Genomic DNA, 60,948 nt, shown 5'->3' with positions numbered 1-60,948 from the left:
TTCTGACTTTTTTTCTCACAATTGCGAGTTTACATCTCACGATTCTGACTTTTTTTCAGAATTGCAAGATATAAACTCGCAATTGCGAGTTATAAAGTCAGAATTGCGAGATATAAACTCACAATTGACTTCTTTTCTCAGAATTGTAAGTTTATATCTCACAATTCTGACTTTATAACTCACAATTGCATGACAGAATTGCGAGACAGAATTGCGAGAAACTCACAATTCTGAGAAAAAAAGTCAGAATTGAGAAGTTTATATTTCCCAATTCTGACTTTATAACATGCAATTGTGACTATATCGTGCAATTCTAACTTTATAACACAATTCTGACTTTATAACTCAGTCAAGAACACACTGATGATAATGACAGAGGAGAACAAACTTGCCTCAGTGAGATGACAAAGGTGGACGTCTGCCATATATATGATATGATCTCTGTGTGCTGGGCAGCATCTGAGGTTCCACTGTAATCTCATAAAGGATGTTCACATGTGTTCATGTGCTGGAGGGCTCTTGTATCCGCTCCAGTCTGGCTCCTGAAGATGGAGCTCTGCTCCAGCTATGCGAGTGCAGGACTCGGCCACCACCCCGATGCTCACAGGACCTGATGATGATTGATCATGTTGTTTTCTTCATTACTTTAAACCCAATCAGTGCTTGCTGTAATTTGAGTAATGATAGCTCATTATTGCCAATTGCACATTTAAGGGCTTAATTTACCCTTCTCTGGTGCACCTTGGGGACATCTGCATACGGCGGACACCTTCGGGATAAGGGATCGATAATTCTCCATCTTCCTCTTTTTAACTAGAATTTCTTCTGTTTAAGACTCCTCTCTGATATCTACAACTGGGAGTGTGTAAAGACAAAAAGAAGAAGAAAATAACATCTCATGTTGAGTTCAGTACAATTGTGAAGTGAGAAGTTTGTGGAAATGTGTCTCAATCACACACTGTAAAAAAAATTCATGATTTGTTATCACAACATTTTTTCTTTTGTCAAATCAACTTAAATAATTAATGTGGTTCAGATAACATAATACTTTAAGTTTCTGTTGATTAAACCAATCGCCTTCATTGTATTAACTCAAATTTTTAATTTCAATGAACTCAAAATTTTAAGGCAACCAAGTAACTTTTTTTTTTTTTTTTTTTTTTAAGTTAAACCAACAATTCTTTATTACAGTGTAATAAATATACATAAACTTGTGGAAATATGTTTTTCACAAAGTCTAAATCATAATAAATGTACATTACCTTTCAAACATTTGGGGTCACACATAAAATTGATCAAAGGTGACAATAAAGACATTTAGAGTGTAACAAAAGATTTCTATTTCTAACAAATACTGTTCTTTAGAAATTTCGATTCATCAAAAATTCCTAAAAAAAAAAAAAAAAAAAAAAAAAAAAATGTTGATATATACATAAACACACAAAAATATAAATAATAAATGTACAGCATTTTATAGCATTTTGGAAATCTGAAATGGTCAAAGGTAATTTCAATTCAGATATTTTAATGAACAACCTGTTACACACACGACCTGTTAAACAATTACACTGATCAAATATGCGGATGTTCGGTGTTAATTAATAATGAAAAATAATTAGATTATGAAGTCTGCTGTATAACACTTTATCAGCCTTTATGTAAAATAATTTATGTCAAATATCACAGCACATGACTTCCATCTTACATTAACTGGCAGACAAATTTTGGGGACAGCTGAGCACATAAATACATTTCATAAATATATTGTTTTGAGACTCACAAAAAAGTATGAAAAAAAGTATTCATACAGGACAATCATCATTTCAGACATAGCGAATATTAGACCTTCTATTCAAAGACTAACATAGTAAACTCATTTAGCAAAGGCTTGGATCACCCATCCTGCAAGATGAGGCTCAGATGCTGGAGAGAAGAGAGTGTCAGTGAGGCGGGAAAAGAAGGGTCATGTGTTACACACCAGGATCAGAATCAACAGGAGATTTGGTAACAGAGGAACCCTTCATCCTCCAGGAATCTTTGTGAGATTGAGCTGATTCATCATGCTAGAGCATTATTGCTGCCCTGATTTCGCTTTGAGTTCCTAGGGTTTTGGCACACAAGCACACTTTCAGGCATAATAATCACAAAGAATAGGGGGGAAAAAAGGTGAAAACTCAATAGGGAAGCATAATTATCTCCCTATCTATTTACATATAACTGCTGTTTAAGCCATGCAAAGAATTCCATATTGAATATGCCTGTGGTGGAATAATAGTCTGTGGCAAAATAAACCATCCAGTTGAAAGAGATAATCATAGTTCCTTAAAGAAATAGTTCAATCAAACTTAAAATCATTTACTCATGTTGTTCCAAACCAATATGTGGAAAAACAAAGACAACACAAAAGAATATCCTGGTAATTCTTTTTAATATAATGGAAGGGAATAAGGACTGGGGCTTTTAAGCTACAAAATGACAAAAAAATAAAGTCTCATAAAGATGGTCCATAAAACTTGTACACTACATGATTTGTTCATGAATTGGATTTTTTATTTTTATTTTTTTGTAGTTACGGTGGATTATCAGTGAATAATGACCTTTGGCCTGTTTATTACACAAAGCTATCATATGGCTTCAGGAGACTTGGAATATAGAGCATATATAATATAGAGGACTATTTCAATTACACTTTTATGGTGATTTTTCATCTTTTTTGAAGCTTTACGGCTCTAGTCTTCACTTATACTGAAAAGAATGGCCAGAATATTCACTCACACACACACACAAAAAAAAAAAAATGCATACGGATTTGGAACCACATAAAGGTTAGTTAATAATGACAGAATTTTTATTCTTGGGTGAACTCCTTTCAATGTTAGTACTGTGGATCCTGCACCGCTCACCAAATTCTGTATGTCAAAAAAGAAGGGGCTTCAAAGTGCTTAAAACATGTACAGGTGTCTTAAACAAACAATGGTCTCTTTGAAAGTACTCAAAACAACTGTGATTTTGTGGGGCGCTGATGTCCTAAATTGCAGCAGAAGAATGGAGCTTTCTATCCATGCTTGGGTCCCTATGATACTCAGCACACAGTCATTGCTGCCCTTTTCATCTTCCTGCCTTCAGAGAATTCCTCTAGAAAATGTTGCCTCCTTTCTTCTGCTGAAAATTTCAGCTCATCAAAAGAGAGGTGAATCTAAGTCCTTATATTGTGGCCACGGCCATGTACAGTATCATTAAAGGGTAAAATGCGGAGGGTCTACAGATGGGGCATGTCCAGGGACATGCACAAACACACTCAAATACACACTCACACATACAGAGGGGCATTTGATGTCATCCTTTGTCAATGTTTGAAGCCAGATCCTTGTTATCAGAGTGCTGTTCTGGGCTCAATTTCTTGGCTTTTTGAGAGCAGGTCAGAGGCTTTCATGTGAGAGGCACACTCACAGCACCTCTGCAGACGCCAGCCGAGAAGGACCACAGCTTCAGTGCTGCTTATCTGCTTCAAATTCCCATGTTTACAGATAATATTTAATATATAACTGAATAGTAAACATAGTGAGTGCACAAGAACAACACTGTACTTGACAAGACGTTTTGACACATTCTGGAGATAATAATTGGAAGATTAAATGTGTTAATAAAATGGATTGCAGAATGCAAGCAGCTATATATATATATATATATATATATATATATCTTTCTGTTGATTAAAATTATGTCAGATAGTATCACATTCTTCCCATATATAATCGAATTAATAATGAAGAAAAATGTACTATATATGTGGTGAAAAGTTTGGAAACACCACTATTTTTAATGTTTTTGAAAGAAGTCTCTTATGCTCATTAAGCCTGCATTTATTTAATAAAAAAATACAGAAAAAAAAAACTAATATTGTGAAATATTGGTTTCAATATACTTTAAAATATAATTAATTTCTGTGATGCAAACCTGAATTTTCATCAGCCATTACTCCAGTCTTCAGTGTCACATGATCCTTGAGAAATCATTCTGTACTGAAATCAAATCGGTACTCATATATATATATATATATATATATATATCACTCTGCTTGAAGCGACTGTCATGGCTGCCGAGCAAAATACTACACTTGTTGTACTATGAACTGTAGTTTTAAGAGTTTTTTTTTTTTTTTTTTTTTAAAGAGGAGAATAGTTGTTCAGACCTGAAATATGTGACTCATATTTAATCACAGTGCCTATTTTACGATTTGTTTAGACATTTTCAGAGATGTGAGCTCCAGGCCATCAGCAGCCGTTCAGGCCTCGTGTACCCACTGAGAATGCAAGCAAGCAAGCAAGCAAGTAAGGAAGGAAGTAATTAAGTAAGGAAGGAAGGAAGGAAGAAAGGAAGGAAGTAAGGAACGAAGTAAATAAGGAAGTAAGGAAGGATGGATGTAAGGAAGTAAGTAAGTAAGTAAGTAAGTAAGTAAGGAAGGAAGGAAGGAAGGAAGGAAGGAAGGAAGTTAAGTAAGTAATTAAGGAAGGAAGGAAGGAAGGAAGGAATTAATTAATTAAGGAAGGAAGGAAGGAAGGAACTTCTAAACAGAACATGAACTGTGATATTGGAAAATATCAGAAAGCATAAAAGATCGGTGCATGACCAGCATGAGCTCACACACGCTTTAGTCAGTCATTTTTGGGTGTTATGCTCCTATTTAAACGCCCTACTCAACTTTCCCCATTTCACATGCCTTAGAAATCAACCAATTACAGGCTATGTAAGCGGTCATGTCACCCCCCTCTGTACTGATGTGGCTATTTCCTGTTTAAGATTATCCTTGCAAAACTAGAAGAGCCAGGAGTGGGGAGGGCCTGCAGTGACACAGCACTATAAAAGCACAGGGATGAAATAAAGGGGAGCTGAAATAACGCAGACATAAAAGTCCGCAATAAAATATCCTTTTTATTTCCCTTTTTACGCACAAGAAAACTTAAGCAAGGCTAATCTACGGTAAGAAGTTACAAGCCTGAAAATCTTTCCCCTGTGTTTGTACCATAAAATAATTGGTGTTTAGGCCTATTTCACACTAGGAATTTGAACCATATGTGCCTTCAACGAGTCCCCCGAGAAAGGCAAGAGAGGGAGAAAAGGGGGAGAAAGAGAAAGAGAGGGAGGAAAGAAGAAAAAAAGAGAAAGTTTATGGGTTGGATTTTCTATTTGACTGTAATCACTTCTCTGGAGGCCCATTGGAGTCCCCAGGCCAAAGAAAACAGTTATGATTGGAAAGTGATACAGCATGCTCGCATGCTGATAGGATGGCTAGAATGTTCTTTTCCTAAGCCGTACTCTTCTTTTACATCTCCTGCAACTTTGTGCTCCAACTTCTCTGCCATGAGGGAGTAGATACAGAGAGGAAATGGAAAAGCAAGTGAGGGGAAAAAAAGTCTGGTCTCTTAAACCCCTGAGCCGCCCCAGGCTGTTTTCTCTTGTTAATGACCACCTATCACCCCCTCACTCTTTTCACAAAGATTTACAAGATAAGTGAAGGGCAAATTACCATGAAATGATTTGGGTTCCTCTAGAATGTCAGGTGGTATTAGTATGAGGAATGTGCATCTATAATCTCTCAAACACAATACAGGACCACAGAGTCAACTCCGGGGGAACCGATATAGAGGTAAGGAGGGGACCATGTTTTCCGGCCAACTACTTGCCAGAGCATCGCAAGCAAATCTCCTGCATGTGTGAGTCAGGGCAGAAAGGGCAAGACAGAAAGTCCAAACAAATACGCACTTTTGCTTTAAAAAAAATATTCTGACTTACAAATGTGAAACCAGATTTTCAGAAGTTCACCTCTTCTAGCCACACGAGGAACAGACACTTTCATTCAACCCTGAAATGACTCCATGTGCTTCTCTCATTGGCCCAACACAGCCATCTGCCAACCATACCAGTGACCCCACTGAATATTTACCTGAATAAATAACCTGGGTTATTTCACAGTCAGTGTTACAGGTTTGATTTTGTTCACATTTTACATTTACACTACCGTTAAAAAACTTTTTTAAGGCAAGTATACTACTTTTGTTTAGAAAGGATCAATTACATTTATCTAAAGTGACAGTGATGTTATTTACATTGTTATAAAAAATAAATAAATAAATAAATGCTGTTCTTTTGAACTTTCTATTTTGATCTATGATCAAATGCAGCTTTAGTGAGCATAAGGGATTTCTTTCAGAAAAAAAATGGAAAAATCTTAAAGGATTAGTTCACTTCAGAACTAAAATTTCCACACCCCCATGTCATCCAGGATGTTTGTCTTTCTTTCTTCATTCTAAAATAAATTAAGATATTTGAGGAAAACATTCCAGGATTTTTTCTCTATATAGTGTATTTCAACAGCTACCAACGGGTGGAAGGTCCAAACTGCAGTTTCAGTGCAGTTTCAGAGGGGTCTACAGGATCCAAGACGAGGAATAAGGGTCTTAGGTAGCGAAACAATCAGTCATTTTCTAAAAAAATAAAATAAAAATGTATATACTTTTTAACCACAAACACTCGTCTTGCACTAACTCTGTGATGCTCCACGAATTACGTAATCACATCAGAAAGGTCACATGTGACGTAGGCGGAACTACAAAAGTTTTTAATTAGAAAAGCAAAAACTAAAAAAAAAAATAAAAATAAAAACTCATGCACTCTCTGGGAATCAAACCTATGACTCTGGCATTGTAAGCAGCATCCTCTACAATTTAAACATCAGGAAGGTTTGACATCACATGCTTTCAAAACTTGAGTATTTATTTTTTCCTGCTGATTTTAATTGATTTTCTCTAAATTATTACCCCTTACAGACCACAAACAACAAATTGCGCTTAAGATCTCAAACACATGAATTATTTACTCTCGCAGCAGTTCGGTTCAGTGCTGTTCCAGACTACGAAAGCAGGTCACCACAAGGTAATTGGAGTTAACAGATGCTTCAATTCCCACAGATTCCCTCACGCTGAAATCATTAATACACAATTGCAACCAGAAGGACAGCATTCTCCAAGTATAGATTCATTACGATGAGAACGAGGGATGAAATTATATTCACACGCTCCTCCCCTCCCCAAACGCTCCAAAAGAGGTCTACGCTATAAATACATGGATGCACAAGCAATGCAGTGTAACAAAGTGTAATGGCGATAATCAAACAGGCCTTCTGGACATCACGTTACCTGGAGTCCAGTACCTCACAATCTCCTGTACTGTTAGATTTTAGTTTTTTCTAGGTATAAGAAAGCACGCTTGACACACTTGAACTGACAGAACCTACCTAACAGCTTGTATAAAGGCCAACCACGTGTTGGCAGTCTGCCTCTAAGTGAGTGCCGTCTAACGTGCTTGATGCCTCATATCTCTCGCTCTGCTCTGTGCCATCACTGTGAGTAAACATACAGTAATGGTGATATTAGCCTGAGTGCCTGCTGATGTACAGTAGTTCGGGCACAGACGGATAGCAACAATTACAGGCCCACATGCTACGTTTAAGCTCAACTTAAAGCGCTAAGATGGGAGAGCAGAGAGAAAAAGGACCGGTATGGGCTTTTTCATACATGTAAGGCATAAATTATGTCCAATGGTGCGAGCGCAATGCCACTGTTGAACAGCCAGTCAATGGAGAGGGCAGGGAGAGGCAATGGAGCGCGGTAATGTGTAATCTTACTACTCAATGGGCTGTGCCCAGCAACGGGGCTCCGAATGCTGGAAGTGTCAGAGAGATAAATAGCAGAGTGTCCCCCTCGAAAAACATGATTAATACCCCAGCTAGTGACGCTGCAGAAGATGAAGTGGGAGCAGCTGGCTCAAGCAGTGCAGGCACGCAGGGAGAGGTGGGGGAGAGAGACGGGAGCGAGCGCAGCGGACCAGAGAGGGCAAAGAGGAGGACACACCGGCAGCCAGGGGGAGGGAGGCGAGGCAAGGGCACGCCAGGCCGCGGAGTGAGGAGAGACCCCCTCGTATCCCCGGCAGAGACACCAGAACCGTCCTATCTGACACCAATCTCCATTCATTACACACCTAGAGCTGCACATATATAGGAATAGTACTTGTGTCGTGACAGACGCTGCAAAAGATGCGAGACGCAAGTGCAAAGGTAAAATACGTTGCGCGTATGTTTGAAGTTGAACTTCTTTTAACTTGAGCGTAGTGTTGTCAAAAGTACTGAAGTCGGTACTGAAATTTTAAAAATGTGACGATACCAGCATTTCCCCTTAGCATTTTGAGCGCTGTTGAGTGTTGAGCGGATTCTTAAACACCTTATATTGGCCATTGTGTTCACGGAACTTCACGCACTCAACAGATATGCCTGTGATTGGCTACAATGATCAACGCTTCAAAAAGATGTTGTAAATAGTCATCTTTGACGCTCTTCACAGAGTGCTTACACAGATACACGGGAGAGTTTGAAAGCAGGCGTCTATCAGCAGATCCGGCTATCAGTGGATAGATTAGGGATGTATCTGTGTAAGCACTCGATGAAGAGCATCAAAGATGTCTATTTTTGAAGCGTTGATGTAGCCAATCACAGACATATCTGTTGAGCACGTAAACACAATGGCCAATCAGAGGTGTTTAAAGGGTTAGTTCACCCAAAAATAAAAATTCTGTCATAAATTACTCACTCTCATGTCGTTCCACACCTGTAAGACCTTCGTTCATCTTCGGAACACAAATTAATTTTTTTTGATGAAATCCAATGGCTCAGTGATGCCTGCATTGACAGCAAGATAATTAACACTTTCAAATGCCCAGAAAGGTACTAAAGGCATTTAAAACAGTTCATGTGACTAGTGGTTCGGAGTGTGTATCAAACTGCCAAAGTTTGGTTGATACGCACTCCGAACCACTGATTCAAAACAAAAGATTCGTAAAGCTTCAAAGCTTCATGAAGCAGTGTTTTGAAATTGCCCATCACTAGATATTGTTGAGTAAAGTCATTATTTAGTTTTTTTTTGGCGCACAAAAAGTATTCTCGTCGCTTTATAATATTAAGGTTGAACCACTGTAGTCACATGAACTGTTTTAAATATGTCTTTAGTACTTTTCTGGGCAGTTGAAAGTGTTAATTATCTTGCTGTTAATGGAGGCCTCGCTGAGCCATTGGATTTTATCAAAAGTATCTTAATTTGTGTTCCAAAGATGAACGAAGGTCTTACGGGGTGTGGAACGACATGAGGGTGAGTAATTAATGGCAGAAATTTGCTGGTATTTTTGACAACACCACTTGAGCCGCCACATTTAGAACGCTGTGTCATGCGCGAGCGATACAGCACAACAGTAAAAGACATCCGTCTAGCCCATGTTTACATAGAAAAAAAATATGGAGGAGGTGGAATTCAAAAACACGTTCTGTGTGAATGGCTAATACTGCGGGAAAGTAAATTACAGAGCACAACAAGATGCTTTTACATGCAGACCATTATGTTATCTCAACATTTGAGAGGCATAAACACACAGCAAGTGATTTAATGTGCCATACCCCTGAGCCTGATGTGGACTCTCACAGATAAACAAGTTGAGTTCCCGGGTCTGTCCTGTTGTAAGTAAACATGTCGAGGGGCGGGACACTTTTTCATGGTTCAGGGACCCCCACCCTCCCCGCAGACAATTAACTTTTGCGGTGTAATGAGATGATTGATAAGCTGGAAGTTTGCGCTTTAAGAAGATATTAATCATTCCCTCTGGTAATTTTAATCATGGGTTCCATCAACCCCAGATGCTGAGGATCACCTTCCTGGCAAACAAAGGGCGGCCGCAGCACTCGTGCAGTCATTTTGTTCTAGTTTAACTTTATTTTGCGCTGGTTTGTTCCTCCCATCTGTTCGCGCCAGCCTCGGCAGCCCACATTGCACATCGATATGCCGAGGAAGCAGCATGTGGGAGTGCGCTTGCGAGCGTGTGTGTGTAAACTTTAGAAAGAAAAAAAACAGGCATCTTTGAAATGGTAAACCGAATCCTCTAGGTTCGTGACTATCTGTTGTGCCGACACCAGCCCACTGTATAAGCGCAAACATGCGTACACACAAACAGCGATGTTACCACATGGTGTGGGCAATATGTCTCAGAAAAGCACAATTTGGCATTTGAACCGCTCTTTAGAATAAGGAGCGCATAGTTACACTGCAGGGTAGAGTTGGATGGGGAAAGCCTGCATCCTTGACATCCCTTTAAAAGCCTGAGAGAGAAAAACAGTCTCTGATTTGTGCATGTTCGCTGCCTTCATTAAGTGTCAATGTTATCAGCTGACCTGAGGGAACACTGCATTTGGGATTGAATTCCAAACCCAGAGTAGCTGTGTCTGCTTAAATAGCATAATATGGACAGAAACAGCCATAAGGATATTTATTTTAGCCTTGAATTGTAGTCTTAAAACTTGAACACTTAAGTCCCACAGCACACAAATCACATTTATGCTAAAACCGCCATTCTGTGGTGACATTGCAGGTTTCGTTTGGGCAAATAAAGAATATCGAGAAGCCTTTTGAACAACCACCATTCGGTTCAAATTAAAATATCTTCAAAATGACGTTGTAATACAGTATAATGTCTGAGGGGGGAAAAAACAGGGAGTAAATTGATGTAATGTAGCGCTGTCATGTTAAGGAGCCGTCAATCCAGATTCTAGAGGACTAGTTTAATTGAACAGTCAGACACAGATAACAATCACTCGAAATCAAATTAACATGAACAACATCAGCTGCTGAGAATTCATATCGAAGACAATTTCAAAATGTCTTTAAAGTTTTTATGAACATCTTGATTTTAGGCCCTAATTACATACACCCCCCTAAGTGCTTTGTACACTTACCCCTAAAGTTGCGTTTTGACATGTGTCAAGCAGACCTGCTTAATCAGGTGCAAAATTAATAGCAACAAAATGACAGACATTTTCTCAACGTGTTTAAATTTTTTATTTATTTTTTATTTTTTTTTAAGTTACTAAAAAGGTCCCCAGAACAAGAACAGATCCAAATTACTAGTCTGCACGCGGAGGCCTTCAGTTGATAGGGCCATCCCTGGAGGGGATGATAGGAGACATACCTAAAAGCAGTGGGACTACACTGCCTTTTACCAACATTAATTGCAACCAGTATATAAAAAAAAAGCAATTTAATTTTACACCGGGCCTGGCCTCATCTGTTATCAGTGCTGCACTTGCGCAGAGTACAGAGAGGTAATAGAGGTTTTCAGGGGCTATTCCCTGCATATTATCTAATAATGATGAATGAACAGCCCTGGAAGTGACAGCTGTTTGGATGCTTTGTTTGCAATGAAGCATCTATTTGCAACTTTCCTCAGAAAATGTCAATTTGACTTTGAGAACAAGGTTCTAAACTGCTACTAAACAGCTTCACTTGACAGGTTGTTAAAAGGGTCAATGACATGTACTGTAACAGAACCTATGTTAAGAGGAAAACTCTTTTAAAAATCTAAACCTTAAAACCCTAAACCTTTTTTTTTTTTTTTTTGCATCATAAATAAAAACAGTAGCCTAATATTGTGAAATTCTATTTCTTGTGAAGTTCTATTTTAATATATTTTAAAGTGTAATTTATTCCTATATGGCAAAGCTAAATTTTCAGCATCAATACTTCAGTCTTTAGTGTCCTTCAGTAATCATTGTAATATGCTGATTTGATGTTTAAGAAACATTTATAATTGTTGAAAACAGTTGTGCTGAATATTTTTTGGAAACCATATAACCCTTTTTTCAGCAACCTTTGATAGAAAGTTCAAAAGAACAGCATTTTCTGAAATAGCACCTTTTGGTCAATTTGATGCATTGTAGCTGAACAAACTACTTTTTTTTTTTTTTTTTTTTTTTGAAAAATGACAAATCCGTAATATTTAAATTACAGTAAATATTTTATTTATTTATTTTTAAATGATAATGCTTACTGACCCCAAACCTTTGAATGATAGAATATATAGTATTACAGTATACAAGAAAAGTTTAAATTAATTCCAAAAATGTTTGGTGGTCTGACCAAGTTAAAAATTAGAATCAAATAAATAAAATAAATAAATAAATAAATAACGTAGTAAGTTGTAATTGACATTATTTTGAAATAAATAAATGTTTTTTTAAAAGGTAAAAAGTACAAATATCATGAATTATTACTTCATAAATATTACATTTTACAACTTGAAATATTACTAAAATTTACAGCCTGAAATAACATAAAAAGGTCAATTTTTTTGACATTTTAAGAGACTTATTGACCTTAAGACAGTCAATAGGGTCAGCAGAAGTCATCTCTTTGATTTTATTTCCGGTTTTATGTTTTTATTTTATTCTGTATATTGATTGGGCCAAAAAATTTTGATTTGGTGGATAAAAGTTTTTTCAAATATTAATAAGCAGATGTTTTTTTTTGTTTGTTTTTTTTCCCCCTAGGAAATAATAATAAAAGATTATCCCAAACTACTCAATGACAAAAAAAAGTGTCATGTCATTGACCTAAAAATTGGTGTTTTGATCAATATAAAATATGATATTATTAAATGTACAGAATAAGTAACCATCGTACATACTGATACACATGCGTGACATACTGACGGCAAGGGCCTGCAAACAGCACAAACGTAACTCATGAGTCCATCTATACATATTCCTCATGTATGTTTGTTTAAGCAGTCCAGGTGCACGCTGTCATGTGGAGCATAAGAGCCGTGACTGTAAAACCCCTATAATTCCCTCCTGAGCAATCCCAGACAAAAGACGTCGCTCATGAATCTCTGTCAGGATTGGACTTCATGGGCGATCAAAGCCCAGTGCATAAGGGGTTCAGGCTGTTAAGATAATCAAGGATGATGACATGTAGGAGGTCAAGAGGAACGTTCTGAAGTGCAGAGGTCGAGTTATCTCATGGCTGCCTACGACTGTGCCAGGTGTTCGTATGGGGGGTGGGCGGCAGAAAGCTGTTTCAACATTATAGTTATGGCATCATCTTAAACTACCAGTGATCCCATAAGTTATGCCTGTATACTTACACATTGGAGAGTGACTGCACTTCTACAGCCCACCGTTATATTCACAGGCTTGTTTTTCTTTGGCGCTAACTGCAAAGTCAAAGGAGTGCAATTTCAGCTGCGTTGACAGGGCTTTTAAAACATGCCTCTGTTGAAGTGTGGTTTAAGAGAAAACAATAAGCCCCCTCAATGGCCCTCATTATCTGTGACTGCCTCTCCTATGGCCAACATGCTCTGACACACTACTAAAAGACAATTAATCCTAATAATCACGGCACCACAGCATCATTCCTCATTCTGGCAGGCCTCTTTCCTCTGTAGGGTTGACTGGGGAGGTGTTGAACCTTGGATCGGTGGCACACAGATGAACCCACCACAGACGCTGGGACAACAAGCTGGCTAGATGAAAAATTTCAAACGAACCGGCGTCATCAAGAATGCCTTTGTTCTGCTGAATCATTCATAGACTCAACCTGTGAATCAGTATTCTTAGCTGTGCGGATCTATGTAACAATGGCACGTGTTTGTAAAGTGCAATCAATTTGGTTTATTCAGTATAAAAAAAAAAAAAGAGTGCTGTTCATTACTTTGACTTTGAGACTGGAGAAACTGAGTGCTGGTGATGTGCCCAAATGAGTAAAAGCAGGTAAAGCTACCCTGCGCATATTAACAAACTTGCAGTTTGTCATTCACTGACATGATATTGTACAAAACTGATCAAACATTGAAATAAAATAATCTCATAAGATATTTTGACACTCACTCGGGTCAATACAAGACCCCACAGACTTAAAAAATATTAAAATAGGTAATTGTTTTGTGTTGTGCTGGTGCGCACAAATAATTGACATTATATATATATATATATATATATATATATATATATATATATATATATATATATATATATATATACACACATACATACACACACACACACACACATATAAACTAATACATTTATATGGGGTGTATTTATATACATATATATATAAATATTTAAATCTATACACTGTATATAATTGGTAAAATTAGAATAACTTTTGGTTAATGTTAGTTAATAAAAATTGTTACGTTCATGTTAGTTCAGAGTGCATTAACTAATGTTAACAGATACAACTTTTGATCTAAAAATGTATTTGTAAATGCTGAGATTAACATTAACTTTTTTATTAAATAATATTTTATAATAATTAAATTATATATAAATTATATATATATATATATAATTATAATAATTAAATAATAATTTATAATATATATATATTTATAATATATATATATATATATATATATATATATATTTAATAACTTTATTTTTTTTAAATGTGCATGAAATATTTGCACTAAAACATATATACATATGTTCAATAAGTCTTTATTATTTTAAAAATCTGCATGGAATATATTTGTACATATACATAAATACAGTGTACACTTCCCAAAAGTAGCTAACTACCCAATTTCTTGCAGATTTTTCTATGGCTTAATCAAGTGTATTTCTTATGGGACTAGCTAAGTCCTCTAAAGGAGGGAGAGCGTTTTCACATTTGGCTCCTAAACTTTGGAATAGCCTTCCTGATAATGTTCGGGGCTCAGACTCGCTCACCCAGTTTAAATCTAGATTAAAGACACATCTCTTCAGCCAAGCATTCACATAATCCATCTCATATCAAATCAATTGCACATGACTATCTTTGCTTAATGTTATGAACAGCAGCTATGCTAATTATTCTCCATTTGCTTTTCTGTTTTACCTCTGTTTTACCTAGGTGACTAGAGAGTACATCAGTTTCAGTTTGGATCCAGCCTCTTAAGAAGACCTCAGATGACTAAAACTTTGGAAGAGACGGCGCCAACTCCTGCGATGACTTCAGAAGATGCAACATCTGGATCAACACGCACATTCACATTCTATAAATCCTAATTATTGTTAATATGTAATTCATTTTTCCAGGAGCTCTTTGCTTCTACCTCCAATTACATTGCTAACAGTGATTGTATGTTAATCGCCTAAATTATTACATTATTAGCTAACTGCAGTCTACAAATTGTAATGTTGATATGCATTCTCTGTAAAGCTGCTTTGAAACGATATGTATCGTGAAAAGCGCTATACAAATAAATGTGAATTGAATTGAATTGACTAGTGGCCATCATTAATTTGTATTACTCAGAGTTTGTCAGATATCCAAAACAAAAGTTTATATATGTTAATCTGTATAGGTAAACAACATGACTGGGTCCGGTTTTAAGAACTGTGCTACAACATAATTAAGATAATTAAAAACTACATTTTAAAACAAGTTTAATACATTAACGCCAGGATTATTACATCCGTGTTATTGTCTACGGAGTGGCACAACAGCTTGTGGCTGAGTACAGCTCTCACTGTTTAAGCAGCATTGTGAGTTAGCAGGGGACTGGCATTGTGAGTTGTTACAAACAAGCAGATGCTGGGGGGCTTCGAAAAAAAAAAAAAAAATCATCATCATAGTGTAGCAATTACGTGTGAGCACCGCTGAAAGTCTCAGTCTCTGTCTTTCTCAGCAACCCACACAACAAGCTCATTAAGGCCTGCTTACATAGTCAGTCTTATTTAGGCTTGAAAAATTAATGTACTCGCACCTGGAATCACACAGCCATTCATTCTGCCTCAGCGGCCCGCATGCCCGGTCTAGGCACTCTCAGCTTTAAAATAGAGGGCGATATATAGTCACCTCTGTTCAGTTTTTAAGCAACACGCATCTTGCTCTGCCTCTCTCTCTCTCTCTCACTCTTTTTTCCCGGAGAGTTACAGCAGGAGCTAGCATATTAATCACACTCACAGTCGCTAATGCTAACAATCAGTCAATGTGCTTGGCCAGGCTCTCCATCTCCTGTGACAGCGAGTTTTGTCCTGAGGCCTACTGATTCGTCCTGCCATAGTTGCCTGTAGGACAAAATACACAACAGCAGTCTCTTTTTTCCCCCCTCCTCAACATCGATAGTCTATGGATCTTAGCGTAGACTGACATTTTATTCGAAAAACGTGCAATATATCAGTCGCCTTTGCTTAAAGACTGAACTGTCAATGGGGCTGTACTGGAAATGTTACTGATAATAGCCAGTATTGGGGGTAACACATTACAAGAAACTTGAGTTTTGTGTAATCAGATTACTTTCTCAAGTAACTAGTAAAGTAATGCATTACTTTTTCAATTTACAACAAAATATCAAAGTTACTTTTTAACAAAAGTTTCCTTTTTCACATTCATTGACGGACAGCTCTCCTGTCCCCATGTTGAGACAAATAAAGTGGAGGTGTGAACATGATGGTTATTGTAGTTCTAGACTAAATGTGAACATATATTTACTCATCTCACTTGCATGAAAACATTTAGTATACCGCAATGAATAAAAACGGTAAAATGCAAACTCAGAATTTTGCACAAACCTGAAATAATTAACTATATTAAATTACACAAATATACTTTATGTATTTAATCTCACTTTATTAAACAATGTCTTTGCTGCTGACCTTCAACTAACTAATTCAACCATACTAATAAGCTAAAATTACTTCAGATTTGATTAGATTTGAACTTCTTTCTCCTGTATCCTATTCTTCTTTAATTGAGAATGGCAGCACAGCTGAAAGGTTTGTTTGAGCTGTGCCCTCTACTGTACAGGCGTATATATGCATTTCCTTCAGACTGAGGCTTATTCATTTCACTTTTGGTGTGAATGGGCCTTAACATTTGCCAAAAATAGATTTTTTTGTTGTTGTTGTTGTTGTTATTAAAAAACAAACAAGCAAGTCCAGCCCAGGTGAGAAAAAGTGACGCAAAAGTAATGTAACAGATTACTTTTCATAAAAAGTAACTAAATAACGCAATGAATTACTTTTTTAGAGAGTAACGTGATATTGTAATGCATTACTTTTAAAAGTAACTTTCCCTAACACTGATAATAGCATACAGGAAAAAAACGTGTTATTATTTGTTCCCTTAAAAGCGCATTTTGGATAATCTACACTCATGCCTTTTTACAAAATGTGTAATGCTTCGAGGAAGCCTCTTCAAACTGTCTTTATAGTTTAGGCACATCTCAAGACATCAAATATTCAACTATTGTCTTTGAACAATATATTTCCATACGCAAACAGCTGTCTGGTTACAGAGGAAGAAAAGCACATGCTGAGATATTCCTGGACTGCCATCCAAGTGTCTCGTACGAGGCAGGACTGGCATGTTTGCATTCGCACAGGAAGGACGAGGCTCTTTTCTGACAGCTTCAAGCTGACAACTGTAACAGTGACACAAATCATATGAAATCAGTGCCTGGCTCTTTCCTCTTGCTGAGAAAGAGAAAGAGAGAGAGAGAGAGAGAGAGAGAGAGAGAGAGAGAGAGAGAGAGAGAGAGAGACTAAGAGAGAGAGACTAAGAGAGGGAGGGAGTTGTGGACGGGGTACAACCATGGAAGACAGCCTGTGGTGAGCACTATAATGGATGGAAGCATGTATGTGTGCATATTTGGCACTGTTTTCTCTCTCTCTCTCTCTCTCTCCCTCCTTCCCTCACTTAAATCCGGGTGCTAATTATTGGGCTTCACATAGCGTAAAATGTACAGCTGTGGTGACTGTCAGTGCTCCATGGGCTGTTAAGTTTGTGTGCATCTTGACAGTGGGTGGGTTTACCCCCCACCCACAACCTCCACCGCCACTCGCTCTCCATCACTCAGTGCAGAAAAACTACAGAATTTCACCAGCATGCCAGCCTCAATCAGCCAGCGTTTTTATTTTTTTTCCTCCCCTTCTCTCTTCTGTGAGTATATCACAGTTGCATATAAACCAGAGGACAGCTCAGGCAGGAGCAATATGGAAAGTGAGAGAACTTGCCTGAAGGGAAAAGAGAGGAGCTCAGAGATAACAGCGATCAATTACAACTTTTTTACAACATATCTGGCTGTGCAGAACAGCTCAGGTAGGGGGAAAAAAAAAAGAGAAGACAACCAGGGTTATGATAACCCAGCAAGGAATCTGTCACACAGCACCGTCAATCTGAATTTGTAACTTTTTGAGCCAAGCGCTAGATTCACTGATAACAGATGTATGCTGAAATAAATGATCATATAGCATAGAAAACTGCTATAGGATTTGAGCCAGATTGCTCTCTCTGGGGAATAAACTTCATAGAGCAGCTTGACGTTGATTTTGATTACTTTATTTCTGAGGTGTTCCAGATGTTCTGATTTGTGATTGGGTAATCTTGCTAGGGGAAAACTGGGGGTAGGGTCCAAAAGAGGCCTGGATGTTTGCATTTGGAATCAATTATGAAGCCACCTAAGCCTAAATATCAGCTTTCAGTATTCGCATAACATCATTACACACTTAACACCTTTATATCATTATTTAGAGGGGCCTGGAATACCAATGGGTTACAAATGACTAATGTTTTCTGTATATGGCAAATAAAAGTGTCATGATATAATTTCCTGCCCAGGAAAGGTGGAACATTGCCCAATTTGCTCTCTACAAGTCTTTCAATTCAAAAAGCATTTGTGTTCCAGTCATATATATGAACCCTGATTGTACTTAAAAATTACAGTTTAAAAGTACAATTATTCTGTAATGTTTTCACAAATGATAAAATGCATAATAAATCACTAAACAATTCAAATAAAAAGTTCTAGACAGAGTTCCAAACCACAGGACATGTCAACTTCCAACTCCCCATAAGCCAACTTAACAAATCTGTGTTGCAGAATTAAAAGCAAAAAAAGTAAGGAGCCATGACATGCAGAAGAAAAAAGCCAACTTATTAGTTTTTCTATTAATTTGTTCCCTCACATTAGTTAAATTGTGGCCACGTTGTACTCACTTGTTCCATTGTTTCAATTAAGTTGATTTAACTAAAATGAGGGAACAAATAAATAAGTCATGGATATATTGCTTTTTTCCCCCTACATGTCATGTGCAAGGCTCCGCAGGAAATAAATAAATACATAAATAATATATTGGATAAGTTTATAATATACAAAACAAATAAATGATAAGTCATGATAATAATTCTAACCAGTGCATCTCAGCAGTGTTATTTTAGTATAATTTATACTAAATAGTATAATTTATATACTATTATATACTATATACTATTATAGTTTTAATATTTTGAATAAGATTTTATATTTATATTTTCTGTTTTAGTTTAGTGTAGTTGTTGTTTTTGTCATTTTTATTAGTTTTTGTATGTCTACATTGTATTAAGTTTTAGTTTATTTAGTTTTAGTTATTTTAGTTAAACCAAAGACTTTATATATAGAAAGACGGTGCACTCGTATTAATATGAATGGGAGAAAGTGCAATGCGCAATATGGCAGAATAAGTCCCGCCCTCTAAATAAGAGCCAATCAGCGACTGGTAAAGTCATTGCATCACTGCAGCAGCCGTCAGAAGCTCCGGTTCCTATAGAAACAGCCGGATGCACGATTCCTATAGAGGGTACGCGCGTGACGTCACCATCAGGCCATTGTGACTGTGGTTACGCCCACTGAGTGGCAAAAAGACTGAGCGGCAGCATTGGTTTTCAGCGTGAATGCCGCGAAAAACATCCAAAATGGGAAAGAGCTTTGCGATTGATTGTACAAATAGATTTGACATGCAATCTGAGATATATTTTTACAGACTGCCAAAAGCTACAGAAAAAAAAGAATCAAAGGGATCGCTGTAATTCACAGAATCAACAGGACTCCAGGCAGAGAAACGAGGATTTGCAGTTATCATTTTGTCAAAATGTTGGATTTTGTGGTATCATACCCTATATATTGTATTGTTATATATTGTATTGGCAACTCATCAATTAAATATTTACCATCTTATTTTCTGCATAATTGGATGTTTTTAAATAAAGACTGACAAAAACTATACAAGTTTTAGGGCTGGACGATATGACGATATATATATATATATATATATATATATATATATATGTAACAGTGATACAAGTGATCACTCGGATTTAGACCTACCTATTTTGTATTTATATAAAGCGTTCACAAGCAGATTTGCTTTATGTATTTCCCCGTCATCAAAATCAGGCACATCTAAATGTCAGGAAACACGATTCCTGGCTGCATGTCAATATCCATGAATTAGGTTTCTTTGGTAAGTTGTATGGAACACTATCGAGTCCAACCTGTAGTGTAATCATTTGTTTTACTTGCGTTTTTGCAGTTTCCCCTATTAAATCCAGTCATGCAGCAGGCTTTTTTGCCACTCAGTCTGGCTGAGGGAGCGTGTTCCATTGGGAAACTGACGTCAATGCATACCCTCTATAGAGGCACGCACTTAGAACTGCGCATGCACATTAGCTTGATCCAGCCTGAAAAATGCATTTTTTTTGTCATGATTTGAGCATTTAGAAACAAAATTTATGAGACAGTTGTTGTCAGATTTCAGTGGTGATTTCAAAAATGAAATGGTAACACTTTACAATAAGGTTCATTAGTTAACTACATTAGTTAACATCAACTAATAATGAACTGCACTTACACAGAATTTATTAATCTCTGTTAATGTTAATTTCAACATTTACATTATTAAAATCTTGTTATCATTAGTTAATGCACTGTGAACTAACATGAACAAACAATGAACAACTGTATTTTCATTAACTAACGTTAATGAAGATTAGTAAATACAGTAACAAATGTATTGTTCATGGTTATTTCATGTTAGTTAATACATTAACTAATGTTTAACTAATTAACCTTACCTATGAAATTTAAAAAAGCTTGCCGAACAGTTTTGGAGAATTTGATGTTTCCCCATTCAAAGAGATAGAAGCTGCACTTGCATGCTTGAGAGGCATTTCAAAGATGGCCGACGAGTGAAATGACTTGTCTTAAAAGGACTTTAGTTAAACTAAACTAAACTTAACAATGTTGCCTAGGCAACTAGCTAAAATAAAATATGTTTTTTTATATTTTATTTTATTTTAGTAAAATGACTTTTTTTTATGATTTTAGTTTTAGTTTACGACAAATTCTACTCAGCAAATCTAAACAACATACAGTTAAAAATCGCATTTACCATCATCATTTTGCAGAGTATCAAATCATTTTCTTAACTTTAACTTTTTTGAAAAGAAGGCATATTATTGTTTATAGCAGCTGCGGTTGGCACAATGACAAGTATCACATAGGCCACAGAAAAAATGGCTTGAGGGCCGCATGGGGTCTGTGTGCCACGTGATCATGTCTGAGAGCCGTGAATAACATCCTAGGTCCTAGACTAGGCTGAAGCAAACTTATGCACTGTGTACATTCCCCCTCTGTGTACACGAGCACATAGTGTGCAGTTCATACTGGAGTTACGCTATTGATCATGCAGAGTCAGAGTGCAAAAAACGAAGAATATAGCTTTAGCATGCACATGTGTTTTAAAGACACTTGGATGAATTTGCAGCCCCAGGGAACCTGAGAAACACTAGCACTGAAATGCTCTTTGACCATAAAATGGCCTGAGCTGGTAATAGTGGTTAATGGATACGTGGAGCAACGGTGCAGTTGAACAGCAGAGCTCAGCAATGGGCAGGAGGTAGACTGACTCAGGGGGATTCTGGCTGTTAGCAGGGTTCCTGTACAGTGCAGGGGACTTTGAGGTTAGCCTAGTGATGACAGTATTCTCCATGACGTACTAAAATGGCAGCCCACTGCCATGTAGGGGCACCGTTGGGTTAAGACAGGTTTTGACTTGGTCAGAGTAATTATAGCTGCATGAAAGGGATGAGGCTAGAGCACCTACTGTTATCCCTCAAGTAGATAAAAATCATTATAATGGCATCTGGTTATGTGTGTGTGTGGCAGGGGCGTATGAATGAATGGGCCTCTTTCAGAAAGCCAATGTATGTGAAATATAATGCAAAGTGACACTTGTGCAACATCATTATAAATGTATAATATATACTTAGCTTTATATTTATCTTTTTCCCCGCCACTGACAGAATTTTCCGTAATTTATGACACAATGCTTCATCACCATTGACAGAATTTTCTGGCAATCCATGTTTTCACTGTTATATGATAAGGGCCGCTATTATGCATCTTCTGAAGTAGTACAGAATCTCCGGATCAAAACATAGTCAAAGAAGAAGCAGAAACAAGGCGATAGAAGTATGGACCCTTTTCACAGACTGCGATGACACGTTTCCACAGGTAACAACATCGCAAATCTAAATTTTTTTTTTTAAATGAAAATGTAACCCTACTTTTTATTATATTACCTTGCCAGTTAATTACAAAAAATGAATTAACGTCGCTGCAAAGGGGTTTCTACAACACCTGAAGGAGTGACAGCAAATTTCACATCATTCTCTCTTCTGACTGCTCTAATCAATCTCTCGATATTTTCCCTCTTTCAGAGAGTGTGCAAAGAGTTACATACATGTATATGTGCACATATGAAAATTTAACAAACATACACACACACACACATATATATATCAATCATATGTGTGTGTGTGGGTGTACTGTATGTGTGTTCTTGTATGGTTTATGAGGACACAAATGTGTATAATGACATGGGTATTACAATGTAAATACGGTTTAAACTTTGTTCTCGTAAACCAAATTCCTTAAAAAAAACCATACTAAACTGTGTTTTTTGAAATTAAAAAAAATGCCTAAAGTTTTCTGTGATGGGTAAGTTTTGGGGTAGGGTAAGGGGATAAAAGGGGATATACTGACTGTATACTTGTATATATTTGTGTTTGTGTTATCTATCAACTTTATGTAAAGTGTCCTTGGGTCCTTGAAAGGCGTTATATAAATAAAACGTATTATATTATTATTATTATACAATTTGTACAGTATAAAAACCATTACGCCTATGGAGAGTCCCTGTAAACCACTTATACATGTGTGTGTGTGTGTGTGTGTGTGTGTGTGTTATAAGCAATTAAAAGAATAAAAAATGGTCTGAAGATGTATATAATGTAGAAATAAGAAAAAGTAATACCATACATTCCAAAAGCAAATAATAAAAAAAAAATTGTCTCAATAGATTTATTTTAGCCGACTGGAAAATTTCCTGAGGCTAAAGACACAAAGTCACAAATGCACAAAATGTGTGGCACATCATAGGGACTGCATGTTGCTAATGGTAGATCTGCACTGCTCTTTTACACAGGCTACCCGCCTAGATAAAAAATGAGGGTGTGTAATTTAAAATGGCCAAATCACAGTGGGCCGCTCAATCATATGTATCGATTACATGACCTTTGAGGTCACCGATAGGGTAAACATGCTTTTGATCAGGTGACTTAAATTGGCAACTGCTGGGCAAGAAAGATGACCAAAAGAAGCTCTCCCTGTGTGGTTTCATTAGTAAAAGCCTTTCATGGACCATAAGTCATCATCATTTAAAAAACATTGTGCATGTCACATTTCTTAAATGTAAATGGGTAAATAATACATATTATACTACAGTATATTAACATACAGTATATACCTAAGATGCCTTATTTACTGCAATGTATTGCAGTGTTAAAATAAAAAACTAGTGTCTTTATTTATTGCTGTGCAGTAAATTAGACATCCTAAAAAAATAAAAATAAATAAATAAATAAATCAAATCAATAAATCAATAAAACATACATTATAATCAATAATTCAAATAATAAATTCAATTTAACCCATCTTTTAGAGCTAAAGAATATTCATAACATTTTATAAAAAAGTGATACAACTATAAAAAATGAAAATATATAAAAAAAGAATGCATTTGGTATTCAAAAAGGTCAGTAAAACTGATCTTTGCAAAATCTTTTCTAATCAGCCACTGCTAACCAAACTTCATTATTTTCCCCCAATGGTTCCTGCTTCTCTCTACAACTGATAGTACTAATTACAGCTTAAAAATAAATCCACACATTTGAAATGCCTCTGAATGACATATTGCCCTCATCCTTTGAAGGTCTCATCATCCTGTCCTCCAGCTAAATTTTGCAAAGGGCAAAAATGAAACCATTTGTCCCTCCACATGACAAGGGCCGTGTCAGAGGCCAAGGGTGGCCAAAAGAGGCCGTTTTTGATAACCATCTCACCATATTGCCAGTGACAATGCAGAGGTATCACAAGTCCTCCATTTACTGATGTCTCCATCTAAAGGTCATTACAGTGATGGGGAATGAAACATGACTAGACAATGGGGTGACTTTTCACCTCTGACCCAAGGCTGGGTCTCTCAGGATAATGTCTGTATTTTGGCTACACTAAGAATCTCATGTTAAGCTACAGTATTAATATCATAATACATTATGCAAATGAAAAGCTTGAATTTTAAATACTGAAACTGGGTAACAATTAAAAGGCAGTTGTGCTTTTTGTCTAAATCAATGGTGCTCAATTAACATTTTATTATTATCAGTGTTGAAAACAGATGGAACAAATTAACCAGATTTATTTGATGTATATAATTTTAACATAATGCTTGATGTCTCTTTTTCTTTGTTTAGGATCCATATTATATACACATTTCATGCCATACATGCACAAGCAACTTTAAAGTGCATAAAAGATCATCTTCAGAGCATTCTAATAAATCTCTAAAGATTTATTGACAGTGATCGCAGAAAAGACATCTATGTGAGACTTTTTTTTTCCTTTCCTGAAAGTGTAATGTGTTAGCAACAAATAACCATTGTCTAAAATACATTTCCAGGGTCTCTCAAAACACTTAGTTATGCTCACCTGACTGGCCTGGTGCTGTGATGCCTGACAAGTAACTCTAAAAAACATTATAATCATTGCTGGTGAGAGTGGTGTCACTTTAATGTATATGCCCTGGTGTTTAAAGCTGAAGGGGAAATACCACTTAAAGGCACAGCACGTTTCCCCAAGCGCTTCATAAAAGTAAATTCCCATGACTGAAAATACAAGAGCTGATGCTAAATCTTCCTTTCATTTAGTGCGGGAAACAAGGCAAAATCCTGCCGGAGTCAAACACTCTCTTTTGTGTGTGCTGTTATGTATACGGCTACTGCGGTAGCTGAAGGTATCCTCTTTCCCGGACCGACTGATTCCCCTGAAGAACTGTTGTCAAATGCCTCAGACACACCCTATTAACTCTGTTTGTCCCAAAACAGCAGAGAGGATGGAAGTGGATGGACCAGGATGTTCACATCCTCTGTTCTAGAGAGCCTGAAGTGCAACTTTACACACACGGCTGCGGCATAGCAGTTCAAGTCCATCTGATCTGAGCCTTTGATCCATGTAAGTCGATGGTATAATGCGTCCTTCATGCATGGCAGTTACCTCCTTGCCCTTTCCTGACCTCAGGTCCCCAGTCCTGATGACAATTCAGAGTCAGTTTACACACAACGGAGCTTAAAGATATCACTTTACAGCCATCCCCTGCTGGGACACCGGCTTCGGGGGCAGGAAGATCACCACAGTGCTGGATGTAATCTCAATCGAATAGTTTATTCAAGCTACATATCATTATGATCTCATTGAGATGTAATGCCAACAAATACCCTAAACCCAAAAGAATCTGATGACTACAAGTATAATATGATTAGCTTTGGGTTACAATAGCCATTACAATAGGCACAATATGTAATTTTTCGCCGCTAGAGGTCTCTTATTCAAAACAAAGGCGTAGTTTGATGACGACTTGTTTTTGCGGAATCATGGGAGTGTTGTCTTCACGTCTACAGCCCGTGGAAAAGAATCCGACGAGACTCGGGCAGAAATCATATTCATGGATAAGCTAATCTAATAAAGATTTATTAACATTACTGTAGTATGAAGCAGGGTGGGGCTGAAAGCCGTTGGAGAGGAACAAGGCTGCTAATGAAAGACAAGCGCGACACATGGCTTGAGAGCAGTGGAGCTTTTATTATGCTGCAGACGACCACTTCCGCTTCTTTCGGTCAAGCGTATGTGGGTAACACAGCGCTGTTTTATCATATTAGATACATTTGTGTGTTGAAAGTTGTTATAGTGCTACTCTGTACGTTTGTTCGGCAGCAAATATGAGACACTTGTTGCACACTGCAGTAAGCTAGATCGATATTAGGCATGGTAAAACGTGGTACTAGTGGTAAATCAAGAAAACAAGATTTAAACAATAAGACTTACTGTGTTGAGCTATATAACAATGATTAGTTTTCTGTCGATGAATGTCGGAAATAGAGGGTAACGCAGGTATGATGTCATTGATAGGCGGTGCACAGACACGGTCCATGTCCTGTTTAAAATTGCTTATTTCTCTGGATTTAGACATTCTTGGAAACATTTGGGATAACGTAAGTACACAAGTCAACAAAATCTATAACAATGTTCTAGTGGTTTTTTGGTATTTTAATTCAAAATTCTTACATATTGTGCCTAACAAATTGGCAACAATAACACGAACTCACAAGTCCTCTCAAGCGATCACCTGAGCACAAAGCAGAACGATGCAGTTCTCACTGCACCTCCTGCCAGTCTGAAGTTTGCACATATTCAGATGGATTATGTTTTCTGGCAGTTAATTTCTTTCTTTGAAGCGCTTAAACAGGAGGTCAGCCTGGATCTCCATATCAAAGGCGTGTGAATTAAGTCATTTTCCCTCTACTCTTATTTTAAGGGAATACAGAGAAAAGTAGCCTGCAGTGATATGCTATTGTCAGTTTCTACAGAGGCTCTCTTTAAAGCAAGGGTAACATTGCTAGGGAGAGAATCAGCAGCATTCTAGTGAAGCGGAGAATGAGATCACTGAGCTTTTTCAGCAGGGTCAATGGGAAGGCGAGGCACTGTCACGTTTAAAATTCAGCCCTTTACCTCACACACTGGGCCCGGCACAAAACCTGCATGCCTTTATGTAAAGAGAGGCCGTCTTTAAGCAATATGTTAGCTTTAATGAATGCACTGATCTCGGGTGAGAGCGAGGGTATGTTTGTGTATGTGTGTGTGTGTGTGTTTGGAAGCGTGTGTGCATGGGCTTGTGTGTTTTGCACCAGTCAAGCAGGGACAGGGTCAAAATCACAGAGGGACTAATCCTATGTGTCAACATGAGGACTGTTAGCTCCCACCATCACAACCTGCAGCTAAATTTACAGTGAAGAGAAGCCTGGCATGGCGGTCGCCTTTGATGGGCTTAATCTATGCAACAGTGAAGTATGAGACTGCACACTAATGCCTGCGCTCGGCAGCGAAACTCGTGTGAGCCAACAATGTCCTACACTGTCTTACTGCATCTATACATAGTGTGAATGTAGCCGTAGGTGAATACGACCAAACATGGGGTATGACTGAATGCTAATAGTACAGGATGTTAAATTTCATTGAAATGAAAACGGTTGTGTGGCACAGTGAGTAAAGCTCTGGGCTCGAACCACAGCTAGGGTGCCCTCAAAGTTAAGCTTGGCGCTAGCAATGTCAAGGTCGTGGGTTTAATTCCCAGGGAACACACACAGAATAAAATTGTATACCTTGAATGTATTGCCAGTCACTTAAAGTAACTCGCTAGTAAATGAAATAAGCAAAAGGGCTTAATGGAAAAGGATAAGGTGGAAAAAAAGATGGGAATCGATTTCGTTAATTAATTTTTTTTACTTAGAAGAAATATTTGGACAAAGAAATACATTGGCATTACCAAATGATGCCATAATTTCAATAATAAATTTAAATCAGTTTACACCTGTTTACACCAGTGGTTCTCAACCAGGGGGCCAAGACTTAGATGACTTTCACACTGGGCACGTTTGCACATTTGCTGCGGTCCGAATCCGAGTGTGATTTCTTTGTTTTTTTTTTCTTTGTTTTTTTTTTTAATTTAGTGATATTATGCACTGCAGAGTGACACAACGACACTCGCGCCTACTGTACGTGCATCTGCTGCTTGCAAACGGACTCTTTTGAGGAGACAGCGTATTGGGAGCCATTCATTTGCCGCTCTGATTGCACTCACTATGTGCAATTACACTGCATGCTCACTCTTGCTCGTATCCAAGGTAAATCATCACCACTGTCATCCCTTAAGTGTGTTTTGTGGAACTTATGACGTCGTTATTGGCTAAAATGCATGTGCAGGTTACTTTACATCCTGAACAAGTGAGCACCCGAGTTCGAGTTTCTTTCACATTCAAGCGAATTGTGCCACAGTTACAGTGCAACCGAACTCCTACAGGTAGTCTCGGGTTCGGTACCCCGGTGCGCTCCTGGGTCCGTACGACAGCTTTTAAATTACCAATTTAAATCGGGCACTGTTACAAACTAAACTGCTAGTGTGAAAGCAACCTATTTTTTTTTTAGCCGTTAAAAGCAACTAAAAATCAAGATGTTTTTTTTAATTTAATTCACCACCAAACTTCTGGAAGTCTCCAATTTAATTGTTTTAATTATAATTATTTTAGTGTCTCATTTTAATGTTTGAAATCCATGGAATCTATGTAGTAGTAGTAGTATCTTTAACATCTCTTTAACATCAAACTACACTGACTTAGATATACACAGTTAGTTATAAGCTATTGATTCACTAAAAAGAACAAATTGCATTGTATTTTTTCAACTGACAAAAAAAGATTAAAATGAACATTATTTGGTGTGGGTAAAAAAGGAAAGGATTTTTGTTTCCCCAATCCTAGTCTTGTTTAAATTCAATGTTTAAATAAACTGCAGAGAAGTCTTTAACTCTGTCAGGCTTGTTATAATGAATATTCAGCTTTTCTACATGGTCCTTTGTTTCCTTACATCTTTGTCTGCCCTTCATCACAGGCCTGACCTGATCCCAAAGTTCAGAAATAAAAGCACTAGGACAGCCCTGGTATGACATGCCACAGTCTGTAGGTCTGGCTGCAGGCCCGCAGCCCCGCTGGCTGTGTCCTCTGCCTCCCCCGTTTGCTCTGAGAGACCGCAGGGACACAGGGCCTGACACTGCAATACTGCAGCTCAGGCTGGTGCCCTCTTTCATTCCCACTATCACACAGCCCAGTCCCGTAGAGACGTGGCCACACAGAGACACAACCCTGCCGGCTTTGACTGGGCCAAGATCCGATCAAGCCTGAAGGAAAGGGTCATCCTCCTCCCTGACTTCAACTTGCTATGATCTTTGAGCCGAGTCTAAAAAGGGCCCCTGACTTGATTTGAGCAGACAGTGCCTTTGAAAGCTTCTTTGCATTGGGCCACTGTAGCCTGGAAAAGGAAAGAGAGGGGTCAGGCTGCACACAGGCAAGAAAAAGCAAGGATGGGGGAATGCAGCCGAAAACCACGCTCGGAGTGCAGATGGCAAGATGTTTTATGTGTGGCCTCAATGGATCATGTCAGTCTGGCCACTACACAAACAGCGGTACAAAAGAACATGTAAACACGAGGACCTTGGAAGAGTGTCCAAGAAAGATATTCAGTTTCACAAGATACGGAACATGAAATGTGGCATTAAAATAAATAAATAAATAAATGCATATTTTGCAATATATTTAATTATATTTGTCTTCACATTTTCTAGTAAAATAAACTTTATATACGTGAAGAAAAATACATTAAAATAAATATACAAATATTACAAATCTTTAACAATTATGTACAAATTATGTTGTAAAGAGATATTTATACACATTTCAGATATTTTCCATCATCCATTAGCTAGTTACATTGGATGATCACTCTATCATTCTTTTAAGTGGTTTTAAACCATTCAAGCGTAACGACACAAAAGAGAACGCAGAGCGGTACTGGCGCGCACTGTCTGTGAATCACACACACAACTCGCACGCCAGCCGCATTGAGTTCTCTTTTGCGCTTGAATGGACAAAAACGCACAAAATGTATCCTTGGCAAAGTCTTAAATTAACGTAAAGAGTTATGAGAAAATTGGATGCGTGTAAGATCCACGTCATGTGCGTCAGATCTTAAAGTGACAGCAGCCTAATAATGTTTGTCTGTACTAGCCCTGTGTCCGAAATCGCCCCCTATACCCTTAAATATGGCACTATTTGGGGGAACATACATTTTTAAATGGTGTCTGAAACCTTAGTGGACATTAGAGTGCACTCATTCAATCCCACAATGCACCGCAATAACGAGTGTACAACTGATGTATGCTCAATGGCTAGAGAATACCCATAATGCACTGTGAGAATCACAAACTGAATGAATTTCCCCGTCTCGCCAGAAGATGGCACGCACAGCTGATTCAACCATCCATCCATTCATTCATTTTTCAAACCGATCGTCTGCGGCGTACAGTGTATAATACAGGTATGAATTCACTTTTAATTGATTATTACGTTATTTATAGGTTTATACATAATTTCCATGACAGAATTCAAGATGAATCCTTTCATCTTACTATTGGAGCTGCCAGTTTGCTAAGTTTCAAATGATTATTAAACAGCAAGCACAAACTATGCAAAAGCAGCAGCCCTTCCACTTTAGTGTAATTTAGGGAATAGTGAATGAGGGTATAGGGGGTGATTTAATGTTAATCAAAGAACAAAAGGCAAAGGGAAAATCAGTTACTGGCTGCTCTTGACTGAATAACTTTTGCCCCCGGTTTCACAGACAAGGCTTAAGCTAGTCCTGGACTAAAATGCATGTTTGAGCTGTTTTAACTGAAAGAAACGTGTACTGACAGATCTTAACATATGTCACTGCCAATGTTTTGTCTCAAGATGCACACCAGTAATGTTTTTTTTCTAGTGTATGTTTATAAAAGCTACTTAAATATCCTAATTAAACTAAGACCTAATCCTGGCTTAGCCTAAGCCCTGTCTGTGAAACCGGGCCTTATAGTTTTAATAAAGATCAATCTATATTTAATTTATAATTTATGTAGTGAAGAATGTGATAACTTATTCAATTTCTGTATGTTTCCTACCTGTTAGATCAAATATTTAAAATATACTTGTCTTTATGCTGTTTCTACATTAATTTGAAGACTAAATGTGAAATTATTACAATATAAAAATGTTAAAAACTTTAACCTTAGGTGTGATTAATTGCGATGAGTCACAGAAAATATATATATTTCTGTTGAATTTGTATTTTAGCATGTGGCAACAAAACTGATATTTTTTCCACTGCAATTTGTGATCTGATCAAAGCGGACACTGCCTCGGAGGACTGGGAACCAGCGCAACCCTGAAAGCCAGCCATGGTCATAGGTCAGTAGAGGGGAAGTAAAGATCCAAGTCCCATCCCGTAGTGTGACACGCAGCCTTCACCCGCTCGCCCCAGAGGCTTAGTATCCGCGTTAACACTTCAAACACTCGATATCTTCACTAGACACAAAGGACACTTCTGCCTGCCATCATCACCATTTCTTCCAGGGAAAAAGAGATATGGATCCGTCCCAAAGGTAGCAGGCAGTTGAAGTCGCCTTGATTAAGTCCGAGGTTTTGTTGTCTGACTTTTCCCCTGCTGAAAGCTGGACTTTTCCATGCAAATGGCATCTCCTGTCTTTAACGTAAGCCAATTCGAACTAGCCTTTACAATAGGTCAGTGGATATTGTAAAGCACTGACAGGCATTTTCAAGAAATTTAAATGAGCAGCTCTGGAATATGGCAGCTATTTTTTTCTTACACGTATTCTTCTCTTCTGTTCTTATCAAGGCTTATGACTTGACAAACAAAGGTACATTTTTTATACAAACCTCAATCTGTGGTGAAGTGCTTTGTTGGATGCTGCTAAAAGAGACAAGTGTTGTAGAATTAACAAACACTGTCATTTGTTTTGTTGTACATCCATCAATTTCAACCCAGAAACCCTTACAATAACCTCTGATGTATTTCAGATAATACAGAGATGTTTGTGCACAGCAGTCTTCCACAGCTCAATATAACAAAACGATGATGTGATCTGAATTTAAGTTCACAGACAGTGCAGAACAAAGAGGCTACACAACTTCACATTCAAAACTCAAAACAGGATTTGAGCTGTGGCTAAGTGGTTAGCTCGCAACATACTGAGCTGTGGTACTCATGCGGACAAAGCTTGCCAGTTTGGACATTCAAGCGATTTTAGACCATTGGATGTGTATCATTATATTGAGCTACTGCGCTGATGCATTGTGGCACACGAACACTCATACAGACAGTAGCTCGCACATCACGTGAAGATCTAGTTAGTCCAAGACTAAAATGCATATTTGTGCTGTTTTAACAGAAAGCAACTTGTACTGACACATCTTAAAAAATGTCAGTACCATTGTTTTGTCTTAAACTGAAAAAACAATAAGAGCGTCGCGCACACTTAACTTAAGTATGTAGCACACGAAACAGCACAGCTCATTCACAGAGACAGACATGCAAAACAAACAGATATATTTATACAGCAGTCTTTTTGCGCTTTAATATTCACAGACCCCACCTAGACCATGTCGCGATTTGATTTATTGTACAGCTCTGCTTTCGTTTTATTCATCAGTCCATCAAATCGCGCGTTTTTACGTGGCATCGCTGCGTTATACTTTACATTCCATTTTCATGACTGCATTCCGGGATTCCCTCTCCATCACGCACATCATACAACTTAAGTTATAAACGGAACATACCTGCATCTACACGGATGGTGTTCTCGAATATAGGTGAACATGTTCGATGGGTTTTCTCCTTTTGCAGGTACTTTTCGTCGGCATTTTTTGCAAACTGGATACCTACCCTCGAGGACAACCCCGCGTTTGTTTTTCTATATCCAAAGTATTCTCATACTGCAAATTGTAACTTATTTTACAATGGGGCATAGAGATTAGAGATAGCAACTTCTGTCTCTGACATTGGCTCTGCTGTGTGTGTGGGTGGAGCAAGTTTAGAGTCTAGTCAGGTGGAAAGCTGTTGTCTATGCGCAGGTGAGATTCTGCGTCTTATTTTTTTTCCCCAATTCCGTAAATAAGCAAACCGTACGTATTCATACCGTGATATACCGTCATACCGGTATATCGTTACAACCCTATTTACAACGAGCAGAAATCTGTAAGAAATGTTACAAACCATAGATAAAATAACTGCTGAAAGTGAGCACTTTTTCATTAGAAAAAAATATCCCACCTTTAATAGTCAAGCATATTTACTGTACAAACCTCATCAGTGAACTACAAGGACAACGTCCAGCCCTATTTCCTGCTATATCTTGGCCCTCTATAGCTGTTTCCAAGTGGTTAGCTCGCAACATATTGAGCTGTGGTGCTCATGCGGGCGATACAAGATTGAATCAAGCACATGACATTTCCTGATCTCCCTCCTACCCATTATTTCCTTCTATATCCTGCTTGTCTATAATAATACAAATCATTATATTTACAATGTCTATAAAAAAAGGCAGCAGTCACATCACTGTACTGTCTAACTGCAAATATGAATTAGAAACACATCTGGCGTTCGTCTGCAGCTGAACAACTGCTACGGTTCATTCATTTATAAAACAGGCACTGCAAGATTGTTAAACCTTTTCTGAGATGTGCACCTGAGTCAAGGGAGGTGAGAAAACACCTTATTTTATGGTTCACTTGATTCCGCCTGCACTAGCTGTCTGCATTTTCTCTAATCTTTTAACAGCCCAAAACCACAAGGCCGCCCACATTCTTACTACAGCTTAGAAGCTTTTCAATTCTAGTCCACTTCAGCTACCAAAATCAGGTAAAGAATAGAAGTGGAAGGAAGAAAAAAAAAATCATCAAAGGAGTTGATAATAAATATATAATTGTGTGGTCAAAGAGTGTGTTTTCGCTCTGTGTGAGACCTCCCGAATGCTGCACAGAGTAGAACGCGCTGCAGGCAATCTTTTGATGGAAGGTCTCATTTTCAGCCTCCCGCCGTGCAATATTCAAGCCAGTCTAAAATAATACAGGACTCATTTCGGGACTTAGGACCTCTCGAATATGCTGACAATAACCAACGGCTGGAGCATCAAATGAAAAACAGCTTTTCACAGGGAGGGCTTGAGTGGCACCCGAAACCCGGGGAGCAAAGATCCTGGATCCATGCTTGGAGATGTCACATAACGCCACAGCTGTGTTATTACCAGGCTGTCGCGATGCAGAGATTCACAAACGGAGCAGTCTAGCTCGTAGTCTGTGTTCATTAGGCATAGTGAGCTTACAATGGCCTAATCATGAAGCACAATTTTGGCAGCGGTTGTGTTGAGTGACAAAAAGCATTTAAAACAAATCTATCATAACATCATCAGCGTAGTTGCCAAATTGATCAATCGCACACTTAAATGAATTCTATTTTGCCTTTGATATGAATTAATGCTGAACAAACCAGATGTTGTATGTCCAACATTAGCCAGTTGGCAAACCGCTACCTGATGATGTTGGAATATTTTTGGTTATAGCGTCAAATGTTGGCAGGCGACTAATAACATTATGCATGTAATAATATTAGTATTTCAATATGCAAAAAGCAATTATTATTGACAAACATGATTGTTCATTTTAACGTGAAAACGAAACAATTCGAACCACGCAATCACAAAATAAGAGTGAGAAAACTAGATGCAAAGAGAGAATCTCATGTTACACTGGACAACTTTAGTGTGAGATTTTTAGAACTCAACAATCCTTTTCTCTCATCTTGGATACTCAAGCTTGGCCACATACTCTCCTTTTGGGTGAGGAGAGAAAGCAATTCGCCTGTTCCTCCTTCACACATCCTGAAGACTGCCAATCCCCAGCCCTCCTCTGTTGCACTTACAGCTTCAAACACGTCGCTGAGCCTTTTTAAACAGACTGTTATCCCTTTAAAGGCAAATCTTTTCAGGGCTATGTTAGATAAAGGACACTGATCTAATACAAAGCAAGCCCAGAGAAACAAGACCACAGGCGCTCTGATGCCCAAAATTACCCAAAATGTTATTTAGTGGTGACTATAAAAAGGAGACATCACTTAATTGTAAAGTGTAATATTAACTGCAAAAAATAAAATAAAATCCAGGTTTACAAAATGTTTGGCTAAGCAATCATCAAAAACTGAAACAATGCATACGTTGGCCCAACATATGGGTCAATGACATGACAGGTCATTTTTTTGTCCAAAGGCCGTAATAATAATAAAAAACAAAGATATGACATCTAAAGTATGTAAGGTAGTACAACTAGATCTTTCTTATTGAATCCAAAAGGGTTTTAATTATATTTTGCTACATATAAAGGTATTTTAAAGATTTTGAAGTGTCATTCGGTTTAACCGTCCAAAGGCCAACACAGCCATTTCATTTGTGATTAAAATATCTTAAAATGTAATAAATGATGTTATAACATCATATATCAACATAGTGTAAAATGGTATTAAAATTATGTGTAGAAGTCATTGCTTTGTTATAAGAAAGAATGTCCAGAAAAATGAATTTCATTGATGTTATTCAGAGTAACCAATATAAAGGGACCATTTTGGATGTGAATAAGTCATGCAGTCAATATCATGTGACAGGATGTGACATCATTCAGACACCTGCAAAGGACCACATGGTCATGAAGCAAAGTAACTAACTCTCTTTTAACTATTCATGTTTTCACTTCCGAAACATCAGGTCATTCGGTACAACTGCTATAAAACATGGAAAATGTTGTAATATTTTAAAAACTTGTACTAAATATAAAATGTTTGATTGTCCTTTTGCTATAGCTTGCTAGCTAGCTAGATATCAGCCTGTTAGCACTGTTTGAAAATATCGTCATTCGGTATAACCAAAAGTGTAATTCGGTAAAACTGAAATTTTGGTTAAACCGAATTTTTTTTTTTTAGTGACAAATTTTGTCAATATTGTAAAAAAAAAAAAAAAAAAAAAAAAAGACAAAAGCAGTGTTAATTGATTATAAAAACCACATAATCTCATTGTTAACACTTAATAAAACTTCAAATTTAATTATATCTCCATTATTTTTTTTACACTTTTAAAAACCTTATTCGTCAATGACTCATATGCTAAAATTCCCAAAGCAAAAAGCTTTTATTTTAGCAACAAGGTGCACACACACACCACAATGCTTTTCAACATATGGCTTGAAACCATTAAATCGGTGCAGTCTCATCCTGTACAGGGAGGTGTCAGAGAGAGGTGATATCAGGCGGACGTGTTGCGACAGGCTGCTTCAAAGAGCAGGAGGCCACACTCTCTTCTCTCGCTTTCTCTCCATTACTCTTAAAGCACCCGGCCACCCAGCTGCACACAATTACAACCCCAGCAAGCATTCAGGCAAACCCCCACCCCTACCACAGGGCCAGTAATCAGTTAGATCTCAGCATGCATGTTCAATGATCTGTTATTAATTAATCAATCAAAGCTAATCAAGGTAAACCTCACTTTTCAAGCAGGTCAGAACACACACTGTTCTACTCTACGAGTCTTTTCCTCTTGCCCTTCTTGAGAAACATCAGATTTACAGTGTATAAGAAAATATCCATGTTTTGGGAGATTTTCAAAATATTTATGTTAATTTTGTACATTTTACTCAGTGGTTTTGCACTGAGTGGCCAAATTGGCGATTCACAAGAGACATTTTAAGCATCCTACACCAGTAGTCTCGATTTACAACTGATTTTACTGCCAAAATGAGCAGTAAAAATAAAAACGCAGCACTTCATAAGGTATCGCATTTATCCACCTCAACGGTGTAAAATAAATCCTACACAATTGAGCAGAAACAATAAAATGCAGGCCTTTCCATCTCATTAGTTTAGACATTTGTGAAAGTGGCCATATGTGCCTAAATATGTCTCTAAAACTACACCTTTTCTGTTGTTAAATGTACGGTAAAAACATGCAGCTATGATCGCCAGAATGTTGCTGTAAAAAATACAATGATGATTAACAAGCATTACAGGAAGGCATTTTGGAGAGTGTCTATTTTACAGTTTATATATAAAATATTTAAGTTACAGAAGGCTACCATGACAACCTATTTTAGCTACTGAACTTGTTTTTTGATGGTTTTGTAAACTGTACTGATAATAAAATGACAATAGAAAACTACATGATAATTTCAAGTTAATCAAAATTGGTCTTTCTGGCAAAAATGGTCAATAATACCATAAAGACAAGTATTAAGTACACAAATTACAATCAGGGTAACATATATGACACTAAAATAATGCAGACATTATCTAAACCAGCATATGGTACATGCATGTATCATAAAACACTGAAGAATAATGTTTTAAAAAATAAAATCCATATATAACTACTAAATACAAAAACCTTTTACCTATTTTTTTCACAAAACAATTCTACATTTAGTATTATTACATTATATTTAAAACATATATATATATATATATATATAACAACTGATTAAATAATTAGATCAATATTTTCAAACATAATAATTTTATTATATATGATAACTTAGTTTACCATTTAACAGGTTTCAGCATTTTTACATTCTGTTCCTACTGCGATTACTAGCATTTTTACATACAGTAAGTATTTTAAAAAGCCTGTGAGGCCCAAAAATGAGTCAGAGAGCTGTCTGGATAGGTTTGTAAACATCTAAAGTTCCGTAGTATCGAAAGGACTGTTGTTCTGATTGAATTTCTGGACAGTTGCTTGGATACAGTGTTACAGGTGTTTATACTCACCTCATTTTTCAACAGCTTTTCTTGCATCCAGTCGTGTTGGTGAGTACATGCAACGTCAATAAACACCGCATGGTCAATTTATGTCGTAAACACCACGCGTAATGACAGTTAAAAAGTCCATTATAGTAGTTTGACATAATATAACTTCCTGAGATTTATAAATGTAGACATTCAAACAAGAAAAGAAGTGGGCGAAGGACAGGACGTTTCTGTTTGTCCTCCAAGGTCTCCATTCACTATATAAAGCAGCAAAGATGGATTAGATATATCCACTGAGCGGCGCTATAGCCCGTGAAAATTATGTGTTAGAGAGCGGGCGCGGGAAAGCTCCAAGGTGACAGGAAAGAGAGGCACGTCACTGCTGCTGCACTACACACTGCCACGGTAAGAGAGCTGCAGCTGTCACCTCATGAAATGCAGGTAGGAACACTGTGAACATTTGAAGTTAAAGTATAAGCAGTGCTTAAACACCATGGAGCTTTTCCTATAAAAACAATATTGGTAAAATGTTTAAAAAAAAAAAAAAAAAAAGATCCTTTTAAAAATACATATATCTATAAAATAGCATATATATATATATATATATATATATATATATATATTAGGCTACTATTCTGCCATAGGATTGTGAGCTTCAGACTGCTGGTAAACATCACAAATATAATTTGGCATCCTCTGGGCTGGTACATTAGCATGTTTTTTAGTCTTGAACAAAGCTTGCTTCACTGTAATGTTCATATAATGTTCAAAATCATTTGTAGCTTAGATCAGTGATTCTCTAAGGGCTTTGCTTAAACTATTTATTGCACAAAATTGAATTTCAAAAGTTTAATGCAATAACACACACAAAATACATTGTAGTTGTATTTGCTGTAGTCTGGTTCATATTTCCTTTCACCTTGTACAGTTATTTGTGGTTTTTGAGGATGAGGGCATTAGTTTCTTCCAAGTGAAAGATTCATTTTCATTAAAATACTGTAAAATTTGATTTGATGTCAACAACAATAGACATGGAAAGCATTTTATCCTCCCTTTTAAAAGTTGATAAGCTTATTTATTGTCTTCTTAAGTATGCAAGATTATATTTGTATTGTATTATTTGCTTTAATTTTGTTTTGTTTTGATTTTTTTCCATGTTCTCCGTGACCCTTTGAGACCCGTGACCCATTTTTGGGTCACAACCCACCAGTTGAAAACTACAGTGACTCTGCGATTATTTTGTATTGCAGGCAGTTTACTGTGAAATGTAAAAGATGAGCACAGGTTTGGAGAAATGAGAACGAGAGGGACGCAGGTTTAAACCCATCAGAGTGAATCCGAGATGGGCATACAAGCAGATGGGATGTACAGTCTGAGAAGGGCATGAGGTCGACTCTCGACTTAGTGGCAAAGCTGTGGGCATTGCTTGTAGCTGTGTTTTTAAAAGTCTACTTAAGAAAGCAGATTGTTTGGTCAAATCAAACCCTTAAGACCATATTGCTGCAGTTTTTGCTTAGTCTTTGTCCAGAGTGCTACAGGCATTGGGAGCAGACACCAAATGGTCTAAAAATTGTTATCATTATGTGTGTCTGGAGATGGGAAGGGTGAGTTACTTAGGTTCCTGAAAGGACAGATTGTCCTCTTTTGTCCTGCTAGCGCTTTCCTTTCTAGTTGAACAGCTCTCACGTTGGGGAGGAATAGAGAGGGTCAAATCTGTCCAGACATGTGCAGGTCTTCAATATATGATGAGGCAGAACTGCTTTTGGCATTAATTTTATTACTCTGAAATCTCTTTTTGCATTTATTTATTGCTATTTTAAAAGGAGATCAGCCAGATACTTATACAATCCCAAAGGTGTAAGCAAATATTTCATTTTACAGCATTCCAGTTTAAAGTCAAGAAAACAAACGGCTTCTCTTGTCTCCATCCAGTTGTATTTATTGGGAACTGCTGCGGAAACACTTGCTGTGGTTTGGTGGATTAACAGAGAGCCCCCTAATGGAGTAATTACAGAGAACCAAACATCTATTTTTCACCCATGCACCACCATTACTCTCAGTTTCTCCAGCCACTCCATTGGAAGTCACTTACACTCCTTACAATGAGTTATCATTGACTGCCATTTAGGCGTTATAGAGCAATTTGTCTTACTGGGGCCATGGGCTGGCCTCATTGCAGTGAACAATCATTCTCTCTCCAATATATCAAACATTCATGGGGAAAAAGGGAAGAAAATAGCCCACAAACAGATAGCAGTGAGCAGCTAATAGATACTTCCAAGGAGGGAGACAAGAAAAATTATTGTTAAAGATTAATGAGGCAGGGACATGGCTGCTCTCTGCGGCTGGGATGAAGAGGAAACACTGCCATACAGATAGCCCCCCTCTCTGGAAGTCACAACCTGTCTGTCCTGTGGGCCACGCTGAGGTGACCATGGTTTCGGGCGGTATAGTGTTCAGTGCTTTTAAATATCATACTGGGAAATCTTATAGGCTAGCTGATTCGTATCATTTATTGTCAGTGCATTTAAATGATGCATTATCTAAATCCTAAGCTCCAAATCAGACTTTCAGACGTTCTTTGAATAACAGCATCTTTTACAGAGTAGTGTGGAGTTGTTTTATATGCATTTTATATTTATATTATATATGTATATATTCACAATCCGTCTTGGTTACTTGTGTAAGGATATGTCTGACAGCAGTTACTGAATGTTGCTTATATTTTGACAAGCAAACTGCATTGTTGCATAAGTGAAATAAGTGAATAGTAAGACCCCTTAAAACGCAACGTACAATGGAAATGTACAACGTATATCTGAAATGGAGACATGCAGATCATTAGAATGAATAGATGAATTTCTCGTAATTAATATCTTTTTTTAAATATCCTTGGTTCTAACATAGGCTTTTCATATGCTTCAAGTAAACAAGATGCGATTGTCTGCTGATGTCATTATGTAAGTTCTAATTTTGAATGGCCGCTAACCTTGGTAATTTTTTGTAGATTGAGATGACCCTTTGTCCTTTCTTCAAGCCTCACTACTGGCAACTAAAGAAAAGCAACAGAGCCATACACAAAGCAATCTGGGCATCCTCTTCCCCCACTAAATGTGTTCTCGATGAAGGGTTAATAGTGTACTTAACTTTGTGTTTTGTTAGATTACTCTTTCTTTCAGCCTAACACAATGACAAACAACCATTATTCTTTTTCCAGAGCTGATAATCGGGACAACTTCAACATTTTTTTACCAGCCCAAGTTAGACCATTAATCCTGGACGATTTCGCCGATAAGTGTTGACTGCCAAGTAATGGCCATGTCACTGAGGAAAAGAAAAAATATGTGAACAATTAAAAATAGACAGCCATTATCTTGAGCGTCCTCACTTCCCATTCACATTTCATTGGTGTTATTTGGTATGATATTCACACAAACTACAACCACAATTATGGAATCAATGACTCTGCCATTTAAAACAATAGGATCATTTTAGGATATATGGGGGTGTAATATTACACAATCTGATCTGGAGTACACATTTTTGTACCCGAAATTAATTAATTATTATAATGAATTACTATAATTGTACTCTGCCTGATTTATTTGTCCATTATATACACATACACACTTAGAGAGAGAGGTTATGTAACAAAATAGCATAAATCAAAATGTCTAAGTGCTTTTAAAAAATGTAAATAGTGAAATCACGTGAATTTAGGTTTATTCTAACAGGAACAGATCCTTAATTGCCCTTTGTTTGGAAAAGGTGACCTTTGTTTTAAACAATTAAGGTGATGAAAATTTGCTTTCTGATGTTTTCTTATTAAAAACAAAAAATACTGTATTGTTTCCTGCAGTCAGATGTTGTTGGTGCAGCACTCTTTAATGTCCTTCATTGATATTAGAATATTATTGTCAATTGCGAGTTAATAATATCCTTTTTGCTCACTTAGTTGCTCAATAACAATTAAAGATTGGATGAAAATTAAAAAAGAAATAAATGAGTTTGCTCTGATTGTGACATTTTGATATTTCAATTAAAATCTAATTACAAAATTAATCCAACACTCTGGAATGTTATTATTAATATCAATAGACTGTTTACCAATATTATGAGGAGCACTTCACTGTAATTCATAATATCCTGTAAAGATGAGGAGTACACCATTAAAGATAGAATAGCTCTTCTTAATGTAAGTTACTAATAAATAATAGAGTATATGAGCTCTTTTAAGATGCACAATTAAGAGCCAGTGCATTATGCAAGCAAATTTCTCTTCTCTTCTCTTCTCTTCTCTTCTCTTCTCTTCTCTTCTCTTCTCTTCTCTTCTCTTCTCTTCTCTTGTTTTTGTGGCATTGCCACAAAAAATGCCCCCTACCCAAATGTACCGCTGAAATAAGCCCATTGTGTAAACACTATTGAGCATTCTGTGGATTCAGCATACCAAACACAGCAAATGCAGGCCGAGTCACAGTTCTTAGCATTTGATATTCTGCATCATTGTGGCCTGAAACTCTATTTAGATCAAAGAGATTGAGAAGCCCAAATTTCAAATCCTCCCCAAAGCCCATTCTGGCTACTCTTTATTTAGCTCATTGGCATTCTGACCCCATGCCTCAGAGACTTTGAACCCTCAAAGTTTGGAAAGCTGAATTGCTCCTTTAAACACATTATCAGTGGGCCAGATTAAAGAATATCACTAAGCATCTTAAGGTTTTAGTGCAGTGTGGCGGCATGGACCGGGCCTCCAGAGCCACTTACTGCCATATACTGTATTAGGAATGGCTGAGAAAACACACCAGAGGGGTTGGTGGGAAAAAAAAGCCGCGCGCTCATGGTAAATTAAGTTTGGGTTAAATGAAATAGAATAGGAGGAATGATCTAGAAAAAAGGAGTAAAGGTTAAAAGGAGCCTGATTGTTGTCTTTATTGTTATTGCGGATTTCGCTGAATTCCGCCATCCCCGGTCGTTGCGGAGCATATGTGGATTTACAATGTGGTGTTTTATTTCCAGGATTGAGCGGTAAACGCAATATTATCTGTCCTAGAATGCCTAGAATTTGTAGTTGCCGTACATTCGCGTCCAGATTTCCAGGGTACTATCAGTTTCAGACAAAGCGCCATCTGCGAGGTGCATTCAGTCTACAGCACAGTGGCGATTGTCATGATGTGAGAGATACATTTTTTCCCCGCTCTTATTTGTTTTCTTTGGTATAGCCGAACAACGGCAAACACACAAAGGGGATTTTGAGACGTAAATCCTTCTTTTTTTGGGGGGTGGTTTGATAAGGTGCAAAGATGCACTGCATTGAATGTATGTGTTTGTTCTCCTGAGCAGCTCTCACACCCTCTCTCCCTCCCTCCCTTCTTTTCTTTCTCCTCTTCAGTCTCATCAGCCACCGTGATTAAGATTTGGCACCTTGGACCACATTGTCTTCATTTGGAAATATTTCAGCTGCATTTGTGCCACTCGGAGGGGAGAAAGAGATAAAGGAGGAGAAGGGGAAAAACACACCCTGTTGTGTGAATCCTAGAAAGGCCTTGAACCCTGCCATTCATCCTATTCACTTCATCAGCTGAGTCTAATTGCTAGAGAGGACAGGAGACCCAAGGCCTGATTGTTCCTTATCCTCTTTGGAGCCTTCTGAGGCATGAAAAGCGAAAGGCCTGCTTTTGATCTTTTTTTTCTCTTCTCTCTCCTCTCCTCTTCTGGTTTTCTTTCTCTTCTCGGTCATCCCCTGCTATCCTTTCCCTCCGAATGACATTCTCCTTTCACACCCTTGCCCTCTTCTCCATCCATGCAAAATAATTATCAAGCTCTGCTTCATCAAATAATGCTGGAGATAGGAGGTCACGGCAGGGAGGGCCAGAGGTCTGGAGGGGCGACCCTGAACTGTGGAGAAGCTCCTAGCTCATCTTAGCGGCATGCTCCTTAGCTCAGGGCACCTTTATGTACCTTGACCCCGGTTTTCGTTTGCCTCTCTTAATGAGACCCTCTTACACAGCCGACGCAGTCCCGGCCCTGCCCTGTTAGGGGGCTCTGTGGTTGGGAGGCCAAAGTACAATAAGACAGAGAGGCCGTGCTCAGACAAGGGCGCATCTGTGCTGTCTTATTAAGGCCTGAAGAAGAGCTCATGCTTCTCAAAGTCCCACAGGCTCGGAGACTAGATCTATTGACACCTACTTGTCCTTGGCGGTCAACGCCTTTCAGTGGAGGGCCAGCCTACGCACACAAGTTCTTATTAGAAGTAATTTCAGGCTGCTTATTTAGAGAGGCAAGTGCTTAACTTGCTTTAGGTGACCGTGCGGGCCACGGTGGAAGTGGGTGAATTTGGTGCAAAAAAAAAATTCTTTAGACTCGAAAGATGACAAAGGATGTCAAAGGCCAACCCTGTCAAGGGACGAAAAATAGTTCTTCAGATGAAGAATTGTGCACAGCAAGTATGCGGACACTTATTCTCAAGCTTCAGCCACTCTCGCAAGCACTTATTAGGACAGTTGTTTGGAAGTGGAGTGGGCGAATTCTGTTGGGCGACATATCAGACTTTTGTGTACAAGAGGCCTGTTGATTTTGCTTATTATTTTGCAAGTAGTTTGAGGAAATATTATTTATTATGAAACAATGACAAAACCTTGTATTAAGGGGTCATTTAATTTTCTTTTAATGGTTTATAACTACCACATATTGAAAATAGTAAATCGTAAATTGCAGTCAATTGTGTGTTCTAAAGCAACAGATCACATGAAAATATAGTCTGTCAGATCCAGGCTGTATCCAGATCAGTTGAAGGACCAACACCTAGACATGATGAAGTGTCAACTAAACTATCCCCTGCGAAGGCTTCCTTCCCTTTCCTTTCCCTATGTATAGATAAAACATTATCAAAATGATTCCAGTTCACATGGATCCACGGAAACGACTAATAATTCTGTATTATGTGGGCCAGACAAGTAATTTGGCAATGTCACTTTGTAAAAAAGACTAAGCGTCTGCACACATACACATTTAAACACGCATACCTATAGACTAAACACGTAAATGAACGGCAAGAACGCATTAAAAGACTTCTGTTTTCAGTTAAAAAGGTGTAATTTAAGCGGCCCCTAAGTTAATAATTAACGATTTTTACAACAGAAGTGATTCAATCATAAACTTACTTTAGCTCGATAATAACTTTTTCCTAGAGCTGCTGTAAAGCCAAAATAATCTCTGTCCATTAATTTTCCTATTATCACGGTGAAGCTGCTTTGAAACAATCTGTATTGTAAAAAGCGCTATATAAATGAAGATGACTTGACTTGAATACAGTTGACCTATTGCTAAGCTCCATACCTCTTGGTTTCTGTTGCTAACTTGCTTTACAGGACATCCCATAGAAATTATTTGAAGATTTTGGTGAACAGCATGATTTTTTTTTTAGGTAAAATGTGCGCCTAAAGTGGTAAAATCTGATTGGATATTATTCTTATGGGGATTAATTGTGACATGAATTGAGCACTTTTATCAGCCGAAATTGTTAAATTACGCAGTAACGTCATAAAAAAAAAAAAGGCTGCTAATAGAGCTGTAGGGACTGCTAATAGATCCAAACGCTTCTGACAGTCAACTGAAAGGAGAAAAGGCTCAGTTTAAAACAGAACAGTTCCTAACATTTCTACAACATATTCACTATACTGTGAACGTTAGTTACTATCCACACTCAAATTACCTAAATATCCATATGCAGCTTTAAAGATTGATTGGTAAAGATAAAAAAAGAAAAGAGCAAAAGCGGATGGCAACAGTTGCTAATGTTTGATTGGATTGGTAACATTTTAAGACGGGGTTTAGCGAAGGGTCTATTGTTTATCACTCTGACCAATACTGTTTGACATGCAGCACTGTGCTCAGATTTCCACTGGTTAACTACACTATATCCGAGAATACAAGCATTCCCCATTGTTCTGTACAGCTGAATATCTGAAGTCTTTTATTATTATAAGTGTGCAGAGAGGAAACCTGACAATAAAAAACAATAACTAGTTGTAAACTCTGCTGTGCTAGCAAAGTGCATAATGAAGAATAAGCAGACAGAAAAAAGTATGTAGCAAACAAACAAGACGGCAAACAGAAACCTTTAAGCAATCATGTAAAGCACGTCGAACATCTGAGCACTGTGTGAGAACAAAGCGGAGCCCCTGTCAGCCCATCGATCTGCTCCTGAAGGCACTCGTACACACACACACACACACACACATATCTACATCCACAAGGCTCCGACTGCACCCCGTCTCTCAGAGAATGCTTTTATTGATCTGGCCCACTTCTGTAGAGTTAACTCACTGATAAAACCTGACCACAGGGCTTCCATGGGCCCAAGAGCGTTTGGGATGCTGTTGAAAAAAACAACGGGAAAGAAAAAAAGATGAAACACAAAGCGAGTGGAAAAAGATCGCTGCCTGTACGTCCCCTCAGTCTGGAGAGACGAAGCTCTTTGACAGTTGTGTTTTTTTGGCTGGCATTATTTATATATTTCTTCAGCATTGTGTGCTTACAATGCTGTCAAGTGCACCACGTGGATTGACAAGCGCTTGGAGATGTTGCACATATTGTCATCTCTTCGACTGCACCCACTGGAATTTCTCTTAGAAATTCACAGCGATGTGAGGAAAAGCAGATTTTTTTTTTTATCCCGTATTAACGCTAAGGGTTGGTCAGTGCGTCTGTGCGTGTCTGCATCTCACAACGTGTTGCTTGTGCGAACGCTTGCGCGTGTGTGCTCGAGTGCATCCAACAGTATATGCCAGTGTGGATGTGTGTTTGTGTACGTGTGTGAACGTGTATGCGTGTTACCATGTTAGAATGTGCAGCGTTGTCATGTTTGTTACATTCCATGTGGGAGGGTCTGCTGAGAGGCAGGCCATCTGTAGTGTTCTGAAGATCGACATGTTGTAAAATGCGATTGGAGAGTGTGGAGACTCAACTTGTCAAATCTTGGCACATAATGAGGCAGACGGGAGTGAAGGCAGGAAAAAGATTCAGAGATAAACAATTAGATTAATCCCAGCGGTAAAGGGCACAGACAATAGGAGGGCTCAAAGAAAAAACAAAATCAATATGGCAACTGCTGAGGACACAATGGAGTACAGTGAGGAAGAGACTAACACTTATTTCTCAGATGAGAAGACATACAGACACATGGCGGAGGAGTCACGACTTGTTCGAATCAATACCGGTGTCAGCACCGGACGTGCTACCGCCTCGCACGTTTTCCGTTTGACGTTACGGTATATATGGTGTAGTCATGTACCACAAAAGCACATCCCAAAAAGCCCAAACAAAGACATGGGGATAATGAAGTGAATTAGGGGCCGCACTCGCCTCCAGCTACAGCCAACTGATGATCTTTTAGGAGGAGAGACGTTGGGGACCGCAGTGCTTTCACACCCCCTGAGTCCAAACATAATGGAGCATGATCTGCAGCCACAGTCTGGGCCGTCCCAACGCGCCGCTGCCCCTCTCAGGCCCTGCCCAGACTCGCAGGTCTGAACCGACATCTCAGGCGTCGTATCCCGGCAAATCTCACAGGGCCAACCGTGCCAGGGCGCCGGGGCCCGACTGAAGCCGGGATGTCCTATGTGCTAGCGGGAAAGGGGGGTGGATAGACTGAGCGAGTAGTGCTGGCCCCGGCTTACCCCACTGGGACGCAGAAAGGCGTTGACCAGAAAGGTGTGAGTCGGCGACGCAGCACCCCGCCCATTGTCATGTCTCCAAGGAGGCTGGTACACCGACGAGTCATCGGCAGGGTTCCAGCCAAAAAACATTCGGAAGCCAGGAGTGTCGGGGACCTGTATAGACTATCGGCCCAGTCCCAGGGAGAGAAGGGCCACTGCTCCACTGACCTCCGGCAACCTGTCAGTCTGTCATCCCCGCCTGGGGAATTAAGAGGGGAGAGAAGAGATGGGGGGGGGGAAGAACATGCATTCTTGCTTGTTGTTCTTAGGTCCGATGCACACTTACTTTACCTGCGGGAATGAGATGACTGAAGAAAGATCCGCCAAAGAAAGGAACTTGTTTACATATGTTATGTTATGTTATAAAGTAATATTCCATGAAATATTTTTTGCTTTTCTTAATTGTTACTATTTAAATGCAACATCCATAATTTATTTTCATGCTGATTACATGAATGTTATTTCATATGTTTAGGTCATATTTTAAGAAATTTAAAAATAAATAAAGGAAAAATTTGAATCATCAGCATTTAAAAATTCCAAAATAAATAGTTATTAGTAAATCTGACAAGAAATATCAAGTTACTGTGTGCTAATATTTAGTACACATTATATCTTTTGTTGTCTATTTTATTAACCCTTTACCTGTTCAGTATATAATTAAACTTAATATAGGCTTCATAATACTTGAATCTGTGTATTTTGCACAAGCTGCTGCAGTGTATTGATTGAAAATTCTGTATTGTCAAAGACAAAGAACATTTGGTGTGAGTTCCACCGCATTTGGTTGCTTTCCCAAGGGACACTAACGATTCTGTTTCCCTTCTTCTTTTTTTGTCTTTCTCACTCTCTCTCCCTCTCTCTTTCTTTCAGCCAAATAAAAAGAAGAGATATAAATGGTGTGGTGTTGCCTCTTTATGTTGAGAGCATCGAACGTGACGCCTCCCAGACGGGGAGAGATGGCGAACCCTAATAATACCAACCCATACAATGGCTCTGACAGCCCAGCTATAAAGCAATCAGGGTCCCAAGCATTCCAAATCTCTTTAACGCCCACCCTACAGCAGTCTGGAAGATGGGTGGCTGACCTGAGAGCTGTCAATCATGCCGGCGTACCTGCTGGAGCCTGGGCAGAGTAGAGTTGAGGGCATGCAGTCCATCAGATCTGTTTTCACACTCCCCACACTAGCACTGCAAGCATAACCAAAAAGACAAAAAAACGCCCCACTGCCCTACTCTTAATTAGGGAGTGTGCGTAAGACTGAGGTTTGTTTGGTTTTAAATGGAGAAGGGGAGGGCAAAAGATACAGGGGAGCGGTTTTAAATGGAGAAGGGGAGGGCAAAGGATACAGGGGAGCGCCGAATCCCGTGGAGACAGAGAATAACCTTTTCCCTTGATTTTGGAATAAGGCATTGATTTGTCATGCTGTTTTGTACAGGCGAGAGCTCTCCCAGTGGTGCGCTACAAGCTTGGAAGGAGGCAAAGAGACAGCTATGCAGAGAAAAGGAAAAACAGTAAGGCTAGTTCATTATCCGTTTGTAGCTCATCCATGCAAATAGAGCACCGTGATACTGTGGTTATTAATGGCTTTCTCCTGTTTCCTCCAGGGTCTTCCCATCTGAAGCTCAACGGCTGAAAAGCTTCTCAACTGCTTTTCTTTTTTCACCCATCTACCTTTTGACCAAAGCAGTGAGTCCTTCTTCCTGTACTCTTTCACCTGCTACCGTCGGTGGTTATGTCCGAGAGCAGTGCATCCTCAAGAGCTTCGATCAGAGTGTTCTTCACTCTTAAAGGGCTGTATCGCACATCCGCCTACAGATCGGGCTGTTTAGTCCTCTTTAATTCCCCACTGTTTAGGTAGAAAACATATGTATTTGCAAGAAATATCATACTGTTTTATAACGAGACAATGTACAATTCCCAGTACACTGCAGAAAAAAGTTTTTCACTCAGTCGTTGTACTGTGGTGTAAAATCTGTGGTTTACAAGCAATAACTGAATAATGATCTACTGTGAATTTTAGTTGTGTTGATGTAATTGCCATATTAACATGAATTAACATTTACACGACCTTTTTCCTATAACCTCAAATGTGACCTGACAGTGCTCATTTAAACAATGGACACCTGGAGTTGCATACAAATAGAATAAAATTCTGCCATGTAGCTTTTATGTTTATGCTCATTCATTTTTTAGTGTATATATATATATATATATATATATATATTATATATATTATATATATATATGATATTAAAATTAATTTAAATTAAAGGGTTAGTTCACCCACAAATGAAAATTCTGTCATTAATTACTCACCCTCATGTTGTTCCACACCAGTAAGACCTTTGTTCATCTTCAGAACACAAATTAAGATATTTTTGATGAAATCCAAGAGCTGTCTGACTCCTCCATAGACAGCAATTTAACCACCACTTTCAATGTCCAGAGAGGTACTAAAGACATCATTAACATAGTCCACGTATAGTCCCAACCCCACACAAAACGTATTCTCGTCGCTTCATAAAATTAAGGCTGAACCACTGCAGTCACGCAGACTATTTTAATGATGTCTTTAATACCTTTCTGGGTCTTGAAAGTAGTGGTTAAATTGCTGTCTATGGAGGAGTCTGAGAGCTCTTGGATTTCATCAAAAATATCTTAAATTGTGTTCTGAAGATGAACAAAGGTCTTACTGTTGTGAGTAATTAATGACAGAATTTTCATTTATGGGTGAACTAACCCTTTAATGTTGATGTTCAATTAATACTCCTGTATACACACAATTGTATCTTACAGTAAAATTATCACTTTGAAAAATAACTACACTTTTATGTATAATAATGTTGCAAAACAAAAAGTCATATATATTATTCTTTTACTTTTTCTTATACATGTTGGCATGCTAATCGGCATGTATAAAGAAAACAACAACCTAATCATTTGCTAGTAGCAATGGATTTTCATACCAAAATCTTTTTAAATGTGAAAAACTATTGATTTCTTGTTAGGGGACCTCACAAACTACATATCATAACAATGCGCCCAGGGTGTTTTCAATGTTCCAGAATAAGAAAGGCAAGAAAATGAATTACAGTCCATAATATATATATATATATATATATATATATATATACGTTTCCTCCTCAAAATATGCCTTATGACTCTTGATACTCTAAAGGTTTGGAGATGAAACATTAACGAGGTTTGGCAGCCAGTGGGAGATGAGTTCTGCAGAAGTGTTGTTTATACAAACCCATGGAGACACTCCCCAGACTCTGCCCTTGTGTTTGGCTGACCAGACGTCACCTGGGGCCGGCTTAGGCGGCCTGCCTGTCGGGTCATGGATTGGCTTGTTGTCCTGCAGGGTCCCTAGTGGTGTCTCTCACATGCTGTATGTCTGATCCTGTGCAGCTGGATGGAAGGTCCACATGTACCTGGCCTAACCCTGAGGAACTGAGGGTCGGAGAGTCAGGGTGCAGCAGACCATCCAATGTTTCACGACTCCTTCTGGACTGTTTGGAAGCCGAGCTGAGCTAATCTAAGAGTTTCATCCAAATTCTGTATTTCCCATGTGAGTGCTATAAAGCATAGCATCAGCTCAGTGTTTTTAGGGGGCTGCCTCTATGCTGCCATGTATTGCATTCAGGATAGATTTTTGTGCAGTGTGAATACTATAGCTTAAAGGATTAGTTCACTTCAGAATTAAAATTTCCTGATAATTTACTCACCCCCATGTCATCCAAGATGTTCAGTCAAAAAGAAATTAAGGTTTTTGAGGAAAACATTCCAGGATTTTTCTCCATATAGTGGGCTTCAACGGCTACTAACGGGTTGAAGGTCCAAATTGCAGTTTCAAGTCAGCTTCAAAGGGCTCTACATGATCCCAGCCGAGGAATAAGGGTCATTTTCTAAAAAAAAAAAAAAAAAAAATGTACACTCTAAAAAAGAATTGTTGTAGAATTGTTGGCCCCTGGTTGCCTTGAAAGTTTGAGTTCATTGAAATTTAAAAATCAACCCATTTTAAAATCATCCGACATTTTAACTTTTTTTTTTTTTGTAAAGGCCGTTTGACTTAGTCTTTACACATTCGCTTTGTAAACACTTGCTCGGTACTTCCGCCTACGTGGCAGAGCTAGTGCAAGATGAGCATTTGTGGTTAAAAAGTATATAATTAATTTTTTTTTTTTAGAAAATAAATGAGACCCTTAATCCTTGGCCGGGATTGTGTAGAGCCCTTTGAAGCTGCACTGAAACTCCAGTTTGGACCTTCAAACTGTTGGTAGCCATTAAAGTCCTCTATATGGAGAAAAATTCTGGAATGTTTTCCTCAAAAACCATAATTTCTTTTCAACTGAAGAAGACATAAACATCTAGGATGACATAGGGGTGAGTAAATTATCAGGAAATTTTAATTCTGAAGTGAACTAATCCTTTAAGTAAGCCTATGTGGTTTTGGGAAGGAATTGAGACTGACTACCTTAATTTAAAACGTTTATTACCAAAACAACACACACACTACTGTTCAAAAGTTTAGAGTCGGTAAGGTTTTTAGGCATAAGAATTCTCTTATACTTATTGATGCATTTATTAAATACAGGAAAACAGTAATATTGTGTAAAATAACTTTTCTATTTGTATATTATTTATTCCTGTGTTGGCAATGCTGCTGCTGCTTAATATTTTTGTGATACTTTTTTTCAGGATACTTTGATGAATAGAAAGTTATTTGAAATAGTGAGTCATTAAGGTTTAAGGTGGTTAAAAATGAAAACTTAAAATCATGGGAGGAATTTTATTTATTTAAGATATGTATCTGATACCACATTGTATTACATTGATTTGTTTCTCATTTCCTCAACTCATCCACACACACACACACGAAAGAAAACTGTTTGCTTTAACTTGCTGCTGGTCCATTGTCAGGAAGTCTAAGGTGGAAAATAAACCCAGTGCCGAGTTGTTGTCAGACCTGTATGACCAATGACATATCATCCTTCACTCTGTCATGTTTAACTAAAACCAATACCCATTCAAAGCAGCATCCATCAGTGTTAGTTCTCAACAATGACAGATTGCCTTTGCCTCTGTACCCGTAGCATCTGGATCCTCTCTCTGCCCCCCTTTTTCTGTTCTTTATGGTAAACAGCCCGAACAACAGCTGGGCAATGGGAATTTACAAGTTAATCAATTGTTAGTTAGGAGCTACTGCTGTGCCCTATATCCAACCATCTGCAAGTTAATATTCATTTACCATGCTAATTTTCCCAAAGGTAACAGTCTATCCATTTCTACTTGGGGGATTTCTTCATTCTTAAGAACAGACTAAATGACATGTAACAGAGTTATACAACACCATATCGAGCATATAATTAGTAGGTTGTCAAAAACTGTACTACACTGAAATAGGGTGTATCGGATGCATGCCCTTAAAGAAGCATTACAAATAAAATGTTGTTTTTACATCAGAAGGTTGACAAGGGTCTGAGCAAGGCATATTCAGGAGGTTAGTTAAGGAAGTTTTCATTTCTTTTTTTCCATTTTTCTGTCTCCTTGGATTAGTTTGGTCTTGGTGAATGTGATACTGCTCTTTACTGCTCTGGTTCTGTCCATGAACTGCACGAGATAAAACTGCTACATACATGCAATGACCCAAAATCCTTCACCTCCCACAACTTATTTGCCTTTAGCCAAACAAATGAGCTTTGGACAACCTCTTCTGTGACTTAGCATTCCAACTGGGTTTCTCATAGAATGTAAAAACTACTCCCATGAGCACCAAGAACTAAACTAAAACAAGGCCCTTTTTCTTTTGGATTACACTCTCTCTAAGATGCAACTATTGAAAAATCGAAATCTTTAATGCAGATAGCACCTTTAACATTTGATATCATTCTTGAACTGATTTCGGCTCTTTTGGAGCACTTAGGGTTAGGAAGCCTACAGGACACGCTTTCGATACAGCCCCTCTACTGGGTTTTTCTACGCAGCACCATATAGTGTAACATCCATCTCACATATGTTGCCTCGGTGCCTTGAGCCAAGGGTTTGGAGCAAGTGCGGGTGGGCTTTTACAACTCTGCTTCTAGCGCTGGCATTCACCTTTCCGCGTCTCCTCATCGCCATGGCAAAGAGATCAAGCTCGGCTTTATTTATAATCTGGCTAACCTCACGGCATGACCCCTGCACACACATCACACGGCAGGGTCACATCCCTCCTCTGCACCTCCTCTGCTGTTCTAACATTCCAACATGGCTCTAGGACAGCAGCCCCAGCAAAACTTCTACACTCCTCGCTTCACAAAGAAGCCCAGATCAGAGCAAAGCTGGCCCCGCTTTGGCCCTTCGCCAGGGCTGAGGCAGCTGGGGGCGTGCTCTAATAAGGAGACAATGAGAACGCACTGACTTCCTGCGCCTTGCATTGTGGGTCATGAAAGTTGTACTTTTTAACTGCTTAACTAATGAATGTGCTTTTGAAATGAGACATAACACCCACAAAGCTACACAGGCTATATGTGAAGCTTTGACTTTCATTTTACATTACATTTTTGTCACACATCTTATTTCACAAAGGTCTGTGGAATATTTCAGAATTTTTTTATTATTATTATTTATTTTAATAAATAAATAACATTATTAAAAATAGGCTATTATACAAATTAATATTGATTTTTATTATTACACGGCTCTCTGGAATACTTGATTCTGATTAGCCAATTGTGCCATCCAGCGGACTGATATTTCCTTATATTTAGTGTCAGCCATTTAAATGCTATACATCAGTCGGATAACTGAAAACTGAACTACTTTCATGTCTCTCATATGAAACCTCGAACTTTCCCGAGAATTTCAATGTCTTGAATTAATGATTCAATGATACATTTTTAACAGTCACTTGTCGCCACCTACTGGTGTAATGATGTAATTGATACAATCTTTATTTGAAGCGTCAAGTTATTTTCAAAAGGTGAATTACTCTATTTTCAGTGCTCGAAGTGGGCCAGTACGCAGTACCGGCACTTCTCTATTTTTACCTTCAGCGTACTGCCAGTTTTCCTTGCATACCGGCACTTCCGACGTGTTGCATGTATGGAAGTCCGCCGCGCCCTTCCTGCTCCAGTAACGCATTTTGAACCCATTGGGAGTACCAGCACTTTTATTTTTCCACATCCAGCACTGCCTATTTTGCTACTGTAGACATCAGTGTTTATATCCGAACTATAAACTTTCATCCCAGTACTTCTGTGCTTATTTGAATTATTGTGGTTGAAAAAGCTGTTTGTGAAGCTGTTTCATACATGACAACTGCTCTCTCTGGGTCAAAAACTCCACCGACGCCAATGCAGATTTAAATGTTCGCTGTAATTGTACTTGTCAAGTTTTAATAGACGTACAGTAGCCAAATCGTCATTTAGGAATAAGATCGCATCGGTGTTTGACTCAAGATCATGACCTTTTAACGATTAATTGTGCAGATCTAATATAGTTTATTTTATTATCATAAAGTAGTAACATTTTCTATTCTAATTCTTCAATCTGGAGAATACAGGTTCTATTACATGAAAATTCCTGCTTGATACAAAAGAAAGGATAAGCAGAATAAGATTCCAATAGTATTTTTTATTCCTCTCTTCATTGATTTGAAAGAAAAAAACTAAATTAATATAAAAAGAAAAGCTGATATCATTCATTCAAAACTGATTCTGAACAAATCTTTTGAATGAATGATTCAATGACAAATACATTTTTCAACAGTCACTTGTCACCACCTACTAGTGTAATGATGTAATTGATACAATCTTTTAAGCGTCGTTACTTTCAAAAGGTGATTTACTCTATTTTGCTACCAAACATCAGTGTTTATATCCGAACTATAAACTTTTATCCCAGTAGTTCTGTGATTATCTGAATTATTGTAGCACATAAATAACGATACTGTGTTGTTGAAAAGGCTGTTTGTGAAGCTGTTTCATACATGACAACCACTCTCTCTGGGTCAACAGCAGCGCCGATGCCAACGCATTTTTAAATATTCGCTGTAACCATACTTGTCAAAGGTATAATAGACATAGCTGAATCATTGTCATTTAGGAATAAGATTGCGTCAGTGTTTGAATCGAGATTGCGATCTTTTAACGATTAATCGTGCAGCTCTAATATAGTTTATTATCATAAAATAGTAACATTTTCAATTCTAATTATTCAGTTTGGAAAATACAGGTTCCATTACATGAAAATTCCTCCTTGATGCAAAAGAAAGAAAAAGCGGAATAAAATTCCAATAGTATTTTTTTGTTCCTCTATTCATTGAGTTGAAAGAAAAAAAATGAATAAAAAGAAAAGCTGATATTTCCTTTTATCTTCGCCAGACAAGATATAGCACAGTGATTTAACCGGGCCAGGTTAACTAAGTTATAATTAACAGATCACAGGAAGGTAGAGGGAGGTTGCGCTTTCAATGGCTCCTGGTGGCCTCACGAGTCAGAGATGATAAATCTCCCCCTGACTTCCCCCTGTACAAAACCTAAAGCTCATTCAACTTCACATCCATCAGTGTTGGCCTGAAAGCCATGACAAAGCACTTTCAATTACACCAGTAACTGACTCTGGAAGCAGTTCATAGCTGGTGCTTGGCTGAACGAAGTCATAGGGGTGGGAGCAGATGGGAGAGGGGGTTAGAGAAGCTGGTTTGGTGGCATCTGTATGATCCCTCCTGCAAAAAATATAGAGCGGGGGGCGGAGCGTGTGCTCCGAAGACATGGATGGTCGTCGGCCTGGGATCCCAAGAACAATTCACCTATTTTGTGTGCTGTCACCCCAGCCTTCTGATTTATGGGTGGGACACCCTTCCTGCGACCCATGTGGTCCATCAGCTGGGCACAGGGGACATGGCGGTGATTAGAGAGCGAAGTATGAGAGGCTCCTCATTCAGGGCCCTCATCTGCTTGCAGAGGGCCTATCAGAAGGCCTATCAGCTCTCCAGCGGCGAGGCAGCCAGAGTTAGAGTGCCATTCTTAACCTAAAACCATCACAGGATAAGCCCATACACTGTTAATGTCTGCATCTAATTTCGGGCTTTTATAAAGTAGATTCCTAATTATATTATGTGGAGTTGAAAGCTGAGTGTGAGCACTCCAAAAGTTAACACGCTAATGTTTTATTGGAGTGATTTTATACATAATTACATGACCCTCTCTGGCACTTTGGGCTTTCACTTTGTTGAGATAAGTAATCTAACGCCACTATGTAAATGGTTAATTAATTCACATAGTATCTGTAAAAGTGCAATGTTTAACTTTGTAAAATGTAATTAAGTCAAGGGAAATATTAACTCTTTGCAAGAATAATGAAAGTAACAACAACAATAACAACAACAAGATAGATTTTGGAAATCAATTTGTGTAAGAGAATGAAAGGGCATCTGCACCAGAGAAAAAAAAACGAAGAGTTTACTCGCTCATGCATTTCTCTCAAAGTGCTTTATTATATACAAAACATGGTGCAAAATCCTCAAAGGACAATGATCCTTTAAAAGAAGTTCTGACTCCGATGCCCTGATGAAAGACACCCTCCTCTATCAGGATTCGTGGGCCTTTGCTCCCTCACTTCAGGCAATTATGACACACAGGAGATCTTTGGCTGTTCGAGGCACCCGGCACATGAAAAAAGACCAGCCTTTCCTTTCAGGCTGAGTGGTAAAAATAAGCTTGCTCTCCTCCATTGCGGTACACTCATGACCCCTGCAATAGTGGTAAGCATCTATCTGAACAAGCCACGGGGCAAAACAAATCACTTGCGATTTGTAGAATTATAAAGATTTTAATAGCCGTTATGTTTCTCTCTCAGATTGGTCTTTATTTCCAAGTGTCAAAGTTTGCTGGACGCCCCAGGCTTTTAGAAACCAGTAATTGGTCTACTGAGAGAAAACGCTTTTCCCTTAGTGATTGAGTGCATTTGTTGCTGTGAACTTGAGGGGATCCCTCAAAAGATTGTGGGTCTGGGTCGCGAGAGCTTGTAACATATCGAGCAGAAGCCAATTCGCATCCACACAACTCGTCGTTCTCTTTCATATGCGTTTTTTGTTTAGGGAGATAACCTCTTGGAGCAGCTTGAGATTTTGATTGCTAATTAGTTTTGTTGCTAGATAACACAGCGTACACTAGGAGGGCTTTGCTTGTTGAACTTGGGGAAGAACCTGCATTAATTCAGAATAATTGTCAGGGAGTAACTGGAACTCTGGGAGTGTCTACTGCATCTAAAAATCCAGGCAAAATGTCTTTGTTTTCTTTCTTTTTTCCTGCTCTTTTTGGTTCTAGTGTAAAATACTCACTGTTGCTTGCAGTTTTAGGCTAACAGATAATCAGATTTTTTCTTTCTCACTCACAAAGTGAATTTATTTTATTGTCTGCTATTCATGAAATACAATGCAGATACATAACAGACTGCATAGTATAGGTGCATAGCAAGTTGGCACAGTGGAATTTTAAAAAATAAACTCTTGAAATACATTTTTCACACTCTCACTAATTTATTTAATGAATCTGAGGGTTTGAGATCCAACAAGGTTTATGCATGCATTACAGAGAATTTTTTTTTTTTATTGTGAAAATAATTAAAATTTCCACCACAATTAAAATGAACACTATTGTATTTAATGGTGGAAATGGCGGTAGTATGAATGAATATTTTTGGCATAAAATAAAAAAAATCATTTTTTTTTTTACGCTATAAATATTAAAATGGTTTGTGAGTTAGATTATCATATTTTAAATTATATTTAAAATAATGCACATTTTTATGTAATAATTTTAATAATTCATATTTGTATGGTAGATTTTCATATTTGTATGGATATTGAAAGCATTTAAATTTGTTAGTTATAATAAAAATCAAACCCTGGGACATAAAAGTTAGGGAACACCATCTACTTTTCCTAACTTTCTTGGCAAATGGGTTTTTGGTGTCCCCACTTTGCCAAAGTCAGCACATCAACCTTTGGAGCAACACAAATTTTAACTCATTTTGACTAACATATTGCCAGCAGATGAATGTCAATTCACAGTCACAAAGCAATGCCTGCCCCCCCATCAGTAAGAAGTCCAAAATGTCATCCTAATAAATTGCCTTTTTTTCACTTCAAAGTCACCCTTTGCTCTGGGTTTTCGAGGCCAATTACCACCTCAGCACTTTTCCTGGGCTTTAACATTACGCAGAGCAGAACACAAAACAAACCAGTGGAGCATTGCAGGGACCTCTGTAAACCTTGCTGACCAGTGGCTGTAAATCTTTCATTCATCGTGTTTAACCAGATCCACCAGCTATTCAGCAGCACATCCGTCACAGCTGGGAAAGAGTCGACGATGACAGAGTGCCCCCGATTGTGCCGTACAATAACTTACTTGCTGGTCATTGACTAAACCTTCTCAGTGCCTCCAGACTTGTAGCCTGAAGGACTGTTGATGTGATCCATTTACGAGCCTGCACTCTATATATTCAGGAGTGCCACAGCAGGCTCCATGTGTGAGGATAATACATGGAGAGTGGACATGTGTTTTTATGTGTTTAGGGAACATGTGCTCGGTATGGCGGACAAGTGAAACTTTGTCGTATTGTTAGACAGCAATCAGCTATGGAGCATGACACACTGTGTCTTTTTCGCTGAAAAAACGTAAGCATTTTTACGTTTTAGTGCTATAAATAAATATTTTGTAAAAATATTTACGAATCTTTCATGTCATAAAGATATATGTATAATTTCCTTTTTATCGTTTTGTAGATAAATGTAAGATCCCTAAACCCCATCCCAAACCAAAGCATACTCATTTTATACAGAATATTAAAAAAATAAAACATAATGGACTGAAATGTGTAGGAAAATGATAATTTTAGTAAAAGTGTAACATAAAAACGATATTTTGAGCCGCTAAACCTACACCTATCCCTAAACATTTCTTAAAACTATACTGTTGTAAATAAAAGAATAACAGACAAACAAGCGTAATCACAATAATTCATTTATTGATACCAAAGTGGTACCAAAAGTAGTTCAAATGATGATGAGTTGCAGTCCTCTCTGGCGATAATAGTTTTTTATGGGGTACAAAGCATAATTTAAGTTATTAATCCATGAAAATATGAATCCGGCTTCTCTCCATGAAGGCGCGCACTCATTACAAATGTCAATCCACTGAAACAGGGCATGTCGCAATCTGTGACGAAGCAGATGAGAACCAATAAGCGTTCGATATCAGTGCCGTAAACCATGTCGTAACGCTTCTCGAGGGCGGCTCAACTTCAAATTTGAATTATAACGAGCGCGGGCTTTGGTCGTGACGGTGGCTGCTGAGAATGAAGATGAAGATTCATGGATAAAAGGGCTGAATTTGGATCTGTTCCTTACAAACATATGGATTCTAAAGATTTGGAGTACAGCGAACAAATAAAATTGATGTGATTTATGAATTTATGTCTGGTGTATCTTATAGTTGTATTGTCAGTCGCTGCATAGGAGAAAACGCCTTCTGTGTCGCACAGCAAACAAACGAAATATTACAAAATGGTTAGACAATTACAGAAATTTTATTCATTTTAAGGTTTCAAAGTGTAGTCTTGTTATATTAATATATTAATATTAATACATGGAAATTCATGCTATAAATACGTCAATATTGTGCATTTTTGTGTGTATGAAAACGTAAGTAAATGTACGTGTGGTAGAACCACACTTTATGTAAAAATACACACGAGAGACATGAGATCACGTTGAATATTGTGTTGGTCCCCCTTTTGCTGCCAAAACAGCCATGACCCGTTGAGGCATGGACTCCACTAGACCCCTGAAGGTGTGCTGTGGTATCTGCACCAAGATGTTAGCAGCAGATCCTTTAAGTCCTGTAAGTTGTGAGGTGGGGCCTCCACTGATCGGACTTGTTTGTTCAGCACATCCCACGGATGCTCGATTGTGTTGAGATCTGGGGAGTTTGGAGGCCAAGTCAACACCTCAAACTCGTTGTGCTCCTCAAACCATTCCTGAACCATTTTTGCTTTGTGGCAGGGCGCATTATCCTGCTGAAAGAGGCCACAGCCACCAGGGAATACCGTTTCCATGAAACAGTGTACAATGCTTAGGTAGGTGGTACATGTCAAAGTAACATCCACATGGATGGCAGGACCCAAGGTTTCCCAGCAGAACACTGCCCAAAGCATCACACTGCCTCCGCCGGCTTGCCTTCTTTCCCATAGTGCATCCTGGTGCCATGTGTTCCCCAGGTAAGTGACGCACACGCACCCGGCCATCCACGTGATGTAAAAGAAAGCGTGATTCATCAAACCAGGCCACCTTCTTCCATTGCTCCGTGGTCCAGTTCTGATGCTCATGTGCCCACTGTTGGTGCTTTCGGCGGTGGACAGGGGTCAGCATGGGCACCCTGACTGGTCTGTGGCTATGCAGCCCCATACGCAACAAACTGCGATACACTGTGTATTCTGACACCTTTCTATCAGAACCAGCATTAACTTCTTGAGCAATTTGAGCTACAGTAGCTCGTCTGTTGGATCGGACCACACGGGCCAGCCTTCACTCCCCATGTGTATCAATGAGCCTTGGCCGCCCATGACCATGTTGCCAGTTCAGCACTGTTCCTTCCTTGGACCACTTTTGATAGATACTGACCACTGCAGACTGGGAACACCCAACAAGACCTGCAGTTTTGGAGATGC

At 38.3% G+C, this 60,948-nt stretch overlaps 1 long non-coding RNA gene across 1 annotated transcript; it reads right to left on the bottom strand.

Annotated features, from left to right (window-relative positions):
• Positions 1-331: 331 nt before the first annotated feature.
• Positions 332-38,073, bottom strand: LOC127499826 (uncharacterized). Its single transcript, XR_007926201.1, has 3 exons — positions 37,534-38,073; positions 727-855; positions 332-610 (listed from the first exon to the last, which is right to left on the bottom strand). It is a non-coding gene; the product is annotated as an uncharacterized LOC127499826 (long non-coding RNA).
• Between the last annotated feature and the right edge of the window lie 22,875 nt (positions 38,074-60,948).

The sequence above is a fragment of the Ctenopharyngodon idella genome, chromosome 18, assembly GCF_019924925.1.
Source record: "Ctenopharyngodon idella isolate HZGC_01 chromosome 18, HZGC01, whole genome shotgun sequence".
Classification (NCBI taxonomy): Eukaryota; Metazoa; Chordata; class Actinopteri; order Cypriniformes; family Xenocyprididae; genus Ctenopharyngodon; species Ctenopharyngodon idella.
Note: the sequence above shows the minus strand (reverse complement) of the source record. Positions and strands in the feature narration are given on the sequence as shown.